This window comes from Xyrauchen texanus, chromosome 35 (assembly GCF_025860055.1).
Source record: "Xyrauchen texanus isolate HMW12.3.18 chromosome 35, RBS_HiC_50CHRs, whole genome shotgun sequence".
NCBI classification, from domain to species: Eukaryota; Metazoa; Chordata; class Actinopteri; order Cypriniformes; family Catostomidae; genus Xyrauchen; species Xyrauchen texanus.
The window spans coordinates 1,958,793-2,029,919 of NC_068310.1; the positions used below are offsets into that span (position 1 = coordinate 1,958,793).

Here is a 71,127-nt window from a genome sequence, read left to right on the forward strand (position 1 = left end):
TGATACATGGGCAGTGATAATTGTATTGCTTCCTGTGTAGTTGTTGTCTGTATTTTGGCAGTGTTTTACAGTGTTTTGCTCTCTCTTTCCTTCTCACTCACTCTCCTCATTGCAAAGGTTAATGGACACCAGCCAACAATGGTTACCTTTTGATTGCTGCCTTGTTCTGATTGGTTGCTGGATGGAGAGCTTGAAGATAAAGCTGGAGAGTGAACTCACTTGAAGGAGGCCTTTTTGTGTCCAGGCTCCTGAGACCGTTTTCTCCTGCACCAGACAATTAACAATTGTGCCATTGTTGTTGTGTCATGCTAAGTGTTTCCTCAACTTGTTGTAGTTGTAACCATTTGTTATTGTTCAACCTGTTGCTTTTTGAAGTAACAGTGGTAAGAGTAAATTCTTTGTTTCATATTTTAAGATATTGATACTCCTAGAGAATCCTTAGTTCATTGTTTATTTTTGGTTCTTTTTGGAAACCGTAGGGAGGAGGATGCCATTTGTTGTTATTGATCGTGTTTTCTCCTGTTTTTGGATTAGAGAGGAAGTAAGGGAAGAGTTTTGTTGATTTAAATTTTATTTGTAAAGGTTAGAAAGTACTCTTTAAAAAAGTCAGAAGAAATTTATGTTTGTTGTTTTGGCCTGGTCCCCTCTTGAAGCCTTTTGAAGCTTCCCTTTCTCATGTGTAATCTTGTTAATAAATATGATTCTTTGATTCATTTAAGACTGGAGTGATCTTTGTGACAGAGCTGGGACAGGAGAGGACACTCTTTAGCTTCCTTTTAGTTTTTGTATACATTTTCCCATCCTCATTATTACCTTGTTACCCCCTCCTAATCCTAGATGTGGAGGGACGTAACAGTTACATACATAACCTCGGTTCCCTGAGACGAGGGGAATGAGACATTGCATAACCTGGCCCCACTACAAGACTCTTTCTGAGGAATGGTGTTTGACGCTTATGGGGAACAGAGTCCCATCATGCCGCAAAATACGACATAACCTTCCAGAGAGGAAACATTACGCTGCAGTCCCACGGGATGGTGACCGACATGAGTTTGCCACAAGTGAATGACCCTCATGTTCAACCAGGAGGGGAACATTCAGAATATATGAACTATGGTCATAATGTTTGGATTAACCCCTTCACGAGCCCAGTCAGAAAGGAAGTTTATTTAGAATGCAGTGCCTGTAACTTTGGGAACACAAAAATCTGAATGCAGGTGGTTTTTCATTTTGTCACTATTACGCAAACACGTAAGCCTGTACTTAAAAAGAGGGGCATAAGTATATATTTGACCAATAAAATAGCAAGCGATCTAGACAGAGAGGACTTGTTTTGAGAAGAGACATTATGTCTAGGTTATAAAACCTAGCTAATGTTTTTTGAGAAGACATCCTGCTGCAAAACATATGATTGTAAGGGCACACAGTTCGTCCATGCCCATGAAGAGGCCATGCCTCTTGGTGAGTGTACTTGAACACCAACTGGGTAAATCACACCCTGCGACTCGTAAGCCAGGGCGACCGTATCAACAATCCAGTGAGAAAGTCTTTGCTTGGAGACGGACATTCCTTTTGTGCATCCTCAGTAGTACACAAAGAGTTGGTCAGACAGTCTGAACTAGCATGTGACCTCAACGTATGTGTGTAGCGCTCACAAAGGGCATGTACAAAATGTAAACATTTCAGGTATGGGGCAGTTCACTGGGTCTTTGCAGTGTGAAAAGCACCAATTAGTGAACACGTTCCATTTTATTGCATAAAGGCATCTCGTGGACGACAATGTAATAGCCTGTAATATGATGTTCATAACCGACCAAGACAATTCTGACTTGTCTGCTGTACGCTGTTTAAAGGCCACACGTGTAGGCTTCGCAGCTCTGGCTGGGGATGCCAAACCGTGCCTTGTGTTTGAGAGAGTGTTTGGGCCATTTCAGCACAATTAACAGAACTGTTTCCATGCCCACACGGACTTTGCTGATAACAGAATGAAGGAGGTGCACTGAGGGAAATGCATACTTGCGTTTCACCAGCCATACGTGGGCCAGCGCGTCATGGAAACATGAATGCATGAACTCCTAAAAAGAAGATTTACTGGCTGGAGAAAAGTGTGCTTTTGCCCAGTTGACATTAGACCAGATTTTCCATATGGCAAATCAGCAAGTCTCTGTGTTCACTCAGTAGTGCCGCTGATTGGCTAGTAATAACCAATCGCTGAGGTAATTCAAGAACACACACACTGTTAATTTTCAATGGGGCTAGCGCCGCATCTATACATTTCGTGAACACACATGGAACCAGAGACAGACTGAAATTAAGGACTTTAAATTGATACGCAGTTCCCTCGAATGCAAATCTAAAAAGCCATCTGTAACGCAGTGCAATAGAAAAATGAAGTACGCGTCCTTCAGATTGACTCAGTCCTGAGGACGGATGTGCGATAAGATCTGTTTCTGATTTAACATTATGAATGGGTGCGTTGCGAGTGCGCAATTCAAGCATCTCAGAACTAGAATGGGCCAAAGCCCACCGTCCTTCTCCAGAACAAGGAAATAACAGCTGTAAATCCCACCGTGTGTGTCACAGTCTGTGCGCGCAACACCGGCACATCCTGTGGTCGGACCATAGTTTGTGCTCGATTGTTGTAAACACCAGCTCTGACACACCCGTGAGGACTTGCCAGGACAGCAGGCTTATTAATTTATATGAAACAACCTCCATCGTGTTCTTTGCGAGAAGATTGTGTATTTCGGCTCGTAACACCGGCGCATCTTCAGATGGAACCATGAAAGACAGAACACTATTGAAATTGGATCGTATAACCATGTTCAATTGTTTTTAGCGCTCAGTCAGAATGCCAGTAAGAGCTCGCCATGCGCTGCTCACCATTGAGAAGTGGTTGCTCATAATGTGTAAGCTTTTAAGTGGGAAACACTTTTGTGTGAGCAACTCCTGTGAGCGCTGTACTCTTTTTGCAATCTTTGTATGTTCCTATATGATATAATGCGCTGCTCACCATTGGGAAGTGGTTGTGCATAATGCGCACATTTTATTGCATGTGATTAATGAGAGACACAGAAAACAACAAATTGAACAACATTTTGAACAACAATATTCCTTTCCAGACAAACAACAGTGAGGAAGAGGGGAACAGCATTGTGTCAGGAGCACTTTTGCTGTGCAGGGCCATTTTTCCCATTGGTGCGGGGCTTGCGCTGTGGCAGCTGCCTTCGTTTGGGCCATGGTTTGCGTGGCTTTACCAGCGGCTCGGCGGCGAAATTTGCCGGTGCTGAGGCAGCTGGTGTGGCATTTTTAAATGGCTTCTGGCCAGAGACAGAGCAAGAGTGAGCCGGTTGTGATGAAGTACTGCTGCTCCATTTCGGCATAGAATGTCTCATAGCCTGTGAGTGTTGTGGAGTCGTGATGTAGGGCTCAGCAAATTTATCCCCCTGCGAAAAGGCTGGATGGAAACATCGGAGCATCAAATAGAGCGACTTTTCCCGTGACATGCATTTCCACAAGTGTCAGCCAGATGTGACGATCCAAAAACACCAGGTTGCTCATTGACTTGCCAATGGCCTGTGCAGTGATTTTCGTGGCTTGCAGCGCTAAGTCCATAGCGGTGCGTAACTCTTTGAACATGTCTGGATCGTAGCCTCGTTCGTCCATTTGTTTGAGAATCTTAGCTTGGAAAACTTCCATCATCGTGTGGAGTGCTGAACAAGTTTGGCCCATCGCTGAGCATGCTTTTCCAGCCAGTGTGGACGTTAGTCGACACAGCTTAGAAAGATGAACGGAGAGTGAGTTCCACGCCCTGCTACTCACCAGGCAGAGATGTGTTTCTACCGCCTCTTTCAGGGGGTTCACATTATTATTGTGCAACCATGCTGAATAGGGCGTGCATCAGGATTTTGTCAGTTCGATATGAACTGCCAGGAAGAGAAAGGCAGATCTGCGGAATGCTTGACTGGCGTTACTAGACATAAAGCTCTACTGGGGCACAGGCCCCCCATTAAACTTGCTTTTTTTTTTTCTTACTTGAAAGCCTGCTACATGCAAGAAGTGTGCAACACAATGCACTATACAAACTTCCCTTGCTTAACCCGCTATTCCTAAACTGCAACAAGTACTGGGGTAGGTAAACATGTAGATATTAATTTTTATGAAAATATTTGTACTGTACATGAACATTCTCAACATGTTTTACGGCATAAAGGGCATACACTGTATTTGCAAATAACAAAAACAGAGAAAACGTTCTTGCACATTTGCATTCTTCTATATTACACATTACACATCAGGAAAACCTCTGTCAAGTAAGTCTTTGGAATTGCATTATCCAACGTCAGGCAAAACGGCTTTACACAAAATTGTATCAGAATGAGCAGAGAGTTGGTCGATAGGCAGAGTTGGTAGCTAAACTGGCAGGGTTTGGTTGCTAGCTTGCAATACAATCTGAGCTATCTGTAATTTTATAAATGCAGAAGTGTCATTTCTACAAATTAATAACTAGCTAGCTAACATAATTGGTGTGTAAGGGGGTTAAGATGGGCAAGGAGGAGGCGAGAACCGGCTTGACGATATAAATCAGATTTTAATAGTAAACTTAAGACAACATAAACACACACATGACGGACATGTCCACTAACGAGCTCTCTCTCTCGCATGATCCCCTGCGACTGACCTTTATCCCTCACGGAGGCGTGATTAGCCTAATATGGGACCGGGTGTGTAGGATCACGACCCGGCCCCGCCCTCCGCCCTCCCACATGGTGTAAGTTTCAACTGATGTTTGAAACTCATTAAGTTTACTTGCAACAACAACTCAAAACAAGCCAAACTATAGTCCTTTTTAGTCCCTAGGTAATTAACACACAGCAGCCATAGTTACTGCCAATTATTTATGTAGTTGTTACGCTTGAGTAACGAGGCAGACGAGGAAATGCGGATCCAAACGCAGCTTGAACTTTATTAAACGAACCAAAACAGGAAAACACAAAAGGAACAACCCACGATGGGGAAATAAACATAAAATAGTAAACGACACACGACGTGAGCAAAACAGGGGACTCGAGGAGGAAACACACACCGGGTTAACACCAAACAACGATAGACAAGGACTGAACCAAAAACCAGGGTATAAATACATGAACATAGGAAAAAGGGACCAATGAACAAACAGAACTCAAACAAGATAACAAGGTGATTAACAGAAGTAAAAGGCAAACTAATGAGGACAGGTGAAAACAATGAACAGAGGAAACACGAACGCTAACAAAGAGGCTATGGAGTTACATAAGGGACTAAAGTGAAAACTAAGAAATGCAAAAGTGACAACAATGGTAAACAAAAGGGCAACAGTGAAACAAGACAGGGTATTCATAACAGAGCCCCCCCTCAAAGGATCGGCTTCCAGACGATCCTAGAAGACAAAGACAAAAGACAAAAACCCACAGAGAACAAAATGATGGCACCGGGGGCAGACAGGCAGACCAGGGGGGGCACAAGAACAAGGAGGCAGTCCAAGGGGCACAGAGGGCAGGCAGGAAGTCCGGGGGGGCCACGAGGGGAAATGAGACAGTCCACGGGGGGCACAAAGGGAGATGAGACAGTCCACGGGGGCACAAGGGACAATTAGGCAGTCCATGGGGGCACAAAGGGACAGGTTTAGGAGGCCGGGGTGGTATCGACCAGGCAGGGACAGGTTTGGGGGACCTGGGAGGAGGCCACTGGACAGGGACTGGGTCAGGAGGCCTGGGGGGAGGCCTCAGGACGGGAACAGGGTCAGGGGGCCTGGGTGGAGGCCACCGGACAGGGACTGGGTCAGGAGATCTGGGAAGAGGCCACAGGACAGAGGCTGGCAGAGCAGTGTGAGGCGGAGCCAAGGAGGACTTCGGAGGCGGAGCCATAGAAGACTTGGGAGGCGGCGCCAAAAGGAGGCTTAGGCAGGCCCGTGGCAGACTCAGGCGGTAAGGCCTTGGGCAGGTCAGGAGGCGGAACAGTGTTGGGCGGAGCCAAGGGAGGCGATGGTGTAGAAGGCTCAGAAGGCGGAGCCACTGGAGGTGGAGCCGAAGGTGGCGAGGGCGAAGAAGGCTCTGAAGAGGGAGCCAATGGAGGCTTCGGAGGCGGAGCCGGGAGAGGCTCGGGAGGTGGAATTGGAGGAGGTTCAGGAGGCGGAGCCGAAGGAGGCGAGGGCGATGAAGGCTCTGAAGGCGGGGCTGAGGGAGGCTCAGGAGGTGGAGCTGAAAGAGGCTCAGGAGGCGGAGCCGAGGTAGGCGGCACCGTGGGAGGCTTTAGGAGCGGAGACCAGGAAGACTCTGGAGGCTCTGGGGCAGAGACGTAGGAGGCTCTGAGGGTGAAGCCGTCGAAGGCTTGAGTGGCTCGAGAGGCGGGGCCGGAGGAAGCTCGGGAGGTGGAGCCATAGGAGGCTCGGGAGGCTCTGAGGGCGGAGCCGTCGAAGGCTTGAGTGGCTCGATCGGCGGAGCCGTAGGAGGCTCTGGAGGCGGAGCCGCAGGAGGCCCCGGGGGCGCAGCTGCAGGAGGCCCCGGGGGCGGAGCTGCAGGAGGCTCGAGAGGCTCTGGGGGCAGAGCCGTCGAAGGCTTGAGTGGATCGGGAGACGGAGCCGTAGGAGGCCCTGGGGGCGGAGCCGTAGGAGACTCAAGAGGCTCTGGGGACGGAGCCCTGGAAGGCTCGAGAGGCGGAGCCCTGGGTGGCTCGAGAGGCCTGGAAGGCGAAGCCCTGGAAGGCTCGAGAGGTTCGAGAGGCGGAGCCCTGGGAGGCTCGAGAGACGGAGCCCTGGAAGACTCGAGAGACTTGAGAGGCGGAGCCCTGGGAGGCTCGAGAGGCTTGAGGGGCGGAGCCCTGGCAGGCTCGAGAGGCTTGAGGGGCGGAGCCCTGGCAGGCTCGAGAGGCGGAGCCCTGGCAGACTCGAGAGGCTTGAGAGGTGGAGCTCTGGGAAGCTCAGAGGGCGGAGCTCTGGAAAGCTTGGGAGGCTTGAGAGACGGAGCCCTGGAAGACTTGAGAGACTTGGGAGGCAGAGCCCTGGTAGGCTCGAGAGGGGGAGCCCTGGAAGGCTCGGGAGGTGCTGACTCTAGGATGGGCACGACCACTGGCGCTGGCTCTTGGACGGTCATGGCTTCAGGCTCTGGCTCTTGGACGATCGAGGCTTCTGGTACTGGCTCTTGGACGGTCACGCTACTGGCGCTGGCTCAGGGACGGTCGAGGCCACAGGCGCTGGCTCAGGGACGGTCGAGGCCACAGGCGCTGGCTCAGGGACGGTCGAGGCCACAGGCGCTGGCTCAGGGACGGTCGAGGCCACAGGCGCTGGCTCAGGGACGGTCGAGGCCACAGGCGCTGGCTCAGGGACGGTCGAGGCTACAGGCGCTGGCTCAGGGACATCTGAGGCTACAAGCGCTGGCTCACTGACGTTTGAGGCTACAGGCGCTGGCTCACTGACGTCCGAGGCTACAAGCACTGGCTCACTGACGTCTGAGGCTACGGGCTCTGGCTGGGTTACCGTGGTAAGCGCCGGCTTGGGTTCGCTGGGCGCTGAGGGCAGAGCCAAGGGGGTTCAGAGCATGGGGCTGTGGCAGGCGGAGGCTGGAGTGCAGAGACCTCTCCTTTCTCCTCTTCCTCCGGGCTGATGCGACTGGCGAAGCTGGGATGTTGTTCCTGGTCAGCGTGGCTTCAGGTTCGCTGACCGTGGCTGGCAAGGGCTCAGGCTCGCTGACCGTGGTTGACGAGGGCTCAGGCTTGCTGACGGTAGAGGCCGTAGGCGCTGGTTCGCTCACTGTGACATGCGTGGCCGCTGGCTCGCTCACTGTGACATGCGTGGCCGCTGGCTCGCTCACCGGGCAGGCGTGGGCTCTGGCTCGCAGACCGGGCAGGCGTGGGCCGGAGGCGGAAGCCTGTCTTCTCCTCCTCCTCGGGCAGACGAAGAGGGCCGCGCTAGCTCGTTGACAGGCGTGAAAGGACGAACCACGGGCGAATGGAGGGTCAATACTGTGGGAGGCGCTACGGGGTTCTCCTCGATGATGTCCACTGTTAGAGGAGAACCGCAGGCCTGTAGGGTCTCCTCTACGAACGCGCGGAGCGTCCAGTCGCGCGTTGGCGGTGACAACCGCTCCTTCAGCCCGTCACTCAGGTTGCCTCGGAAGAAGACCACAAGGGAGGAATTAGGGAAGTCTGAAACGTTTGCCAGGACAAGAAAGTCGTGGATGTGGTCTTCTATCGGTCGGTCCCCTTGCTTCAGGCAGAGCAGTTCGTAGTTCGCTCTTTGGACTGCTGGATCCATGGGTGGTCTATCATTCTGTTATGCTTGAGTAACGAGGCAGACGAGGAAATGCGGATCCAAACGCAGCTTGAACTTTATTAAACGAACCAAAACAGGAAAACACAAAGGAACAACCCACGATGGGGAAATAAACATAAAATAGTAAACTACACACGACGTGAGCAAAACAGGGGACTCGAGGAGGAAACACACACCGGGTTAACACCAAACAACGATAGACAAGGACTGAACCAAAAACCAGGGTATAAATACATGAACATAGGAAAAAGGGACCAATGAACAAACAGAACTCAAACAAGATAACAAAGTGATTAACAGAAGTAAAAGGCAAACTAATGAGGACAGGTGAAAACAATGAACAGAGGAAACACGAACGCTAACAAAGAGGCTATGGAGTTACATAAGGGACTAAAGTGAAAACTAAGAAATGCAAAAGTGACAACAATGGTAAACAAAAGGGCAACAGTGAAACAAGACAGGGTATTCATAACAGTAGTGTCCTAAACTAGCGCTAGTGAATTCAGTTATTAATTTCATATCCAAAAGATTGATTAATTGTTATCATACACAAAGACAGTTCTACAGAACACATTTTTTTTTTCTGCAATTCCATAGACTTGACAGAGGTTTTCTTGAAACTTGATGCTTTTTCATCTGATGTTTGAGATTTGAGACCTGACTGTGACGGCTGAGGATGTAGTTTGTTATTCAAGTCTTACCTAGCTCAAACTCATCTCTACTTTCTGTTTTCCTGTCCCTGCTTCATCCAAAGAATTTTCTGATGTCCATCTACAGGAGCCAATAATGTTTGTTTTTTAAAGAAGTTTTATCTCGCTATGGTTGATGTACAAACCTTGTCTACTTGTGTAACTGTCAATTGAAATAAATGATATCCCCATTAAAATACAATGCGTAATAAAAGTAGATTTAATAAATAGTATATTTGCCCTGTGTAAATATCAATATATTGATATATCAATATTATTATAGATATACTGTATCTATAATAATTAAGGGGTGTTCTTCCGCATCGCCAGGTCATTTTTCCGGGGCTTCATCCCCGAATGTAATTTTAAATGTAGGCAACACAAGTTTAGGTGCAGCTCAACAACAACAAAAATATTTCCTGAATATGCAATAATCTTCATGACGAAGAATGTAGGCTACTCGCAATAATATTGCTACAGTTTGTTTGAAGTTCACATGCCTTGACACCCTCCGCCTCCCGCTACTAGAGAGAAGCAGCTTGTGTTACTCTAAAATTAAATGTCAAGAAAAAAAAGCAACGCAGCCTTTTGGACTTTATTGAAAAGAAGAGTAATGGTGAGGATTTACTGATGTTACCTTCATGTTTAGCTTAATGTTTTTAAACTTGTGGGCTGGTCAAGGACGTCCAAATATAGGGTGACCATATGTCCTCTTTTTCGGACCTTATAAAAGCGTCCGGCCGGGATTTCTAAATTTGCGAAAATGTCCGGGATTCGGCTTTAGCTGCATTATGATGTGCATCTGGTCTAATACTTCATTGTGTGTGTGCATATTTGTATTGCTTTAACCATAAGCCCCGCCTTCTCACAAACCAATTGGTCGATTATATGAGGCTCGCAGCAACTATTGGCCAAATTCCTGCCTGTTTATCTTTCCACGAAGCGCTGTTGTGTTCGGCATCAAACAGTTGCTTGAGAGTAGCAGCAAATGACAGCTGAGTGGAAACAATGCCCAAACTAAAGTGCAAATTTACAGAAGATTTGTACAAATAATCCCCACGCATTCGTCGAAGTCGAGATCCGTTGGAAGCAGAATGTATGACATGTAAAGGTGGCACTTATGTGTCTGTTGCTAATAAAGGTGCAAGTGATTTAGAAGCACACATTAGCTCTGCGATGCATAAGGGTCAGCAAAAGGTGAAAGTTCATCAGGTAAATTAACGGACTAATTTTTGTGACCAGGTACAATTGTTATCACATTGCTTCATTTTATATGGTCATTCAAAATAATAGTAATAGTACATGAAGGTACACACATGGCATCAAATATTTTATTTTAGTACATGGACATTCAAAGGAATGTTGGACATTTATATTTATTTATATATATTTATGTTATGCTAATAGTTTTTTTTCACTGTATTAAAGTTTGGATTCATAGTAGCACTGTTTTGAACCCTATTATAAATGGTCTGCATGGGGTGTGCTAGTGCACTTATGCTAGTAACCAGCAACTGACTGACTTAGATGTTCATATTAGAGTAAACTAATGTTACACCAAAATAAATTCAGTCTCATTTGCACCGCCACGGACTCATAATGAACCAAAAACATTTTTACACTTCTCATCTAAAATATTTTTGCACTTCTCAGTCTCATAATAACAAAATAAAAGTTTTGCGCTCTCTCTCGCGCACCAGTCAGCTCCTCACCCACTGCTGTAAACTCACGTGCTCACACACTCGCAGATATATGCTCTGGAGTATTACTGGATCCGTCTAACGTTATTTGGTTGAGGAGGTAATCTTTGAGGTAATTAATGTTAACTAACATTAAATGTATCCACTGCATTTATACACTACTCCACACACAATTTATCATCATCAGTGTACAAGAGCAAACAGATAATTTAATTGCCGAAGTTACAATCATGTTGATAAACTTAAATTAACTTTAGTGTTACTAGGTTAATTGGCATAACGTTACACAATTTATGGCTTCAATAGCTAGCTATCGTTAGCGGTCTAAGGTAACATTAAAAGATAAAAGCTGAAACTGACATCCCTAGTTTTTACCCTGCTTTTCAGAATGAGCATACAAAAATATTTTAAGAGATGTTAAACTCCAGATGAGGAAGAGACATGGTGTCTAAGTTAAATGAGGCCCTGTGAGATTATTTAGCACCACAGACTCTAGCTCTGAGTGAAAATTGTGGGTCAGGTAGTTTCAAGCCAGCTAATTTTAGCCAATTGGCTGTCAATTAAACCCTGACTGGGGGTGAAGAGAATCATGTATATGGGAAAGAATTGGGGGCGCTGTTTCTCACAATTCAATTTATTTCAGTGTTGCCTAAATTGTTTACAAGAGTACAACACTAGCCTCTTAATGTTGCTATCAAACAATGGAAGTATTTAACTTTAAAATGGGAATCACTGTACTTTCATTGTAAGTAAGGTGCCAGAGTGCAGAAAAAAAATTAAGGTAGAGCATGTTTATTTAAAATAGATCGGGGGTCACCTAAAGCCACACCCACTTTAATGGGGCCGGGCTAAGCCCCAAACCTCCTCATGTCCTAGAAAAACCCCTGGGGGTGATAAATAAATACTAATACATCAGGCTGGAAAAATAGACATTTATTAATTTTAATATCATATAAATATGTGTTGAAACTTGACACCGGGTGATGCATCCTGAAAACTGCACCGTTAGAATGGTTTCATGCTGAAGAGCCACTTAAAAGTATGTTTTGCTTCTCTCTCATAAATATAAACGTGTGTAAATGTCAACATCATACTGTATTCGAAAGGATTGATGCCTTCATGCAAAACATGAGCACACTGATATCATTAAATGAGTCTGCTTTTTTATTCCAACCATTACTCCTGGTCAGAGAAATCCATAAATATTTCGTTTATATGTACGGTTATGTTCTACCTAAGTTTAATGGTGCAACGCTCAAATATATAGTAGTGCGTAAGTTGTGACTTAGTGCCATTTACTCCACAACTAGGCTAAGTTGTAACGTACATATAGCTGGTGCAACCGGCCCCTGGACTTGTGTGTGTGGCTGTGCGCGCTGCAGTGGATTTGGTTATAGCAAGCGCACAGGCGAGTGCCGCACGAGCATGGATTTCTGAGCGCATTTTCGGTTAAACTGCATTGCTTTTACAAGCGTTGATTGGGTGGGTTACAGCATTGCATTTAGATAGATCCATTTCTTTTTTCTGTGATTATCAATCTTAAATGCATGGCTGTCATCCACTAGAGGGTGGAGGAGTGACCGAGGACCAAGCTATGGCATATCGAACCTGCAAGTAAGTGTTTTTTTTCTCTCTCTTCCACTGCCGCTCTATTTTTAAAATGTTTTGTTAATTTGGCACGGTCGCCGTTATGGCGTGTAGGTGACACTTTTTTTGTTTTCCTCCCCTTGTACCCTCCCCTCATCCAGGTAGACGGGGATGACCTGCCGGCAGATGGTGCGGAAGGCATGCCCCCTCGCCAGGGAAAGGGGGGGGTGTACGTCATGCCGGGTACTCCCGAGAACCAGGGAGGTATGTGACAGGGCGGAGGGAGGGGCTGGGTCATGATTCTGCACACCTGGCCCCTAATCAGGCTAATCAAGCCTCAGAGAGGTATAAAGGCCAACTGGAGACTGCAGTGGGACAGAGAGAGAGATTTACAGACAGCTGTCCGACACCTGTGTGTGTGTTTGTCTTTTTGTTTCAGTTTTATATTAAACATTATTTATATCATCAAGCCGGTTCTCACCTCCTCCTTTCCATTAATCCCTTTACAAGTATTATATCTGTATATCAATCGGGACAATTCTCTGAGCCCATCAGACGTCATTTGGTGATTCAGCTCTGCCTTGGCACTTTTAATATTCCCTTCCAACTCCATGAGTTTGTATTTTTTGATGAATGAGGCATACTGTATGATCCGACCCCTAAGAACCACCTTAAGTGCCTCCCAAGTCAGGTCCACAGAAGATACTGAGGACCAGTTGGTCTCCATATAGACATTGATTTCAGCCTTTAACATTAGTTGAAAATCATAATTTTGCAAGAGGGATACATTAACGCGCCAACTATATGATTTATCTTTCTCCATATGTGGCAACATCTCCAAACTCACCAGGGTGTGATCTGAGACTAAGATATTTCCAACTGAGCAATCCAAAACAGATGAAATGAGGGACTTAGATATATATATAAACAAAACTATTCTAGAATAAATCTTATGGACTGATGAAAAAAATGGTCCCTAACAGATGGGTTCAAAAGTCCAAGATTTTTTACACATCCTGAGAAGCATCAATGTTGCTCTAGGGGGCTTACACACTTTTGCTTCACTATGATAAAATTCATGAGGGGAGCCAGCGGCTTGCAATATCCCTTCAAGATCCATTAAAAAGCCCTGATCATCAGCTCTTTTAAACTATAGAACCATTTATTTAATCTTGTGGATGTTCCGTGTTTTGTTCACAGCTCATACTGAATGTAAAAGGCCAGTTTATGTAATGTGACTCGTACTGTTTCATACACATTTTTTAAAACAGCTGTTAAATAAAAAGCTGAAAGGGAAACAATAGAGTAAAACAATTTATTTTGAGTAAACTGAAAAAAGAAAGATATTGAAGGACAAGATGCATCGTGATGCATCGAGAATCGTTTTATAATCTAATTGTTACCCTTTGAATCGTAATCGAATCGAATCGTGAGGCCAGTGAAGATTCACACCTCTAAGAAACATGCAGATTCATCCACAACTGTCTCAAAGGAGAGTAATTCCACAAAACAAATTCCAACTGCTAGGCGGAACAGCGCAAAAAGAAACAAAACAGGCATCCAGCTTCCTCGGATGGTTAAGTGTATGTTCAGCGAGTCAAGCTCACTTGGAGGCCATGTGAGAAACACACCATGACTTCCTCAGTCCATCAATTTTATGAAAGACATTGCTTGCTTTGGCCATGCAAAAACCCTGCGCCCATCCCTAGTAACCATTCTCAATTTGGCCGGAAACATCAATGCAAAAGCGACCCTCCGTCGATGGAAAAGTTTCTTGAAGGAATGTTATTCCACAAAACAAACTCCAGCCGCTAGGCAGAACCAATTAAAAAAAGGAACAAAAAGGCACCCAGCTTCTTCTGACAGTCAAGTGTATGTTCAGCAAGTCAAGCTCACTTGCGGGCAACATGAAAATCACCAAACAGCTTACTCACCCTATTGTCTCTATGAAAGACAATGCTTGCTGGGGACATGTAAATGCTTTGCGGCCATCCTTAGTGTCTATTCTCAGTTTTGCCGGAAATATCAGTGCTAAAGCAATAAGTTTCTTGCATTCCTTGAATCGATCACGTTTCTCTCTTGTCTAATTAGCAAAGTTTGGAAACAAGAAAATGCTTTCTTCCAGGAAAGCCTTCCTTTATTCCTCCTCACGCAACACAAGACCTTTATTGGATGATCTCAGAAATTTGGCCAGAATTGATCGGGGCCTGTCTCCCTCATCAGATCTCCGAGCTCGGACTCTGTGAGCTCACTCGATTTCCAGCTTATGGCCTTTTATGTTGAGGAGAATCGGGAAGAGTTGTCTAGGAATTTCACTATATCTCGGCCTTCCTCATGCTCAGAAATTCCAACAATTCTGCCGTTGTTTTGCCGATTACGATTCTCAACGGCTTCCTGCTTTTCCAAAATGCGTTCAAAATCTACTTTGGACACTAGTGGATTAGGAGCTAATTCCCTCTCCGATGACTCCAGATAATCGACATCCCCGATTCTTGTAACCAATTCAGAGAATTTTGCCTCCAAGAAAGCAATCAATCAACGCTTTCCGCAAGTCCACCACAACCTTCGTCAGCATTACAGACATTCTGGACAGTTGGCATTGAATGTCTCCCGCCGTACCGTCCAAACTGAGTTCCTGGCCTGCGGCCCTGTCTGAAGTATCAGCTTAAGTACGTAAGTGTCTTTTAATATCTACAGAGCCAGAGGATTTTGAATTCTTTGACATATTGACATCTTAGAACAGTTATAGCAGGGTGTATCGAATCTCACCTGTATATGATACAAAAATAATTAAAAGTTAGCAAATTGCACAGAGCTCGCCGTTCACACGTCAGACCCCCGCATGGCACCACACGACTCGGGGCAACTCAAAGTAAATTTTTGTGGTAATCAATATTATGCCACAAATGCTGTCTAGAGAGCATAATATTTGACAAATTACTTATTGAAATGCTAATTTTGTTGTGTTGTGGCTTATTTCCATCATGTTTTCAGGTGTTGTGCACCCAGACTGGGCCACCATAAAACAATGACCAACATCAGTATCAACGGTGCTTTTCTTTCTTTTTTTTTCTCATTTAAAAGTTTATAAAAGTAATATTTATAAAAAGTAATTTTGAAACTTATGTATGAAATCATGAGCACTAACATGAGATGATGACTCTAGTTAAATCAGTAACCTTATAAAAGTGGTTTTATTCTGCATGGAGAGGGCCCTTCATGGGTTACCCACTAATTTAATATTTATTGAATGATAGTTTTTTCTGTTAATGTATTGATCTTTGTGCATCCGGGGCACCTGTATCTTGACATCTATGCCATAAATTACATCACATATGCGAGGAAAATCTGCTTTCTAAAATAATTTGGGACTTAACTGTTTTGTTTAAACGATGGTAAAGGGCTCCTGCAACCCTGTGAACAACTCTACTCATGGACAACTTGTGTATGTGGAAAACATCTGCCACTACCAAATGGAAACACATTTACATTTAGTCACCTTCAGGCTGGGGTTAAGCTAGTGGTTAACAGATCCTCCTTGACCACCTCTCCTCCCCAGGTGACCTTGAAGGATCTGCCTGTGAGGTATGACTCAAACCATCTAAATGCAGTTCCTGTGATGCCCAGGTCAGCTAGAGTGGATAGGAGAATCTGGGGGTTCACTGTGTCAAAAGCAGCAGGATGAGGATAGATGATTTGGAGTTAGTCACCAGTCACAGGGTTTCAGCTACTGACAAGAAGGCAGTCTCTGTTGAGTGTCCTTTTTTATAGTCAGACTGATGTCTGTCGAGTAGTTTATTATGTGAAAGAAAAGCAGTCAACTGGTTGAAAACAACCCTCTCAATAGTTTTTGCTAGGAGAGGTAGGAGAGAGACCGTTCTGTAGTTATCAACTATTGTGTGGTTATGTGTTGGTTTCTAGAGCAGTGGAGTTAATCAAGCATGCTTGAATGGGATAGGAAATTTTCCAGTTGTAAGAACATGTTGATGATGTGTGTGAGTGCCGGTAATATTGATGAAGAGGCAGCTTGCAGAAGATGGGAGGGAATAGGGTCAAAGGACAGGTTGAAATGGTTAAAAATAAGCACTTTGGAGATCTCAGTCTCGAAGAGAGGAGAGAAAGAGGAAAACAGAAGATGGGATGTGGGAAGGGAGTGGTTGTGGGCATGTGGTGTAGAGAACTGGCTGCTGATGTTCATTAATTTGTCAGTGAAAAAAGTCTTGAGCAGTCAGAGAAGAAGTGGGAGGAGGTGGGGAAGTATAGAGAAGAGAAAGATGAAAACAGTTTACTGGAATCTGAAGTGTTACTGATCATATTCTGGTAAAAATGTACTTAAGCGAAACATTGTCAAGATCGCCCACCATATTGTTAGTGATTTCCCATATTTTCCGACGGTCAAATCTGTACTCTTGCAATAGTTTTTCATTGCTAAGACGGTCCAACGGGTTTTCACAATCATGGAAAATGTGACTTGGCACACGGTACTCACCAATCAGTTCTATAAACTGAGTAATTTCTTCTTTTTTAGAAACCGTGTACCTCTTGGCAGTTAAGGGGCTTTTTGTAACACTTAATTGTAATTTCATTAAAAAATAAAAATTATCTCATTAACTCATCCTCATGCCATCCCAGATGTGTATGACTTTTTTCTTCTGCTGACCTCAAATTAAGAACTTTAGAGGAATATTTTAGCTCTGTAGGTACATACAATTCAAGTGATTGGTGGCCAGAACTTTGAAGCTGCAAAAAGCAAATAAAGGCAGCATAAATGTAATTCACAAGTGGTTAAATCAATTTCTTCAGAATCAATATGATAGGTGTGGGTGAGAAACAAATATATATTTATATATATTTAAGTCCTTTAATACTATAAATCTCTACTTTCACTTTCTTATTTAGTTTTTTACGATTCACATTCCTATACCATATTCCCACCTACTGGTCGGGGCTGGTCAAAGGTGGAGATTTATAGTAAAGAATATTGATCTGTTTCTCACCCACACCTATCATATCACTTCTGAACATATGGATTTAACCACTGGAATCTTATTGTGGCAGCGGGGGCGTGGTCAAGCAGTAAGGGCACTTGAACCTGAGCTAAATTATGTCTAACACCTGTCTCTAATTTCAGTGAGCATGGGGAGAGCGCATAAAAAGCAGCCACAGAACCTCCAGTGGAGAGAGAGAGTTGGACAAAGCCCTTTTGAGTAGCTTGTGAATTGTGTGTGTTACAGTGAAGAGTTATTGTGAAGTTGTATCTGGTAAGAGTGCAGAAATTAAAAGTCTTACCGGTGCAGTTGAAAGCCCTGTTTCCTGTGTCTTCCTTCCCTCTGTGGAGAAGAGTGTTACACTGGTGCCGAAGAATTATCCAAATCATGGAAGGAAATCACCCCTGCTGCCACACTTATGAATGACTTTTATGCTGCCTTTATGTGGTTTTTGGAGCTTCAAAGTTATGTCCACCATTCACTTGCATTGTATGGACCTTCAGAGCTGAAATATTCTAAAAATCTTCATTTGTATTCTGCAGAAGAAAGAAAGTCATACACATGGATGGCATGAGGGTGAAAGGGCACGAGAGAGAGAGAAAAAAGATACATAAGGGAAATCATAAGGGTTTATGATGGTTCTCCTATAGAAATCCTTAACACTTAAGGGTTATTTTCTGCAACAAGGGAATTTAGGGTGATTTTAAAGGAGTTTATGTTTATAATAATGAAGAGGCTGGGCAGATTGTCCAAACAATATTGTTGTTAAAAAGATCCATCGTCTGAAATATGAAAATATATGAAACATATGAAAAACATGAAAATATGTGGAAATTTATGGAATATATAAAAATTCAGAGAGATCGTTAAGAACACTTTGTGTTTCAGTTATAAAATGAACTAAAATCTCTTCTCACTCATGTATTGTGCACATTTTTTTTTTAACCTGTCCGTGCCCGTTGCCGAGTAGAAACACAAATACGATGACTAAAGGATAGATTCAAGCCTTGAAATATCCTGTCATTCAGATACACCATATTATTACTCAAATCTGACATCTGAGACAAATAATCATGATTATTAAAAATAACAGCAATAATAGTATTACATTTACTCATAGTACATCATAAATAGCAATAAATGAAAATATAAAGCATACAAATAACGTTCGTAAACAGTAGCTGCTGCGTATTTATGCTCAAAAATATTTTATGTTGAATAAAACGTCAGAATACGCATTACTGCGCAAAGTAGAGCGCAGTAGTGACGCACATGAATACAGCTCGGGTGTGCGCGGGCTCTGCAGGCAGCACGCAGCAGCAGTTGAGTGAGACAACAAACAGATCATATACGGTTATTACACGGGCAATAATAGATTCAGTACACCCATAATCTTCTGTTCACCTCATGAATAATCGGTGACATTTCAGAAACATCTGGAGGACAGTAAAGATATGCCCTTGCAAGTGTTTGGGTAAGGAAACATTTAAAAAAGTTTTCTCGATAGCTTACTGATGTTGTCCACAATACAAAACTCGAAATAAATGTGATCGTATGTAACCTTGGCAAAGTTAACATTACAAATCAGCTCATCTGCATGCATAAGTAGGTGTTAGTAACTTTTCCAACTGTTTTATGTTAGGAACTGAAACATAGTTACGTAAACATCTTCAGTTTTACTGAATTATTCGCAATAACGCGAGACATGTAGAAGAGCGCGAGTTCGTTTTCGACGAAGTTGGCGGTTAGTTTGCCTGTACACTAGCTAGCATAGCCCTATGTAGTGCACTGTGTAGGGTTGTAGTGCTTTTGTCTGAATAGTTGAATTCCCTTTATAACATGCAGTCCAGTTATGTAGATTTAGAAATAATGTTCTATTGGGCGCAACAGTGCCTGCCCCCTTTTTCCTGAAGTATTTTCCCCATTAATTTCTTCCATAGACTTTTTGCTAAATCCTTCTTAAAAGATTTGGAAGGCATGAACCAAAGCAACCTGCTCCGAGGTTAATCTTAACATTACAAACTTTATATTGTAGCATAAAAGTATCAAACAAAGGTACAAGACTGTGTACTTACTGTCTTGGACAAGGGCATGAACTACAATCCCATGAAGCATTGCGAATGATGTAATAAAATAAAAAAAACGATGGGAATATATAAAACCATTGATTTTAGTTTGTTGATAACATATATAGAAACAATATATTTTAAGTTTAATGCAAAATAAATTCTGTTGTCAGTTAACTTTTGTGTGCTTATTCCTGTTCTATACACACACAGTTCGGTAAAATATGGGAATGACAACTGCATTCTATAAGCAAATAAAAAAAAATTCAGGTAGTGACAACTACTTTTTCCAAAAATTCCACACAGTGTGTACGGAACCGAACTGAACAACTAGTTGTTAATGACGTGATTAATGGTGCATGTGAGATGTGTCTATCAGTGTTGTTATACTTTTGGATTTTAATTCAGTTTTTATTTCTATTTTATATTAAATTTGTCATTAAAAAATTAGTTTAGTTTTCATTAGTTTTTACAGATGATTTTACATTTCATCTAGTTTTAGGTTAGTTTTCGTTTTCTCAGTGAATTGTAGTTTCAGTTTAGTTCGTTTTTATTTTAGATTTAGTCATTTTTATGGCTGCCAAAGCTGAACGTTTACTGGTGTAATTGAAAAAGTCTTAACATTACATTTCTCAGGACAGTCTTGTGTTAACTCTCTAGTGGTATTTTCATGTTTAATGTGGATTGTAAATGTTGCAAATTTTATAAAATAAGGTGATTATTGGTAAAGTGGCATTTAAACTTGATCCACATTGTTTCCACATATAAATCATTACTTATCTAATGTTTGGGGAGTAAACAATTAAAGGGATAATTCACCAAAAATTTAATTTAATAAAATTAAATAAAATTAAATTTAAGTTCTGATCATTTGCTAGAGATGTTCTGATACCACTTTTTTGAGAACGAGTACAAGCACCACTACTTTTTTTTTTAGTACTCACAATACAGAGTTTTTTCATAAAAATTCTGTTTAAATAAATTAATTAAAACTTTAATCAAACAAAAGTATAACAATCAATTTTCAACATAATATTCTATTATTTATTATCAAATGAATGTTATATACAGAACCCCACAACCAGTCCTAAATACAAAATTGGAGTCATTTTTGTCATATAAAGTGCTGCAAAACCGTTAATCGGTGATTATTGCAATGATTAATCATTAGCTATTAACTGATGTGCCCCGATTTAAAAGGTTGTATTAAACGTGAATACAACAATAAAGAGGAAAAAAATAATCTTTTAAAAATACCTCTAAATGACATTCACTGAATTAAAGGGGGAAAAATATTATTTTTTATTAAGTTTAATTCAGTAAAGAAATTCATTGCAAAAAATCCTATTGTTATCAAGTGTTTTTGTCTTGTTTTCCATTTAAAAATATATATAAAAAAATCCTTAAAACAAGAAGCATTTACTTGAGAAACAAGATTTTTAAGAATTGCTTTCAGAGAATGTAGCTTGAACATAAGAGTATTTTGTATATAAGTGTATTTTTTTCACTTGGTTCTACTTCTGTGAGTGCAGTAAAGACAAAATATTCTTATATTCACGATCTATTCTCTAAAAGCAAGTCTCAATATCTTATATGCTGCTGCTCAGGTGAATATTTGTTGTTTTAAGGAGTCTTATGTTATTTTAAAATATTTCATATTATATTCAGCATTCTCAGAAAACAAATTCTTCTTCTGCATTATAGCTGCTAAAATAAATGCACATTGTTTTAAAGGAGTTTTAGATATTTATATTGGAAAACAAGGCAAAAACGTATTTTGTTGCAGTGTATAATGGGGCGAAGACTAACCTCTCACCTTGCTGTTAACTTCTTTCCATTTTTAACTTTCTCTTCTTAATAGAGCTGCCTATTGCCGATTTCCTTCACACTGCAACACATATGTATTTTGATTCACTATGTCACGGGCCATCACGTTATAATCTAGCTGTAGCAAGTGCATGTGAGGGATGAGTGTCTCTGTGAGAGAGTGTGCATCAACCGGTGCAATTTCAATCTCTCCCCCTTAGATCGGGACACTTAAAGCGACTCGCAGAAGCGTTTAATAAAGGATGCATTAAAGATATAACAGCGGGGTGTTTCCTTAAAGATGCTCAACATGCAAGTTTTGCTTAAGTGGAATGGCAGCTCCGGCTTCACTTTATTCCACTAGAGTGCTTATGTATTTATTTTATATATACTTACACTACTACATTCACCTTAAGCTGTTTGGAAAGTTTGGAGTGCGTCTGGACTGTGAGCTGTCTCTTCTTCCTCTTCTCAATCAGATGTAAGCTGCGGTCGGTGCTCCTCTTGTGCGTCATCAGTAGAGTTTGACGTGATCTCATGCTACATTAAATAAGATCAAACTATTCGACAGCAAAAAAGTTGTACTGTCGGCAATTTTTTATTGTCGAGGTTGTCAATAACGTCGACTAATCATTTCAGCCCTTGTGAATTTGACAGAACTGTTTGTTTCAAAATTTTAGGTTCATTATTATCATCCAGCTGTTCCTTTGAGTCTTCCTTTAAAAGTATTTGCTGTGGATTACTCAGCCTTTACACAGGAAATTAAGGTACTAATTTGCATGCTTATTTATTAGTTTTTTTATTTATTGTTTTGTTTAATTAAATGGTCTCTGCCACTCTACTTGTGTTTGTACTGGCCCTAATGTACATGCTGTGTAGTTTTTCAGGGCTCTAAGTTATAGGCTTATGTAAATGTCTCTGTGACAGACAACACTAGGTCTGCCAATGAGGATTTTCTTTTTTTTGTATCCCTGAAACCTGAGAGTTTTATATCACCATGTAAAAGCACAAATGCTGTGTTCAGACAGGTTTTTGAGGAGTGCACATCTGCGTAAACAGACGAATAACAAATGTCATAGGATGGAGCCCAACAACAAGTCAACACAGCAGAAATAATTCAACATTTCTGGGAGTACTGTGGGAAAATCACATATGCTTTAAACTATATCCATTTATACACACCAAGTTAAAATATTGACTATCCCTTACGTCTGCATATATGTGCTAGTATATTAGGGGAATCCTGGAGTTTTAAGTAAAAGTGAAACCACACTGTTGCGGCGCAATTCCGCTGCACGTCGCAGTGGAAAGTTAAGAAAACAAACACAGCAACAACTGTGGAATATCTGGAAATATAGCAAAGCAACAGAGAATAATATCATGAAGTCTCCCTCGGATGCAATGTATGTTGTTTACACAAGCGTCATGTGGAAATTACTTTGCTTTGGAGAAAGCTGCTTACTGATTAGCCACATGTATACGGGAGTACAGAGGACTCTGCTTATACAGTGCATGTGAAGGGGAACACCACTTTCCATGTCAATTTAAACATAGTCAATGATACCCAAATGTGGTCCATGGGTCGAATTATAACCATGCGTCAATTTTTCAGCATATTTCCTGTGATCATTCTAGAAGACAAAGTTTTTATTAGCTTCAAATGCCTTCACCAAGATACTGTAGATCATCTATTTTAAAGCATTTTAAGGGTTACAGCTTCTTAAACTAAGTACGTGTTTAAAAGTCTTGTGTAGTAAGACTTACAATGGCAGCCATACGTTTGGAGTAATGTACAGATTTTGCTGTTTCAGATGGAAATTGGTACTTTAGTTCACCAAAGTGGCATTCAACTCATCACAAAGTATAGTCAGGACATTACTGATGTAGAAAACAGTTCCATCACTATTTGAAAAAAGACAGGCTCCATTACCAGCAGCCATCACTCCCAACACCTTATCCTTGAGTAATCATGCTAAATTGCTAATTTGTACTACAAAATCACTCGCAATTATATCACAAACAGTTGAAAGCTATTTGGTTCATTAAATGAAGCTTAACATTGTCTTTGTGTTTGTTTTTGAGTTGCCACAGTATGCAATAGACTTCTCTTATGTCTTAAGGTCAATATTAAGTCAAAAATTGCAAAAAAGAAACAGCTTTATCTAGAAACTCATCAGTCATTGTTTTGAGGAATGAAGGCTATACATTGCTTGAAATGGCCAAACAACTGAAGATTTCCTACAAAGATGTACACTACAGTCTTCAAAGACAAAGGACAAATGTCACCTGAGTATGTGGACAAACTGACAGCTAGAATGCCAAGAATCTGCAAAGCTGTCATTGCTGCACTTGGAGGATTTTTTGATGAGAAGTAGTTTAATTGTTTTCAAATTGTAATAGTAATTTTTCACGTTATTAATGTCCTGACTATACATTGTGATCAGTTGAATGCCACTTTGGTGAATAAAAGTACCAAAATCTGTACATTATTCTAAACTTTTGGCCGCCAGTGTAGGTGAGGAATTTGTGTGTATATATATATATATATATATATATTACACTCACCTAAAGAATTATTAGGAACACCATACTAATACTGTGTTTGACCCCCTTTCACCTTCAGAACTGCCTTAATTCTACGTGGCATTGATTCAACAAGGTGCTGAAAGCATTCTTTAGAAATGCTGGCCCATATTGATAGGATAGCATCTTGCAGTTGATGGAGATTTGTGGGATGCACATCCAGGGCACGAAGCTCCCGTTCCACCACATCCCAAAGATGCTCTATTGGTTGAGATCTGGTGACTGTGGGGGCCATTTTAGTACAGTGAACTCATTGTCATGTTCAAGAAACCAATTTGAAATGATTCGAGCTTTGTGACATTGTGCATTATCCTGCTGGAAGTAGCCATCAGAGGATGGATACATGGTGGCCATAAAGGGATGGACATGGTCAGAAACAATGCTCAGGTAGGCCGTGGCATTTAAACGATGCCCAATTGGCACTAAGGGGCCTAAAGTGTGCCAAGAAAACATCCCCCACACCATTACACCACCACCACCAGCCTGCACAGTGGTAACAAGGCATGATGGATCCATGTTCTTATTCTGTTTACGCCAAATTCTGACTCTACCATCTGAATGTCTCAACAGAAATCGAGACTCATCAGACCAGGCAACATTTTTCCAGTCTTCAACTGTCCAATTTTGGTGAGCTCTTGCAAATTATAGCCTCTTTTTTCTATTTGTAGTGGAGATGAGTGGTACCCGGTGGGGTCTTCTGCTGTTATAGCCCATCCGCCTCAAGGTTGTGCGTGTTGTGGCTTCACAAATGCTTTGCTGCATACCTCGGTTGTAACGAGTGGTTATTTCAGGCAAAGTTGCTCTTCTATCAGCTTGAATCAGTCGGCCCATTCTCCTCTGACCTCTAGCATCAACAAGACATTTTCAGCCCACAGGACTGCCGCATACTGGATGTTTTTCCTTTTCACACCATTCTTTGTAAACCCTAGAAATGGTTGTGCGTGAAAATCCCAGTAACTGAGCAGATTGTGAAATACTCAGACCGGCCCGTCTGGCACCAACAACCATGCCACGCTCAAAATTGCTTAAATCACCTTTCTTTCCCATTCTGACATTCAGTTTGGAGTTCAGGAGATTGTAAATGCATTGAAGCAACTGCCATGTGATTGGTTGATTAGATAATTGCATTAATTAGAAATTGAACAGGTGTTCCTAATAATCCTTTAGGAGAGTGTGTATGTATGTATGTATGTATATATATATATATATATATATATATATATATATATATATATATATATATATATATATATATATATATAAAAATAAAAAAAACATTAAAGAGTGGCACAAACGGTGAAGCGTCTTTTTCAAGATGTCTTTCCGTTTGTGTGTGTTTCCTGGTTGCGGTCGTTCTCTCTCCCTGTTTGATGGCCACGATCGCTGCCTCTTGTGCCTGGGTGCTACCCACGCAGAGTCAGCGTTCGTGGATGGTTCATGCTCTTACTGCTAGAGCATGCCCATGGCTACGTTGCGATCGCGCCTCACACTCATAAGAGCGCGAGGCACCCCAGCCGCTCCCTGACTCGGTCCTTCTACCTACGGGTATGAGGCGGTGTCGGCTAGCGCTGGGGGCGATATGGAGACCTCAGTGGGAGCCTCTCCGCCGGATACAACCCCACGGACCTCCCACTCCCCGCCACGCTTGTATGCTCCAACCGAGCGCTGGGGCGCGGTTGCCGGTTCGCATCATAGCGGACCCGCGATCACGTTCGAAATGCCTGACGACGATGAGATCTCGATCGTGGCATCGGAGAGCGGGATCGTGGCATCGCTCCGCCCCCGTTCCTGTCTTCACGGAGGTGCATGAGGAGCTTACGCACTCGTGGCGCGCGCCTTTCACTGCCCGCACACGAGCGGTAAGCTCCTCCGCTATCACTTCCCTCGACGGCGGGGCGGCAAGGAGCTACACGCCGATTCCCCAGGTGGACCAAGCGGTCGCGGTGCACTTATGCCCGCAAAACGCCTCCACCTGGCGGAACCGCCCGACGCTTCCGTCCAGGGCCTGTAGGCTGACGTCATCTCTGACGGCTAAAGCCTACAGTGCCGCTGGACACGCCGACTCCGCCTTACATGCCATGGAACTCCTGCAGGTGCACCAAGCCAAGGCACTTAGAGAACTACACGAGGGTAGTCCTGACCCAGGTCTAATGTAGGAGCTGCGTTCAGCAACCGACTTCGCACTCCGGGCAACGAAGGTCACGGCGCGGGCTCTCGGGCAGGCGATGTCCACCTTGGTGGTCCAGGAGCACCACCTATGGCTCAACCTGGTCGAGTCACGAGAGGCTGACAAGGTACGTTTCCTTGACGCCCCCATCTCCCAGGTTGGGCTGTTTGGCGACACCGTTGTAGACTTCGCCCGGCAGTTCTCAACGGTAAGGAGGCAGAGGGAGGCTATACATCACATCCTGCCCAGGCGGAGCTACAGGCCCCGCACCCCAACTGCTCGTCGCCCAGCGCGTCCCCCTGCGGTACCAACACCAGCCCCGCCACAGCCCGCCCCTTGGGGCCGGCCCCGGCGCGGAGCTACCCGCAGGACGGCGACGCCCCCCGCCTTACGACCGGCCGCCAAGAACCCTAAGAAGTCTTCGAAGCGCCCCTGAGACGGGCAGCCCTGGGACTCAGGGAACTGCACTTCGGGAGCTGATAAGCAGACCACTCCCTCCCCCGCCGGAGGGGCGGGTGGAGAATCCTTATTTACTTTTGGAGTTTTATTTCACCGCATGCCTAACGGGCTGCGGTGTCCACATTTTCAAAAGAAGAGCAGTTTCCTCAGTCCCCGGGCTCCACTTCCGGTCTCCCCGGCCTTCGTTATCATGACTGCCGGCCACCGGTTCTCTTTGGCAGGTACAGCGCCCTGGAACCTGGTCTTCCGCTTCCACGCGTCCAGCCGCTGCACAACCCCGCCCCCGAGCGGGTGTCCGCATCCTCAGCTATCTCGACAACTGGCTAATCTTAGAGCTCACTCACGAGACATGTTGTGTGCTCACAGGGACTTGGTGCTCAGGCACCTCAGCCGCTTGGGGCTTCGGGTCAACTGGGAAAAGAGCAAGCTCGTCCCGGTTCAGAGCATCTCTTTTCTCGGTATGGAGTTGGACTCGGTCTCAATGTTGGCAGGTCTCACCAGCGAGCGCGCACAGTCAGTGCTGAGCTGTCTGCGTACGTTCAGACAGAACACGTTGGTCCCACTGAAATCCTTTCAGAGGCTCCTGGGGCATATGGCATCATCAGCCACAGTTATGCATCATATGCATCAAACCACACCGCTTGGTTTGATGCATATGAGACCACTCCAGCACTGGCTGCAGACCCGAGTCGAGAGACGAGCATGGCGCCACGGCACACACCGCGTCCTTGTCACGCAGACGTGTTGCTGCTCTCTCAGCCCCTGTTCAGACCTAGCCTTCTTAAGGGCAGGAGTTCCCCTAGGCCAGGTCTCCAGGCACGTCGTGGTTACGACAGTCCCAATGGGGCTGGGGTGCCGTGTGCAGCGGGAACTCAGTTGCCGGCCCTTGGACGGGCCCGCGACTGTATTGGCACATCAACTGCCTCGAGTTGCTGGCAGTACTACTTGCCCTGAGGAGGCTTTTGCCGTTGATCCGGGGCATGCACGTGTTGCTCCGGACGGACAACACAGCCACGGCGGCGTATATCAACCACCAAGGCGGTCTACGCTCTCGCCGCTTGTCACAACTTGCCCGCCGTCTCCTCCTTTGGAGTCAGCACCGACTAAAGTCGCTGCGGGCCACTCACATCCCAGGTTACCTCAACAGCACAGCGGACGTGCTGTCGTGGCAGGTTACATCCAGGGGAGAGTGGAGGCTCCATCCCCAGGTGGTTCAGCTGATCTGGAGTCGATTCGGCCAAGCGCAGGTAGACCTGTTCGCTTCCCCGGAATCCTCCCATTGCTCACTCTGGTACTCTCTGGCCGAGGCCCCCCTCGGCACAGATGCCTTGGCACACAGCTGGCCCCCGGGGCTTCGCAAGTATGCGTTTCCCCCAGTGAGCCTACTTGCACAGACATTGTGCACAGTCAGGGAGGACAGGGAGCAGGTCCTCTTAGTGGCCCCTTATTGGCCCTCCCGGATCTGGTTCTCGGACCTCACGCTCCTCGCGACAGCCCCCCCTGGCGAATTCCCCTGAGGAAGGACCTTCTTTTTCAGGGTCAGGGCACCATCTGGCACCCGCGACCAGACCTCTGGAATCTCCATATCTGGCCCTTGGACGGGACGCGGTAGACTTAGGTGGCCTACCACCCGCGGTGGTAGACACGATCACTCAGGCGAGAGCCCCCTCAACGAGGCGTCTTTACGGCCTCGGTGCGGGCGTCACTAGGCCCACGTACTGAGGTAAGTGCTCCACATGTGCTGGTTGCCCCCTTCGGCAACCCTGTGTGATGTATATCCTGCAAAATGGTTTCTCTACCGGCAAACCGCGTCTTCCTTGGACAGAGGGTCCTCTGCCCTGGGTCGCCGTGTTTGTGGTAACCACTCCCCACCTTTGGGTAGGGTCTACCATGGCGCCGTTCCACACGATGTGCTTCCGCTGCTAGCCGGTAAGACCGTGTGTGTATTCCACCTAACACCCCCCCGGGCCGGGTGTGGTCTCCGCGGTGTCCTCCTCTTTGGAGGGACACCCCCCAGCTTGGACCATTTATATTTGGCCCCCAGCCGAACGATTGCGTTCCTTTTACAGGGGAGAAAAATAGAGAGAAGGCCCCGGCTGGGCCAACCAGTCCTTATACTCCTGAGCAGTTAGCTGTTCCCCCTAGGTGCAGGGGACCACTTCATGCCTGCCAGTGTGTTGGGGGTAGTTATGCGACAGCTTGCTGCGCTCGCTACGAGGCACGCTTGTCTGCGTAACTCGGTTTAGCTCTGTGGTGTTTTCCATGGGACCCCTAGTGTCAACTCAGCGACACAACGTCGACTGAGTGACAGACGGGGAACGTCTCGGTTACTGACGTAACCTCCGTTCCCTGATGGAGGGAACGAGACATTGTGTTCCCGCTAGCCACAATACTGAACCATCCGCTGAAAGCGCCGGGTCTTTGGCTCGGCTCCTCAGTGCGATACCTGATGTGTATTTGAGCATCATTCCTTTTATACCCGTATGTCCGGAAGAGTGGCATGCAAATTCCACACGCCAATTCTCATTGGCCTTTTCTCAAAATCAGAGATGGCCGTGCTCCGCAGGAGCGACCCCTAGTGTCAACTCAGCGACACAACGTCTCGTTCCCTCCATCAGGGAACGGAGGTTACGTTAGTAACCGAGACGTTCTTCACTGTTTTTTTTTTCTTCATTTGCTAAATTTGTTCTTATTTTATTACTGCAATTTCCTTGTCTTGACTCTTGAATCATTACTTAACAAAATGGTTGAAACTGAAACAATGGTTACCTAATTAAAAAATGAGGTAGTGGTATTGGTACCGACTACACAAATTTTGGTATCGTGACAACACTGCCTACAATGCATGGTAGATCCTACTAAAATGGCATTATGAAAAAGTTGATCTCATGTGAGCACCCCTAACTAGGGTAGTAAGACGTATACAGTATTTATACTTCTACTCACTTCATGGGTCTTGATTGATCAGATTGCTGTCCGGTTGGGTATACATATTCCATTTATATTTGGCCAAATAAATCTGTCTCTGTAAATTTATATAAATCTGATCAACTATTTGCATGCTTCAATGATTGTAGTACAAAAGGCCATGCTCGCATGTGGAAACTTTCGTATACTGATGTAGTTCAGTTTGGGAGGAGAAACATTTTAAATTGAGGCCTGAACTACCATATTTAACAACAGCGTAATGTGTTGCTTAACTTTTTTCTTGGCTTTTCTTCTTGCAATCACTATCATTTCTAGTGTAATGGAAGGTGGTGCGAGAATTGAATCAAACTCTGAGGGAAATCCTTATTCTGAAATGGATGAAGATATTGAGCAACTGAGGACTAAATGGACTTTACAAGAGGTGAGTGAAAGCATCAAGATGCCATAAAATCATTACCATTAAATGAAAGCTATTAATGATTAGCGATCTAAATAACTACACAAAGTCTAGTTTGTATATTTACATGCACATATTTACAGGATAACCTTGTTTGGTGTCTGTATTTTTCTGTGTAACCTTTAGGATGAAAGTCTTGCTTCACTCGTAGGGAAGTTTGGAAGAGATGACTGGGAGTCTGTTGCGAGCTTTCTACCTGTGAGTGATTTGTGAAATACAGTCTAATTTATTGTCATGAGTGAATGCTGAAATGTTCACTCTATGCAATATTTAGGGATTCAAATTTTGGCAAACTCTTAAGCAATCACCAACCATTATTAATCAGTTATTAACTATTTACTGACAAGTCTTCAATCAAACGTGGCCCAACAGACCCTTTTGTTGCAACAAAATACTTGTAACGGTGTTGTGTAATTACAGTTACAACCTACATACTATACCTTAACGTAAACCCACCAAGTTGGCTGTCATTATTTGTTTATTGTAAAACAAAAATATTATTTTACTTATAGCATTTGTCAAAAAAAAAAACATTGTTAATGTCTGTTAATCAGTTAACCGTCCTCATCCCTTGGCATAATAAATTACTTCAAGTCTTTCAAAAGACTTTGTGTACATTTGTTCAGATTTTTAGGTGATAAATTACATTGAAGATATTTCTAAGAGTTCTTGTTTGGGATACATTTTGTGTATTTGCAGGGGCGCTCTGCACAAGGCTGTAAATACCGCTTCACAGTTGTCATAGACCCAGAACTCATTAAGGGAACCTGGACCAAAGAAGAAGATCATAAAGTGAGCATTGTTTACTGAATTAAAATTTTCCACAATGTTGTGCAAAGTACATGGAATCCACACAAGCTTATCAAGAGCACAGTTCTAGGATGTCCTTGATTTTTTTTTTCCCCAAGTGTCTTGGAAGCATCAATTTGAATGTTAAAAAAAGACTAGAAAATAAGTCGTGGTATTTTGCATAGTATGCCATATCAACACATCTTGTTATGGCTTCTCTAACCGTGTTGTCTCTTCTTCTGTAGCTCATTAAGTTGGTGTCATTGTATGGTGACAAGAATTGGAGCACAGTTGCAAAGCACTTAAAAGGTCGAAGAGGTAAACAGTGTCGAGAGCGATGGCATAATCATCTGGACCCCTCTGTGATTAAGACACCCTGGACAGAAGAGGAAGACCTGATAATCATTAAATGCCATTGTGTGCTGGGAACACGATGGGCACAAATGGCAAAATTTCTCCATGGAAGGTACCATAATATAATTTTTTTTATTTATTTAATAAATAATTTAAAGTTTTAGTTTAATTAAACAGAGATTTATGTCATCATTTACCCAATGTCATGTTGTTTCCAAACCCAAAGGACTGTTTTGTTTTGTTTTTGTGGAACACAAAAAGAGAATTAAGGTGCTGACAGCCTCAGTCACCATTCTCTTTCAATGTATGGAAGAAAAGATGCAATGAAAGTAATTGGTGACAGAGACTAACATACTGCCTAACATCTATTGTGTTTCACAGAAGAATAAACGTCAAACGTGTTTGGAAGAACATGAGTGTTAAGAAATTTTGGCAGAATTTTCATTTCTTGCTGAATTATTGCTTTTAAGGCACTGAAACCTTTGGTTATAGTTTGATGATGTTTGATAGGACGGATAATTCCATAAAAAACCATTGGTATGCAACACTAAAGCGTAAAATGGACAAGGGCATTTACAAGATGGAAGATATTGATTTGAGTGATCTTGGACTCTACCAATCAATAAAAGAAATATCGACCTCCAAAAGTCATGATAAGGTATTGTATATCTTGATTCTTTACCTTCTCCCTAAGATTGAGTAATGCTTTCTCAGCGTTAGATCATGTTACTTTTGTGTCAAGTGTCTAGAGTGCTGTGTCAGAAACAACTATACCTAAAAGTAAAATTAGAACATAGTCCTACAAAAAGGACAGCAAAGCTTAAAGGGGTCATGACACGAGAAATAAAATTTTCCTTGATCTTTTGACATACAAGATGTCATTGTACTATAAAAACATGCTGTACGTTTCAGAACTGAAAACATCCTCCTTAATAGAAAAATTAGCATTTATTTAAACCAGGCTCCAGAAATGGGCCATTTGGAATTTGTGGAAATTGTGACATCACAAGGGCCAAATGCATCTTCATAATGACTGCCTCCAGCAAGACATCAATAATTGCACCTTTGGCCCTGCTCACTGGTGCTCAGTTACACAGTCAGTCACACAGGTGAAGAGGAGAGACATGGGCCTGTCATGGGAGATTTATCTACAGCAAAGAGGACTTACACAGCCCATCTCCATCATGCCTAAATGAATTTAAATGTTACTCTACACTTCTTCCCCAAAGCATGATAGATGGATTCAAGATATTTTCTTCTGCATATGCCAGAAGATTGCTTTTTTTATCTCTGATAATATAAGTCTGAGTTGTCTGCAGAGCAACGGACGCATCTGGGTCCATACCCGCTTATATACACATGATCCACCAAGGCGTGTCTAATACACATGTCACTATTATTTATCATTTTGTTTTGTGATTCCAGTATACATAATATATAAAATACATATATATTCTTCTCTAGTGTCAAAACAGGAGACTCAGTGTACCATATGTGTGCACATTCCATTCCTACACAGGCCTCTACACAGACACACACAGTAAGAAACATGTTTGACCATCAGAAATAATTGTAGATTAAAATGGCTATTTACATTGATTATACTTGAGTAATTTATAATCAATTTAAAAAAAATATTCTACATTCAAATGTCAGAGAGGAGCGAGGCGAGGGGGTCTGACATGAGTGAGTGTGTGTGTGTGAGTTAAAGAAGTGTTTCTCAACTGGTCTATTCGGACTAGGTCGTGGACAGCAGGGAAAGAACAATGCCATGGTTCTCCCACTGAAGATATTTCGGCGGCCGCCCAAGTGATAGACTATTTAGGACTGCCGTTTGCAGATTTTTGCAGATTTAATGATAATCTCGCAAACAGCTAAAGCAGACATGGGCAATTTACGGCCCGCGGGCTGGATCAGGCCCTCCACATGGATTAATGAGGCCCGCGGCTCATTTATAGTAAAAGCGATAAAAAAGCATTCCCCCCCATTGGATATTTCAGTTAACTTGCATTGGGACCCATCTCCACAAGCGTTTAACATTCTCAGGGTTGCCAGATAAGAGTCACATCACCCCTAGTTTGAGATTTATACTTGCGCAAATTGGAAATATTCCGCCTAATGTAATACTTATTTTGTGCAATCTGGCAAACATGCACACGAGTGCGCTTTTTCTGTCTCTCGCTTTCCCCTTTGAACGAACTTGACGATCTGTAGGGCAATATTCTGCTCAAGGTAAAGTGTTATACGGACGCTCTGTGTCCATTCTTTGAATACAAATCACTATGGCTGTTTGTGATGTTTGGTGCAACTAATTTTGCTGGTAAACCTTCTCGGTGATTAAATTAAATATAGAAGTAGATCTCGGCATCATTGACACACGGAGGGGTAATCATTGACATGCGAGCAAAAGCGAGCCAGAGATGAATATGTATATGTATTTTTTATTTGTGCAATTTAGAAATGTTGAAGTCCCTTCGTGCCTGTATGTTAATCTAACTCTTGCAGTAATCATTTATCATAGTCACGCATCCTTTGTTATTCTGTTGTGTGCTGAAAGTCAAACCACCAAGGAGACCTGCGTCATGATACTTTTAGCATGTAAACGGGTAATGTTTTAGAAAAAATAGAAGTAAACTCGCCCGCTTTGCTACAAACATTAAACGTTCTATAAATTTAATTTAATTTTTTATTCAAACAAAAAAATTGTGAAATTGAATAATAAATTAACAGGGAAGTAGAGATGGTAAAATAAATATAATATAAGCTCAGCATTTATTCAGTTTTTAATGCCTGTTAGAAAAGAATCTCCCTTTGTAGAGCAATATATTACTTTAGGCAATTGCAGAATAGTCCCATTAGTCACAGATACAATCAATAAAATTGAGTACACAACTATTTCTGGGCTTAAAAGATACAAAAACCAAATCAATGCAGAACATTGTATCTCAAAAGTAATACAATATGGCCCCCTATGCACTACTTAAATCCCGATGTTGCCCCTTTATCAAAATTGTTGCCCACCCCTGAGCTAAAGGCTTCTTATCTGCCCTTTCGCACGAGTGTTACAGAACCAGCTCGCACTAATGATCTGCTCTTCTCTCTGGCGCGCACGTGCAACAACCGGGTTTCCCTCGATATTGCGGAGCGCTGACCTCAAAACTGATGTGACCAATTTCAATTCTAGTGAGACTTTTCTAGTTTAAAGCATTACGGAGGAAGTCAAGTCGAACCTCTCAAACAGTAGGCAGCCTTGACATGCCAAACAGCAAAAAATAAATATTAATAATTACACACCATCACCTTTACAAATTTTACATGAGTAAAAGTAACTGTTATATTTTGACAAAATGTTATAGTTTCATATTAAATAATCTAAAGGTAGAATCTATTAGACCTCATTTTATATCAACAGTGGCAGTTGTAGTTAACGTTTCAAGATGTGTTTCAGTAGTATTTATTTTTCATAAATGCATTAATTTATTATTATTATTACTATTATTTAAGACTAGCACACTGACCTAACCATGGTAATTAGGAGCCTTTCCTTCTGTGTAATATGTGTATAAATATGTAATATTAGTTAACAAACAGGATAATAATGGGCTCATTTATGTAAATATGCTCTTCAATTTTTAAAAAGGGGAGAGACAACTTCCTGTAGATTTTGTTGTTGATGTCAACAAAAATAATGTCACTTGATGCATGTTCTTGTACTGGAAAACCATGAACAAAATTATGCAACATAAAAGGAAATGCAACCCAGGATACATTAAATACAGGTTATGTTTAATCTATGGTGGGTCACCTCTTGATGTCCTGAAGCAAAACCAGTAGAGAACCACTGAGTTGAAGGTACAGACAGTCTTGCTGTGCTGTCGCGCACCTACGTTACATGTTAACTGTTAATAATCATAGGACATTACTTCAAAAGCTGACACAGCTGATGTTATTTTTAATTTAGTAGTTAATTTAACATGTAAACTAACATGCTTTAGTTATATAACATGTTATAGTTACATGCTATTTTTGATCATTTTTATAATTCTGTTTATTATAATTCTGTTAGCTTTCTTATTTTTATTTTCAAAATGCCACTTCCAGCCTGACGTTGTGTCGATTGTAGTGACACAAGGGGTCTTTCTTGAGGGTCTCGCATACCTCTGAACTTGAGAAAAGGCCAATGTAAAATTGGCAGACAGAATTTGCATGTCCCGCCCCTGGACATACGGGTATAAAGGGAGCGGACTTGTGTCTGTTTAGTCAGATTTTTTCTTCGGAGCCGAACGGTTGTGCAACAGCAAGCTGAGTTCACCACTTTTCCACTCACCTCTACTGGCAAGAAGCACTGCTGTTGGATCTTATTGCGCATTTCCAGCTGGCGTTCTCTCTCTCTCTCTCTGCACGCTGTGCAGTCCACGCCCCTGGGCGCTTCGACAGCACTTTCACTGCCTAAGAGTATTTCCCCTCCTAAAAGAGTTTGTTTCTCTAAAAGAGTTTGTTTTCACTCATAAAAGAGCCATACACAGTAGGCGTTGAACGTCCTTTTCAGGACGCGTCTTTCTGCCTCTGTGTAGTTCCTGGATGCGGTCGAATTCTCTCCACTTCTGACGGTCATAAAAGCTGCCTTGCATGCCTGGGCTGCGACCACACGCAGGCAGCGTTTTATGAATGGCTCATGTTCTCAGTGCGAGAACATAGCCATGGCAACTTTGCGGTCGTGGCTTTCTTTCCTCGCCCATTTAGCCACCCCCCGCGTTGTTCCTTCTTCCCACGAGATTGAGGACGACCCGGCTGGCGATGAAGACGTTTTGGGGATGACGACGGGCTCAGTTTCTCCGGGTAAATCCCCACAAACCACCTGTCCCCTAGCATGCTCACTTGCATCTGTCCGAGCTCGGGATGAGTGCGGCTCGGCTCGTGGCCAGCCGGCATTCTCCCTTGAGCCCCCGGAATTGGATGACCACAATGCCGCTGCATCGGAGAGCGTCACAGCGGTGTCTGATGCTGATTACTCGTCTGGGCTGCCACGTTCGGGTCTGCTTGCCTAGTCTGAGGCTGACGTGTGGATGTCTGCTATGCTTTCCTGGGCTTGTTAGCACGAGGCTTGACTGGAAACTTCCGTCGTCCCCTCACGGCTACTCGATCGGTCCCTCGGGTCAGGGCTCCGCTTCCAGCCACCTTGGACCTGCGAGTTCTCAACTGGACTTTACACAAACTCCTGTTCTGAATGCTCACGCAGAGACAAATTATAACCTGAGTTTGCATCAGATTGGTATGCAGCGGTAGACCTAAAGGACGCGTACTTCCACGTCTACATTCTGCCTCGGCATCTACCCTCCATACGGCTCACGTCCGACGGGCAGGCGTATCGGTACAAGGTCCTCCATTTGGCCCGTCCATGTCCCCTCGCATCTTCACCAAGGTCGCAGAGGCAGCCCTTGTCCCGCTATGGAAAGTGGGCATCCGCATACTCAATTACCTCGATGACTGGCTCATCCTAGAACACTCTAGAGAGTTACTATGCGCCCACAGGGACCAGGTGCTCACGCACCTCAGCCGTTTGGGGCTTCAGGTCAACTGGGAAAAGCGCAAGCTCTCTCTGTTTCAGAGCATCTCTTTTCTCTGCTTCGAGTTAGACTCAGTCTCAATGTCAGCGTGCCTCACAACCAAGTGTGCGCAGTCAGTGCTTAGGTGCCTCGCTCGCTTCAAGCCTGGCACAGTGGCTCCTGGGTAATATGGCATCCTTGGCCGTGGTATCACCGCTCAGGTTGATGCATATGAGACCGCTTCAGCACTGGCTTCAGACTCGGGTCCCGAGATGGTCATGGCGCCGCGGCACATACCGTGTGTTAAACACCCCTTCCTGCCGTGAGACTTTCAACCCTTGGACAGACCTCTGTTTTCTGCGGACAGGAGTCCCCCTACAGCAGGTATCCAGTTGTGTCGTGGTCACCACAGATGTCTCTCAATGGGGTTGGGGCACCGTGTGCAACAGGCACGCAGCCGCTGGCTCCTGCCTCGAGTTGTTGGCTGTATTCCTTGCCCTGCGGAGGTTTCTCCCGCTAGTTCGGGGCAAGTATGTCTTGATCCGTTCAGACAGCACCATGACTGTAGTGTACATAAATTGCCAAGGCGGCGTGCGCCCGCCATCTCCTCCTTTGGAGTCAGCCGTGACTCAGGTCGCTGCTCGCCACTCACATCCCGGGCGATCACAACATGAAGGCGGACCCGCTGATGCGACGGGTTATGCTCAGTGGACCAGCTCGGTTCGACATGGCAGAGAAAGATCTCTTTGCCTCCCAGGACAACTCCCATTGCCCGCTCTGTTACTCCCTAATGGAGGCCTCTCATGGCACAAGACGCGCTGGCACACAGCTGGCCCTGGGGGCTGCGGAAGTACGCATTTCCCCCAGTGAGCCTTCTTGCACTGGTGCTGTGCAAGGTCAGGGAGGACGAGGAACGGGTCACCTTAGTGGGTCCATACTGGCCCACTCTGACCTGGTTCTCGGATCTCACGCTCCTCACGATAGCACCTCCCTGGCAAATTCTCCTGAGGAAGGACCTTCTTTCTCAGGGACGGGGCACCCTCTGGCACCCGCGCCCAGACCACTGGAACGTCCATGTCTGGCCCCAGGACGGAACGTTGAAGACTTAGCGGTCTACCACCTGCAGTCGTAGACACGATCAACCAAGCCAGAGCTCCCTCAGGCAGCTTTACATCCTCAAGTGGCGGCTGTTCGCAAATTGGTGCTCTTCCAGATCTGAAGACACACAGAGATGCGCAGTTCGGTCAGTGCTTTCATTCCTGCAAGAGAGGTTGGAGGGGAGGTTGTATTTTACTGCTATCGCAGCCCAACATGACGCATTGGACGGCAAGTCCCTTCGTAAGCATGACTTAATTATCAAGTTCCTTAAGAGGCGCCCAGAGGTTGAACCTTCCCGGCCAAGCCTGTTCCCCTCTTGGGATCTCTCAGTGGTCCTCTCAGGCCTTCAGAGACCCCCCTTTGAGCCTCTTTATTCAGTCGAGCTCAAAGCCCTCTTCTTAAAGACGGCTCTCAGGATTGCGCAGGTGAACACTTGCAGGGTTGTGGACCTGCAAGAGTTCTGTCTGCGACACTTGCGTGTATTGGCCACAAGTTACCTCCCCCCAGTCTGGGCAGGTTGTGGTCTCCGCAGAGCCTTTTTCCCCTGAAAGAATAGGAACGGAAAAGGATGCCTTCCCCGACGCATCTATAAAATTATGATAGCCCCAGCCACTTCACCCCCTATGTGAGAGACATGGAGATAGAAAAGGCCGTGGCTGCCGGGCTTGCTCCCATGCTAGTCATGTCGCCTGTTCCCTTGTGGTTACTGGGAACCTAAGAGCGGTATATGACACCTTTTATTGGGGGCGTTTGGGAGGGTTATGTGCGGCCGACACAGCTGCTTCTAGCATGTAACAGCCAGCTTGCACCTGTCTCAGCAGTTCACATAACACGGTTTTGTGCATGGCGTTTTTATATGGGACCCCTTGTGTCAATACAATTGTGTCCCATCTGCACAACACTAGACATACCACTGTAACGTGCCGTTCCTTATTATCGGCTACTCAGTGCCAAAATCTGACTAAACAGATGCACGTCCGCTCCCTTTATACACGTATATCCGGGGGCGGGACATGCAAATTCTTTTGCCAATTTCACATTGGCCTTTCCTCAAGTTCAGAGGTACGCAAGGCTCTCAAGAAAGACCCCTTGTGTCACTACAATCGACACAACGTCTTGTTCCCTCCATCAGGGAACGGAGATTACAACAGTATCCATGAAGTTTCTAATCTTAACATTTGTTCATTCTTTTTAATTTTTTTAGAATCTCACAATAATATATTTAAGTGAAAATAGTGATAATTATAATAATTAATTACATGAACTGCTTTTCTCACAAAGCATCTTCAAAGGTCAAATAAAAACTTTTCCATCTTCAAAAAAACTTCATTCTGTCTACTTCTATCATCCTCTACTTTCCAACATACATCAAAAACTGTAGAACCTTCAAATCTTTAATAAAACACAAACTTTTCCTTTCTTTCCCGACATTCTCTTTACATTCAATACAACTTACCGGTACTTTAGCTTTCTGATCGAGCAGAGCTTTAAATTTAAAACAATCTTATCCCCTCTTTTTTTTTTTTTTTTAAGTTGAATAACTCTCTGATTTCTTTCTCCCTTTCCCTGCTCTCTCAGAAAGAACTTCTATTCTATCTAATGAAACAACATAAATCACCTTTTTAAACTAACAGAAAAATAAGTAAAAGTTTAAACAGAATATAGTAAAGAAGCACAATGGAAATTCTAACAAATCTCTTTTGTTTTTGAAATAATTGATCAGTAAAATCCGCTACATCCTTTTTATTTCTTATGTATCTTATTTTTTTATATTAAAATATTTCAGCATCATTTAACAATAAGATTTAGCAGTTATTATTCTCTTATACTTATCAGAATTTCCTGACAGATTATTCAGTTAAATAGCAGAACCAAAATTCGCAGTGCAAAAACTGTATCAGAATCAGATTTATTGCCAAGTATGCTTACACATACAAGGAATTTGTCTTGGTGACAGGAGCTTCCAGTGTACAACAATACAAACTAGAGGTCGACCGATATTGGTTTTTTCAGGCCGATGCCGATCTTTTGAAATCCGGGTCGGCCGATGGCCGATTAATGCTGCTGATTTATTTTGGCCGATATTTGGCCGATATGTGCTAATCAAATCAAATCAAATCACTTTATTGTCACACTACCATGTACACAAGTGCAACAGTAGGTGAAATTCTTGTGTGCAGTTCCGAGCAACATAGCAGTCATGACAGTGACGAGACATATACCAATTACAATAAACAACATACTTACACAAAACAATTTACATATCAAATGTACACATACTTACACAAAACAATTTACAAATCAGATGTACACATACTTACACAACACAATAATTATATACAATGCAGAATATAGAACAGAATATACAATACAATACAATAAGTGGGAGTATATGAAATATATATGTGTATATATATATATAGCAGTTGTATTGAGGAGAATATGTTGACAGTCCAGTGTGAGATTATAGCTGAATAAAGTGCAGTGCTAATTATTGATCCTGATAGATCAAGAGTTCAACAGTCTGATTGCTTGGGGAAAAAGCTATCATGTAGTCGGCTGGTGCGGGTCCTGATGCTGCGATACCGCCTGCCTGATGGTAGCAGTGAGAACAGCCCATGACTTGGGTGACTGGAGTCTCTGATGATCCTCCGAGCTTTTTCACACACCGCCTGGTGTATATGTCCTGGAGGGAGGAAGCTCACCTCCGATGATGTTCCTGGCAGTTCGCACCACCCTTTGCAGGGCTTTGCAGTTGTGCGCGGTGCTATTGCCGTACCAGGCGGTGATGCAGCCAGTCAGGATGCTCTCTACAGTGCTGGTGTAGAACCGTGTGAGGATGTGGTGGTTCATTCCAAACTTCCTCAGCCGTCTCAGGAAGAAGAGGCGCTGGTGAGCCTTCTTCACAACGGCCTCAGTGTGGACGGACCATGTGAGTTCTTCAGTGATGTGGACACCGAGGAACTTGAAACTGCTGACTCTCTCCACCGGTGCTCCATTGATGGTGATGGGGCTGTGTTCTCCGTCTTTCTTCCTGAAGTCCACAACAAGCTCCTTGGTTTTACTGACGTTGAGGGAGAGGTTGTGCTCCTGACACCAGCGTGTCAGAGTGTGCACCTCCTCTCTGTAGGCTCTTTCATCATTGTCAGTGATCAGACCTACCACCGTCGTATCGTCAGCAAACTTAATGATGGCATTGGAGCTATGTGTTGCCACACAGTCATGTGTGTACAGGGAATACAGGAGTGGGCTGAGAACACAGCCCTGCGGGCTCCAGTGTTGAGGGTCAGTGATGAGGAGGTGTTGCTGCCCATTCTAACCACCTGACGTCTGCCTGACAGGAAATCCAGGATCCAGCTGCACAGCGAGCTGTTTAAGCCCAGAGTTTCTCATCAAGCTTGGAGGGCACTATGGTGTTGAATGCTGAGCTGTAGTCTACAAACAGCATTCTCACATATGTGTTCCTTTTTTCCAGGTGGGAGAGAGCAGTGTGTATTGTAGATGCAATGGCATCATCAGTGGAGCGGTTGTTGCGGTAGGCAAACTGCAATGGGTCCAAAGAGGGGGGCAGAACAGAGCAGATGTGATCTCTGATTAACCTCTCGAAGCATTTGCTGATGATGGGGGTCAGAGCAACAGGACGCCAGTCATTTAAGCATGTGATTATAGCTTGCTTCGGTACAGGCACAATGGTTGATGTTTTGAAGCATGTGGGGACTACAGACAGGGAGAGGGACAGATTGAAAATGTCCGTAAAAACACCAGCCAGTTGATTCGCGCGACGCTCTGATGACGCGGCCCGGAATGCCGTCTGGACCCGCGGCTTTACGGATGTTCACCCGTCGGAATGATCGGGTTACATCCACAACAGAGACGGAGAGTGAATCAACCTCTGTAGCGTCAGTCGCGAGTGCACTCTCCGCGAGGGCGGTGTTACTGTCCTCAAAGCGAGCATAAAATGTATTAAGTTCGTCCGGGAGAGATGCAGCGGTGTTCATGGCGGAGACTTTATTCCGCTTGTAGTCCGTGATTGTGTTAATTCCCTGCCACATACTTCTGGAGTCAGTGGTGTTGAACTGACTTTCAAGTTTGTGCCTGTACTGGCGTTTAGCTGCACTGATAGTGTTACGGAGGGCATAACTGGCTTGTTTACGGCTCCTCCGTGTTAGGAGAATTAAAGCGGAGGTCCGCGCAGTGAGTGCCGCGCGAACATCGCCGTTAACCCATGGTTTCTGGTTGGGGTATATCCGTATAGTTTTGGTCGGAACAACGTCCTCTACGCACTTCCTGATGAAACACGTTACGCTGTCAGCGTAAACCTCGATGTCGTCATCAGAGGCGGACCGGAACATCTCCCAGTCCGCGTGATCAAAACAGTCTTGTAGCGCAGAGTCTGATTGGTCCGACCAGCACTGGATCGTTCTGAGGGTGGGTGCTTCCTGTTTCAGTTTCTGCCTGTAAGCGGGCAGAAGCAGAACGGAAGAATGGTCCGATTTGCCAAATGGGGGCGGGGAGGGATTTGTAGCCTTCCGGAAGGGAGAGTAACAATGATCCAAAACCCGGTCCCCTCGTGTGTTGAACTTTATGTGTTGGTGGTATTTTGGGGCGATTGCTTTGAAGTTGGCTTTGTTAAAGTCCCCGGCAACAATGAACGCAGCCTCAGGGTGCTGCGGTTTCCTGCTCACTTATACACCCATACAGTTCCCTGAGTGCCCGGTCTGTGTCGGCTTGCGGGGGATGTACACAGCTGTGATGATAACCGCTGTGAATTCCCTCGGCAGCCAGAATGGTCGACACAGAAGCATGAGATATTCCAGATCAGGAGAGCAAAAGACTTGATGAAATGTACGTTCCTCTGATCACACCATGATTTGTTGATCATAAAACATACACCACCACCTCTGCTTTTACCAGAGAGGTCTTTCGCTCTGTCCGCTCGGTGCACGGAAAAGCCCGTGATTTCGATGGCCGAGTCTGGAATCTCCGTGAGACAGCCAGGTTTCTGTAAGGCACATAACGCAGCAGTCCCTCGTCTCTCGTTGGAAAGAGATCCGCGCTCTCAGCTCGCAGAGTTTGTTGTCCAGAGACTGAACATTTGCCAGTAGTATACTGGGTAGCGGGGTCGATTTGCACGACGTCTTACTCTGATGAGAACACCGGCTCGTTTTCCTCTTTTCCTTCTGCGTTTCCGCGGCCGAGCAGCACAGACAAAGGGCTCCGCCGGCGTGTTTGTAAACAGCGGGTCGGCATTAAGGAATTTGAAGTCCGGTTTTCGATGTGTGATTGTAGAACTAATGTCCAAAAGCGTTTGTCTGTCGTAAACAATAAGGCAGACAACATCCAAGACAAAAAAACAAAGAACTGTAAACAAAACAAACAATAAACCGCAGTGTTGTAACGGAGCTCGCAACGCAGCAGCCATACTCGGCGCCATCTTGAGTCCAAGCTTGTTTTTAACCTCTTATTTGAACCTTTTATTTGAAAGATAAAATGTAACACAATAATTACTTAAGATAGAAAACATTTCTCAGCAAATACATTTATTGAACACTTGACCAATCTGCACTTGTACACTTAAAATGAAAAATGTATAATGTAAAAAAATATTGTATAAATAATGGATAACAAATATATTAAATAAACAAAGCAGGTGTTACGAACTGCTCCGAGACACGAAGGTTGAGATCCAAATGCAGCTTTAATTAAGGGGCAATCCAGACACGTAATCCAATATTCAGAGCATCCAAGAGAAGCACAGGCATAACTAGGGATGGGTATCGTTAAGGTTTTAATGGTATTACAATCTTACCGATACTGCTTATCGATCCGGTACTTTAACGGTATTCTTAACGGTTCTTTTTGTTATATATATATATAGATAGATAGATAGTATATATATATATATATATCTATCTTATTTGACTGCTTCCCCTTTAAGACTGAGTGCAGATCTAATAGACTCCTGATGCAGCATATTTTCTCCCAACTATTTCCATAACTACGTCCATTTAAGACATAAACTGTGTTTAAGTGAATCTCCAAGCCGGTCGTTTTGACATATTTTTGTGTATAGTTGATCGTTTAGACGCATGAAACCCAAAGTAGCCTATAGTTTGCTTGTCTCTTTGCGGTGTGTTTCGGAGCGCGCGCCGCCTTGGGAACGGTCTCTCTTGCGCTCTTTTTATTATTAAACGCATCCCGCAATTTAGCAACAGTAGCATTTTACAACAGTCACCGATCGTGCTGATTCTGACGTTAAGTTTGAGTTTTAGGGAGAAATGTCAGTGCACCGCTGTGAAGGGAAGGAAGTTGTGCTAGACAGAATGCGGCTTATGTATAAATATTCTTTTTATAATCTTTGGAAGGCGAAATCTAAAATAAAATCAGACTAATAATCACAGATCTAAACCAGGCTACGTTTGAATGTTTAGTTCTGTCACTCATTATGCTGGGCTCGTGTTGGGCTCGTTTTGTGCTCGCTGTGGCACCGCGTGAGCGAGTTCTCTCTCTCTCTCTCTCTGACTGCGAATAGCTAAATTGCATCACAGACAAATGGTTTCATATTATTATACATAGAAATGGCTGGCGAGATAAAATAACTTTCTCTTTATAGCAATAACGAATGTATTTTCTTAATTTCTCCAGTACCGACAGCAGAACCGATAACGTCCGAGCTTACCAAAGCCAGTCCTTCAATAGCCTATACTGCGTTGGTATATTTTTATTACTTATTTATCTGCATTGAGTGACAACCCTCTCAAATATAAGACACACAAACAGAACAAATAAAAGTCTCAGATTCACTGTCTGTACTTATTGTGACATGATAGCAACCCTTCTGCTGTGATAATGCAACTTAAACTACGCTATCAATATCCAAAGTAGCCGAACCTCATGTCAGCTATCGCGTTTGTCACGTTTTTTCTTGAAGTTGGCAGTAACATATCAAAAGTTTTTAATTAAATCTAAAGAAGTTATACAAATTTAACCCTTACTGTTTTCTCCAAGGAACTTAGCTCCTTCCATAGGCACTGGATGAGGTCTGCTCACTCTGCTGGAAAATGACTCTACGGGCAGTGTGCGTCGAACACGTGTTACACAACAACACTAGGCTACCCACAGATGCGCCTGCCTAATAATCGGCTTGATATGCGTGGATATTGGCCGATGCTGATTATGTAAAAAATGCAAAAAATCGGCCGATTAATCGGCCGGCCGATTAATCGGTCGACCTCTAATACAAACAATACCCAAAACAGCAGCAAGACATAGGTAATTAAAACATAAAAGAATAAAAAATAAATAATTATACATATAGGTACATACACTCACCTTCATACATACCCACATACACACGTAGTGCAAATCTATTACAATCTGTTATATAAAGAACAAAAATACAGTATATTATGTACAGAGCAATGTAAGTAATGGCAGAAGTGGATATGTTGGATTATATAAATAGACTTAAACTGTGTATTGCAAATAATTATTGCTCAATGGGGCAATTTAATTGTTCATTAGATGGATAGCCTGAGGGAAAAAACTGTTCCTGTTCCTGACGGTTCTGGTGTTCAGAGCTCTGAAGCGCCGGCCAGAAGGCAACAGTTCAAAAAGGTAGTGGGCTGGGTGAGTGGGGTCCAGAGTGATTTTTCCAGGCTTTTTCTTCAATCTGGAAGTGTATAGTTCTTGAAGGGGGGGCAGGGGGCAACCAATAATCCTCTCAGCAGACCGACCTGTCCTTTGTAGTCTTCTGATATCTGATTTCGTAACTGCACCAAACCAGACAGTTATTGAAGTGCAGAGGACAGACTCAATGACTGCTGAGTAGAACTGTTTCAGCAGCACCTGTGGCAGGTTGAACTTCCTCAGCTGGCAAAGGAAGTACAACCTCTGCTGGGGCTTTTTCACAATGGAGTCGATGTGTATCTCCCACTTCAGGTCCTGTGAGATGGTAGTGCCCAGGAACCTGAATGACTCCACTGCTACCACAGTGCTGTTTAGAATGGTGAGGGGGGACAATTTTGGGGTGTTCCTCCTAAAGTCCACAATCATCTCCACCGTTTGAGCGTGTTCAGCTCCAGGTTGTTTTGAATGCACCAGACAGCCAGCTGTTCAACCTCCTTTCTATATGCAGACTCATCATCCTCTCGGATGAGGCAGATGACAGTGGTGTCGTCTGGAAACTTCAGGAGCTTGACAGGGGTCCTTGGTGGTGCAGTCATTTGTGTAGAGCGAGAAGAGTAGTGGGGAGAGCACACATCCCTGGGGGGCACCAGTGCTGATTGTACAGGTGGTGGAAGTCAATTTTTCCTGCCTCACAAGCTGCTGCCTGTCCTTCAGAAAGCTAGTAATAAACTGACAGGTAGAGGTGGGAACAGGGAGTTGGTTTAATTTAGTCCGGAGTATAGCTGGGATGATTGTGTTGAAAGCCGAGCTGAAGTCCACAATAAGGATCCTTGCGTATGTCCCCCGTCTGTCCAGATGTTGCAGGACGTGATGCAATCCCATGTTGACTGCATCATCCACAGATCTGTTTGCTCGATAAGCAAATCGAAGGGGATCCAGAAAGGGTCCAGTGATGTCCTTCAGTTGGGCCAACACAAGTCTCTCAAATGACTTCATGACCACAGATGTCAGGGCGACAGGTCTGTAGTCATCACTCAAGTCCTGTGATTTTAGGTTTCTTAGGGACCGGGATAATAACAGAGCGTTTGAAGCAGCATGGGACTTCACACTGCTCCAGTGATCTATTGAAGATCTGAGTGAAGATGAGGGCCAGTTGGTTAGCACAGGAACGAAGGCACCTATGCCTCTAAAGTGATACTTTCATGGGTTAACTATGGCAAATGGAAATATTAGTAATAGAAAAAGACACTCAATCCTTATTTGTAGCACCCACTAAACATTTTTTTTTTTAAAGTGAGGGTAATCTCTGGAAAATTTTGGGAGTAACCAATCCAATAAGTAACTCTAACTTTGCCATAAAGTTTGTAATAATTGCTCTTCAAATTAATAAATCAGTGGATAGATGCTTGATTTAAATTGAGACCCTCAGAACAGTTTAGACATGGGTATTGAACCCCTGGATGGCAGTCTGGAAAATCATAAACCCAATTTGTCATTTAAGACTGAAATTAACTTATCCAGAAAAATGTAAATCCAAATAAGAAATGGCAAATCAGTAATAATTACCAGCAGTTATGAGAGTGGGAGGACCAATTAGCTTTAGTAAGGGAATTATGATTAATTCTATTGTTGGAGTTATATTATTCTCATGGCTTATTGAAAATAATATTACACATATTTAGGTATAGCTTTGAAGTGAAATCTTTTTAAAAAGAGGGATGAGGTTACTTATCAAAATATACTAGTCAAATTATCTTTGAATACAGACAAACTTTATTTCTATTCTAAACATAAATCTAATCTAACACATACAACATGAAAAAGGTTGGTGAGTAGTGACAGAATTTGAAGTAAATGATCAATACGGAGTAAAAAAAACTTTGTTGACAATGCCTAAAGAACCATTTATCCTTCTTTGAGTCTAAATTAATTTGCAACCAGATTACCCAAAGTATTTAACTAATACACCAGCACTTTGAGCAAAAGTCTGGATATGTACTTGCGTTTCCTTGCATTGCGTTTCTTGTGTTGCTTGGTTCTTTGGCTCTTTGTCGAAAGTTCATTCCATCTATGTTTGGACTCTGTTATGATCGTGGATAGTTATTGTCTGGATGAAGCAAGGCCTTCTGCAAGGAAGACCCGTGACTCCTGTTGGATGTGTGAACCGTAGAGCAGAGAGTGAGAGGCTTCCTTGGGACTTTGTGTGTCCCGAGTTTTCCTTGGACGCTACATGGCACAGAGGATCTGCAAGCAGCAAGATAGCTGAAGAGGAGAGATCAAGCGACGGTTCAAAGAGAGTGTTTCAAGAGAGAAGTTCAGCAGAAGAGAGGAAGAGAGAGTTCTTCCTTGGGTAGGAAAGTTTTGAAGTGGCTTTTCAGAGTCACCTGTTTGACTGGTCTGTCCATTTCCCAAAATTGATTTACGATCTTTTGTGGAGGATTCTTACAAACTCCCGCTCAAAAATAGTGCATATTTAATCATTAACTTTTGTATCTTGACAACAGTACAAGAGACATAACATTCGTTGTCATCAACATTCTCTACGTAAACAAGCAAGCATTTACATACTAAATATGACACACTTTCATGGATATTATACCTGAGTAACAAAACATGAAAATCCCTGATTACAAATCATACTGGTTAATTCAGTGGTTTTGCAACATGGATAATACATTACACGTTATGAGAAACCTGATTGTCAGGGTATAATATCCAGTTGAAAAGTTACCATTCTGAGTAGAATGAGATGAATCATACCAGATTAAAGATTATATTCATCGATTTGTCAGTTATAAATGATTACCAGTCACTACACATATTTTAAAAGGTACATCAGCTATAATCATTAATTTGTCAGTTATACAAGTGATCACAATTCATAGTCATCTTCAGAATTATTTAGCAAAGTCTTGTGTACATTGTGGATTTAAATACATTCTGTACATTTTAGAGGGTTAAACTCAGTGAAGTACAACGTTCATGGATTTCTTTTTAGCTGCTGTTTGCAGGATAATAACGATGTCTCATGATCTGATGAGTCTAAGTGTTGCAAATTGGTTTATATCGGAGGACAAAACAGAGTGTGTTCTGGGTCTTTCTTGGGAATTCCAGGGAGTGTGTTCTCTGTCTTTTATTGCCCGTAACTTTGCACTTAGGGCCTCTTAGAGAGAGGTTCTCAAGTCATGTGCAATCTCTTTGTCTCTTCGAAGTCTCTTTGGTTAGTTTTATTAGCCAGATGTGTTGGTCCCTTAGTCTTTTAATTTATGACATTGAGGAATTCCAGGATTAAAACATGGGTTTTTCTAGATCCAAGTCATATTGCTCCATTTTTTTCTGCATCTAATATCCTACAAGATTGTTGGGTGTAACCCCTCCCGTTCACTCTCCTTACAGAGCAACGCCTCTCTCAATCTCTCCATCAGTCATTCCCTAACAAAATAATAAACTTTACCTATATTCTTTTAGTTGGTTGATCAAGTTTACACAAATAAAGTTGCAACTCACATGTAAATTTGTTCTCCAGACATACTTAAACGCATAGGAAATCAAAAGCAAAAACAAATAATCATAGGTTCTTACATTTAAATATTAAGTCTATACAGTGTTTAATTTAATATTGTTTAAAATTGTATTCTCTCATGAACTGGACCAGACGGAATGTAAAACAGACACATGAAGTTTTCACATTTAAGGTTTGCCTCTCATCCTCAAGTTACAAAATAGAACTTGGTTTTGGAAAAAAACAATTCTTAGTCAGTTTCACCTTTTTTATTATTATTTCACTTTCCCATTTCTTCCATCAATTATTTACACACTGGATTTCTAGATTTGAGTATTTACACTGGAGTGTTTGTCATAATTATAGCTTATTGTAATGTAACAACACTTATCTTCAATACACCCTTTGTTTATAATCCAATAATTTTTTTTACTTTAGTTTAAGGTAATACACTGGACTCAAAACTTTATTGTTTGTCCAGATAATGTGATACGAACTTTAACTCTAAGCACAGTTATACCACTTCCTTTTTCTCAGTTTAGTTGATCTTATATCACACTTCCTTCATGGCATGAAAAGACACTTTTTGATTGTCCTTACCACCACGGGCAAACTCTGGCAAACAACATAAACTAATTATTTAAAAAAAATAATAAAAAATGCTTACCTTTTAGGTTTTACCTTTTAAATTCCTATTTTCTTTTGATTGAGTTTCAAATATGGCTGTATTTTAAGGACTGCATGAAGTTAGGGCCAGAGACAGGGTGGAAAATGATCATATATTATTAAATTGCGGTTGTTTTGGTGCAAAACAAACTTTACTGACATTAATTGCAGATCTCAGGGAAGATAATAAATTATATTTACAACACAGTCTCATTAAAACAGTCCGCATATCAGACGCATTTGAGCTCATTTTTTAAAGTGCTTGCCATTTTTATTCCTCTCTCTCCTCAACAGTTTCCTGTAACTTTTAACTGTCTTTTCTAATGATAAAAAGGCAAATATCAATAAAACTAATATCATATACCCTCTGCAAAATGCACATATCTCATTTAAACGGGTGTAATAACCCAACCTCACACAACTTCAGCATCCCTTGGAGCGCTCATTTTTCTTCCTCAATAGCATGTATTCTGTCAGCCTCTCCTCAGCATTTCCCTGTCACTTTTCTAATGATAAAAGGCAAATATAAATAAAACTATACTGCTGTTTCTTTTTTTTTTTTTTTTTTTTTGCCATTTCTGACCTAATATTGACCTTAAGACATGCCAGTCTATTGCATAATATGGCAACTAAAAAAAAGACAATGTGAAGCTTAATTGAATGAACTAAAATTTTATAAAAAATTACTTACTAAATAGTGATGTTGCTGTTTTCATCAGTAATGTCCTGACTAGGGCTGGGACGGTTACCGCATTACCGCAATACCGCAGTCACGTGACTCCAACTGCGGGTCTGAGCTTGTCACCGTCGTCACCGCAAAAAAACGAAAACAAAAAAAACATTGGCCTGCACATGTGTGCACGTTGTGTCTAATGACATGGATTCGTTGTGTCTAATGACATGGATTCATTGATTCTAATGATATGGATTATGTCTAATGATATTGGCCTACATGGATTCAAGGTTTTCTAAACAAAACTTATCAAAATATGGAGCAAATCCGACCTTTCGCGAGTTGGGGAGCGCAATGTTCCATGACACATAATAACATTCCATTTGTATTAGAGATGCGCGGATGGGCTATTATTATTTAATCCGCAACCGCATCACAAAACTCATCTGTCCGCACCAACGGTTTTTGGTACATTTTCAAAACCGCATCCGCGGCGCTGACTGTTTTAAGGTCTGAGCGATGCAAGGCGCTGCTGCCGCGAGGCTAGAAAGCTCTTGGCTGTTCTAGAAAGGAGACTGATCCAATGCAGCAAAGATATTTTAAAGGCTAAAGTCCCTAGTAGGCTATAGCCTATTGGCTATGTTGTATCCCCAGAATATCAGCAGTGAAGTCCGTTTCCGATTGGCGCACAGGGATAAAAATAAATAAATAAATAGTAACGCACATCGGCAAACCTGACTACTAGGCTACTGTAGCCTAAAATTTTATCATTTTGTTTTGAATTTTGTTTAAAATGCATTTTAAGATTTCTATTTATTTCTCATGTCTGTGAGGCAGTAGGCCTAGCCGCCGAGTTTCGGTTCATTTATGAGAGAGCTCACGCAGCAAGAGATCGCATCGGCGCTTCCACGTCCTGCTGCTGATTATATGTCTGCTATATTTGCTTCTTATTTATTAATTCCAGGCAATTAGTTAATGAAACAGTGATTAAAATTAAGATACAATTTATACAAAACGAAATTTTAAGTTAAAGAAAGGCTTTCTACAAAACAAAACTTAATAAAGTGGTCAAAATCATGTCTGACCCATCTTCAATGCGAATGTATCTGAGAATAATCTTAAATAAGGAAATCTATACAGTGATTAGTTCATGCCAAATTACTGCTTGATGAAAATTTGACTATTTAAAATTGTGCTCGTTTTTTTTTCTTCGGATGTAGGTGACAATATTTAAAGTCTGTCTATCAAAAGCGACTTCTGATGTGTGCGCCAAAGTCTGTCGGGGGGGGGGGACTTCTCTGATCCAATGTAATGTATTTAATGCGGTTTACCGCTATACCGCGGGAATATCTTACTTTTCAACCGCGGTTAGAAAAAATCCATACCGCCCCAGCCCTAGTCCTGACTATACTTTGTGATCAGTTGAATGCCACTTTGGCAAACTAAAGAACCAATTTTCTTCTAAAACAGCAAAATCTTTACATTATTCTAAACTTTTGGCTGCCAATGTATATAAAATATGTACATTTATGCCAACACTTATTTTATTGTTTTAATTTATTCCACAGTCAATGAGAAGTGCAGAGCAGTTGGCCAAGGTAAAACGAGCAAGAGGGAAGACTTCAGTAAAAGACCTGAGTGCCAATAGTCCACCCTTCTACGCTCGTTCAGATTCACCTTCCAGCTCCAGAAGAAGTCCTCCCATTGTGCAGTCGCAGCATAAAGTATTTGTTGATGGCATATTGCAAATGATTGCTGAGGACATGCTACCCCTCAACATTACTGAAGGCTCTGGCTTTCGAAATTTCTTGAATTTAATAGGTCATCAGTACCCACAGGTGTCACAGCGCATGGTGAGTTTACAACTGTATAATGCTGTGGAGAAGACCATCAAGCCACAGCTGATCCAGCAGCTCAGGAACTGCGTATCTATGAGTGGAGGCCACAATGTTGTTCACATCACTGCAGATATTTGGGCTAGTGAATTTACTGAGCCACTTCTTGCAGTTCAGATGCATTTTCTTGATGATGACTGGAACATTTGCAGACCTACTGTGGCCTTTCGCCATTTGCAGTGTAAACAATTTGCATCAAAAATCGGAGGAGAACTCGAGTCTGTACTTCTAAGCTATGGACTCTTCACTCATAATATTGGTTATAGTATCGTCCATGAGGCCAAGAACAGCATTGCATCGCATGATCTTTTCTGTGACTACAAGACCATGTATTCTGCACAGAAGAGCGATCCGGACGAAGATGAATTATTGGATTTTCTTGACGATCAGGTCGCCATAGATGATTTCTCTATAGCTGAAATTTCATCCAGCAAACATCTGGACTGTATCACCACCCTACTGCATTGTGTGATGAAGGAGGCACTGAAGAAGTCCAGGGTCGTTGAACGTTTATTCTTTGAGGTGCAAAGTATGGTGTCATTTTTTCGCCGCAGCGTCTACTGGAAGGAGGTTCTTGCAAAGAAATGCAAATTCTCACTTACTAGTCCTTACAGTGCAAGCAGCTATACCTGGAATTCTACAATTATCATCTTCCGTGAAATGATGCAAGAGTCTGTATGGGGCTCAGTGATGACCGTGCTGAATCAAGCCCGCACCGAAGCAAAAGATGGCTCCATTTGTCCACCGGTGGTACAAGTTACTCGTGAGCAAGTTGTGGACTTTGTTGGCTTACTGGAGCCCTTTGAAGAGGCAGTCCAGGTACTTCAGGAAGAAGGTATCACCTTGTCCCTCATTATTCCTTCGATCCTTGGACTTGATAAAACTATTTGGATCAAGTCTAAGACGACAAAGTTTAGTTTTTTCTGCACAGCCCTTCGTTTTGGTCTCCGTGCTTACTTCCAACCTCTGGTTTTGCAAAGAGATTTCATAATAGCCACAGTTCTGGATCCACGAATCAAGCTTCAACCATTTGACAATGGAAAAGAAAACTTCAAGAGCACCACGCTGTTTACACCTTCCAGACTGCGTGCACATTCAGTTGTGGAGTATGCATTAACTGAAGCTGAAGGGTGTACTTCAGTAGAGATGTCCTGTGTAAACCCAGATGATAATACACAGTCCACTGACATGGCAATGAAAGTGTCTGAGCTGGATCTCTATTTGTCAGAGCCCCTGTGTGATGGCCATGTATCCATTCAGACCTTTTGGAAAGAAGCAAACCGCTTTCCCTGGCTGCAAAGCATTTGCCGCAAACTGTTGGCAGTCCCTGCATCTTCGGGTGGATTTAAACGCCTGTTTCCTTTAGCATCCTGTATTGTACGGGCCCGAAGAAGCAGACTGCCTCAACACACCACAGAACGACTTCTGCTGTACAGAGAGTATCTAAAGAAACATGACAAAACCACAATGGATTAAAAATGGAGCACTTGTCTTTTAGTCCGTTTTAATGCTTTTTTTTTATTTAATAGTGATTTAACTTTTTTCTTTACTTTTTGAACTTAACTTTCATAAGCCTGTCAGTTTCAATAAAGTAGAACTTAAATTCATGAGCTTGTGCATTGGTTAACTTTCTTTTTAAGGCATTAATTCAGTATGCTGATAAATTGAGCTGCGTGAGTTGAATGCGAGTTGAAACACCGGCAAAATGAACCGCTTTAAAATAGTAAAAACCTAATTTAATCACTCCCTATTTATTTTATTCTGAATGAAAGAGAATCTGCTAATATTAAACTTGACCTTTGTATCTGGAAGTAATTGCTCAAAGAGTTCTCACTACACTGAAAAAAATAAAATATTACAGAAATTAACTAAAATGATTTGCAGTGCAGGCATTCAGTTGCCCCTGCTGCAAACGTAATTAAACCAACAATTTTTGTAAGCAATATGTGGGTAATTTTCTTTATGGAAATGGTAACATTTGTGTGATGTGTACCCATGACTTACTACTGATGATATTATCAATAACAGTGGTGAAACAAGTCACCCCTAGGCCTATATGCAGAATTTTTGTTGTGGGCACTAAAATCCATGACACGTACAAGGCAACATACCACATATTAGGCGTACCAAGTACACTGTTATTATGTGTCGCTGCAATATTTTGCAATAGGCCTGTTATCTCGTAATATTTTTTTCAAAATGTTTTGAGGAGGCTAATAAATAACTGCACTCACCTAAAGGATTATTAGGAACACCATACTAATACTGTGTTTGACCCCCTTTCGCCTTCAGAACTGCCTTAATTCTATGTGGCATTGATTCAACAAGGTGCTGAAAGCGTTCTTTAGAAATGTTGGCCCATATTGATAGGATAGCATCTTGCAGTTGATGGAGATTTGTGGGATGCACATCCAGGGCACGAAGCTCCCGTTCCACCACATCCCAAAGATGCTCTATTGGGTTGAGATCTGGTGACTGTGGGGGCCATTTTAGTACAGTGAACTCATTGTCATGTTCAAGAAACCAATTTGAAATGATTCAAGCTTTGTGACATGGTGCATTATCCTGCTGGAAGTAGCCATCAGAGGATGGGTACATGGTGGCCATAAAGGGATGGACATAGTCAGAAACAATGCTCAGGTAGGCCGTGGCATTTAAACGATGCCCAATTGGCACTAAGGGGCCTAAAGTGTGCCAAGAAAACATCCCCCACACCATTACACCACCACCACCAGCCTGCACAGTGGTAACAAGGCATGATGGATCCATGTTTTCATTCTGTTTATGCCAAATTCTGACACTACCATCTGAATGTCTCAACAGAAATCGAGACTCATCAGACCAGGCAACATTTTTCCAGTCTTCAACTGTCCAATTTTGGTGAGCTCTTGCAAATTGTAGCCTCTCTTTCCTATTTGTAGTGGAGATGAGTGGTACCCGGTGAGGTCTTCTGCTGTTGTAGCCCATCCGCCTCAAGGTTGTGCGTGTTGTGGCTTCACAAATGCTTTGCTGCATACCTCGGTTGTAACGAGTGGTTATTTCAGGCAAAGTTGCTCTTCTATCAGCTTGAATCAGTCGGCCCATTCTCCTCTGACCTCTAGCATCATCAACAAGGCATTTTCGCCCACAGGACTGCCGCATACTGGATGTTTTTCCCTTTTCACACCATTCTTTGTAAACCCTAGAAATGGTTGTGCGTGAAAATCTCAGTAACTGAGCAGATTGTGAAATACTCAGACCGGCCCGTCTGGCACCAACAACCATGCCACGCTCAAAATTGCTTAAATCACTTTTCTTACCCATTCTGACATTCATTTTGGAGTTCAGGAGATTGTCTTGACCAGGGCCACACCCCTAAATGCATTGAAGCAACTGCCATGTGATTGGTTGATTAGATAATTGCATTAATGAGAAATTGAACAGGTGTTCCTAATAATCCTTTAGGTGAGTGTATATCACTGCACAAAGGACATCCAACACAATCAATACAGTAGTATGCTATTAGTAATAGACACAATTTTTCCATCTCTAGACAAGGCTATATATTATCTTGGGCAAGTCACATAAAGCTGGTGTCACATTAGCAGACTCGACTCTATTTTGGCCAAGGGTGTTTTGCTGAGATCTCGCTCTCTTCAGTGGGAGGTATGACACTTGCCAGTTAAGAATGGTGGAGGGGTAACAAACATACAAACTCCCTGCAACTCTTTCTCTCTGAATGCCTGTCGTGTTGAGCTCACTGAAATTACAATGGGAGTACCGCCTGAGCATAAACAATTGTAAAAGAGTGATTTAGGAAGTGATTCATGGAGTAACTTTTTACCTTTTAAATTGTGTGTGATTGTGCATTTATTCCTTCAAGACTTGCCCGAGAGCATGTATCTCCTATGCAGCTTTCAATGAGTAAAGAAATAACGTTCAATAAAAACAGACTTTTTGTCTCCACTTTGTGAGTCATTTTAGTGTAGGAAAAAAATGCTTTGTGACAAAATGGCTATGGATTACAGCGTTTGTGATGATATGCAGCTGAGAGTGATGAAAACGTTCAGATCGGCTTGATGTCTTGTCAGTTCTTCACTAAAAGCAGCAGCTCATTGGTCACTTGAAGAGAACACCAGAGACTGCCCCGTCATGTTATCCTATTTTCTTGTTGCTGGAACCATTAACTTAGCTGGGAGTTCTGACAATCAAGTAAGTAATGATCTCCTGTTGCTAGACGATAATGTACGCTCAAGTCTCCCTCAGCCTGGCTGGGGATTATGTTAATGAAGTTTACACCTGAAAATCACTGGACAAATTGGCTAGTAGAACTGTTCTGAGACCAGTGCAGACAAACAGCACACTGGAGGTTAAATCGTTCTCTAAAAAGGGAGAAAGAATGTATCCTATAGCTTTTCAAACAGCTTTGTGCATTCACTCCTAAAATCTGACCAAAAGTTCAGTTTCAGGCTGCAGATGATGTTTGAACCACTCAACATGTTTGGCAGACATGGGACAATAACCTAGTTTCCATTCACTTTTTGTGCTATTTTGTTATTGACAAAGTGAAAATGCGTAAAAAATGTTTGGGAAATGTGCCATCTTCTGCCTGTTTCCATTCAAATGTCACAAAAATAGTGTGCATGATGATGTCATGCTTAAAAAAAAAAAAAACACTTTCGGAAAGTTTTGCAAAATAAATCTTCCCTTAAACTGTTTCCTTACAGACATGTGTGAATATCGCTAATTCTGTAACTTTCGCCTCCCAGATGTCCAAAATGTTTTGCTCAAGTTTTTTTAGTATGTGTAGTGAGACAATTCTGTCTCACTGCGCTATGTCCCACATATTTGTCCAGCAACTTTTAATGACCAACTGAACTTGATTGTCATTTAAAATCAGTTTTAGCATCATAATGCAATTTACATTATCTGAAGAAGCTCAGCAAATGCGATCCGAGGTAAAGAGGGTTAGATTTAAAATATTTAAAAGTTTTAAAATGTTCAAAAGCTTGTTTTCTGAACATGAACTCAGCATTGGACAAATAGTTCTGATTATAGGCTAGAAACAAGTCTAGAACATTCTGAGAATGTCATTAAGCCTTTTTTCATCTATTGAAACAGGGTAAGGCAAATGAAAATTTGTGTAAAGAAAAGGCAAGTATATAGGCCTAACAATATAATTTTTTGGTTTGGTAATTTAATATTTAATGCTTTATAACTTTGGTAATTTATTTTTACAAAAGTAAACTAAACAGTAATTTTATAGAATTGGTCTATATTAGTGTTCCAAAAAAGCACACTGAAACTTTCCTCCTAGAATTGTGTATTTATTATTCTTTAATTTACAACAACTTCGTGCACAGAAATGATGTTTTTTGTGTTTTGGGCTAATTCCAAGACTGCTGTATATTATTTTGAATGGTGTGGAAAAGAAACTTGAATGAATAAACAAATGTCTACCACGATTAAATTAATCGCAAAGAGTGGCCATTCATTTGTTCTCCATTATACAAGATTTTTGTGTTGGCACTCCTGGAAGTGTTGTGTTTGCAGCATCAGATCTTTATGCCATGAAGGCCAAACCATAACAGTGCAAGTAATGCTTCATGTACAATAAATTGGCTTTCAAGGATGTATACCTTGTCATCATGATTAACACAGGCTAATGATTACGGAAACTTCTGTCATGTCACACTACATTTGTGCGTTAATGCCAATTTTCTTGACAAAAAGTGTTTCCAAACCGGTTATCCGTGACATTTGAAGTATTCACATAGTACAAATCCTTGGATGGAAATGTAGTTAATGATAATCAGTACATAGATTCCGAATTTATAATGCAAACGTTTATTTTAACATGGTTGGCAGTGATGCTGGATATTACTTTTACTCAGAATTATTCAATTTTATAAAAAAATAATCTGTAATGTCAATAACATAAAAATATTAATGGGATTTTTACATTGGCAACCATTCTGTTGCACTTTATAGGCCATTTAAGGATGCTATTCAGTAGTCATAAACATCTGTTAAGAAAAGTCTTGAAAATTCATGGGTCAAAATTTGTGGGTGAAAGAAAGGCTAAGCACTATGAAATTTACATTTTTGCATTTGCTACTGAGCATGCCCACTGGAGAAGCATTGTGGCTGATGGCAATACCCACAATCCCTTGCTCTTGAATTTATTTAATTGTGCTTGGTCAAAGCATGTGGACCTAATGAGGGCATGTAAATTATCTGTTTTGAATGAATAAATATTCTTGCTTTATGTGTGTTTTAATTATGTTTGGCTGTAAAAGGTTTCATTTAAATCCACCATCAGGGTGGTCCAATCAAAATGCAGATGTATATAATACACTTGAAATTAAGAAATGTAAACAATTATTGGAAAACAAAAACAGGAAACAGTGCACCCTTTTCTGAACTGGTTATTTTGAATAAGCATTATCTTAATTTGTTACTAAAAAAAAAAACAAAGCTCGTGCTATCTCAATTTTTGGGGGGATAATTTGACACATTTTGCCCTCTAACTATTGCCCCTATGCTCAATGGCTGTGTTCAAATTCATGTACTGTCAGATTATGTCCTGCTTTTGACTTTTTGGCAGGTAAAAAAGTACATGATAAAGTATTCTGGTCAGTAGATTGAATACTAAAAAGGGAACATGGGTGTTGTGGGAAAAAGGCCCTCTTGCCAAGAGAATGAAAGAAAGATGAAAACGAATTAAATAAGCCTATAACCTATTCTCGCTAGCGCCATCTTTGATTTTTAATGGGAATGATGAGGCTGTGAGGGTTGGACTTACAGTCTCTTCAGTGGCATGAACAGTATAAAGCTGTATAAAGCTCCTACATCACATCTGATTTTCCACAACCATTGTTGTCTTGAGATCTTTATAAACTGAATGTTCTTGGACAGATTGTTTTATCAATGTTTTGTCTGTGGAACGATCCAAAAGCATTTTAAACTGCAGTACAGCCCATTGAAGATACTGTAAGTCTATCCCACACAGCCTCATTCTCATTTCCATTAAACATCAAAGATACCGCTTGCGGGAATAAGGTCTATTACTCAGACATAATGCTACATTAAACCTTTTTTGTCAAGGAGACTCTTATGGGTGATCTTTCTATTTCTGGTGACGTCAGATTCAGTGAAACATGGCTGCCGCTGTTATGGATCAACTGGGGATCGTGTTAATTGGGGATATGTGTGTGAATGTGAATGATTTCCCTTGCCTTTTCAGCAGAGTCATTCAATTTAAATTGCCAAGGAGCAAAGAAAAAAGTTTTGCACATTAAAAAATAAAAAAAATGCTGGTATCATTATTAATCCGCTTTGTTTCATTACACTAATGAATTGACACTGTTTAAGAGCGATTTTAACACAGGGTAACATCTGGTTTCCCATGTTAACGTGGGACATTGGTTTGAATGGGAACTGGTGATTACACTTGTCGAGCAGTAAATCACAAGTGGAATTTTTTTAATTTGCTAAATTAAAGCATTAAAGGCTGATACAGTTGAAGTCAGAAGTTTACATACTCCTTAGCCAAATACATTTAAACTTTTTCACATTTCCTGACATTTAATCTTAGAAAACTTTCTCTGTCTTAGGTCAGTTAGGATCAACTTGATCATGATTCTGAAATGTCTGAATAATTGTAGAGAGAATTATTTATTTCAGCTTTTATTTCTTTCATCACATTCCCAGTGGGTCAGAAGTTTACATACACTGTTAGTATTTGGTAGCATTGCCTTTAAATTGTTTAAATTCAGTCAAACGTTTGTGTAGTCATCCAAAAGATTCTCACAATAAGTTGCTGGAATTTTGGCCCATTCCTCCAGACAGAACTGGTGTAACTGAGTCAGGTTTGTAGGCCTCCTTGCTCGCACATTTTTTCAGTTCTGCCCATAAATTCTCTGTCAGATTGAGGTCAGTGCTTTGTGATAGCCACTCCAATACCTTGACTTTGTTGTCCTTAAGCCATTTTGCCACAACTTTGGAGGTATGCTTGGGGTCATCATCCATTTGGAAGACAAATTAGCTTTAACTTCCTGGCTGATGTCTTGCGATGTTGCTTCATTATATCCACATCATTTTCCTTCCTGATGATGCAATCTATTTTGTGAAGTGCACCAGTCCCACCTGTAGCAAAGCACCCCCACAACATGATGCTGCCACCCCCGTGCTTCAATGTTGGGATGGTGTTCTTCAGCTTGCAAGCCTTACTCTTTTTTTCCTCCAAACATAACGATGGTCATTTTGGCCAAACAGTTAAAAAAAAATTCATCAGACCAGAGGACATTTCTCCAAAAATATATTTGTCCCCATGTGCACTTGCAAACTGTATTCTGGCTTTTTTATGGCAGTTTTGGAACAGTGGGTTCTTCGATAAAGGACTCGTTTTACTGTGGATATAGATACTTGTCTACCTGTTTCCTCGAGCACCTTCACAAGGTCCTTTCCTGATGTTCTGGGATTGATTTGCACTTTTTGCACCAAACTACTTTCATCTCTAGGAGACAGAGTGTGTCTCCTTCCTGAGTGGTATGATGTCTCCAAATGCTGAACCGGGCTTGTGGAGGTCCACAATTTTGTTTCTGAGGTCTTGGCTGATTTCATTTGATTTTTCCATGATGTCAAACAAAGAGGCACTGAGTTTGAAGATAGGCCTTAAAATACACCTCCTGTTGACTCCAATTAGCCTATCAGAACCTAATTGGCTAATTGCCTAAAGGCTTGACATAATTTTCTGGAATTTTCCAAGCTGCTTAAAAGCACTGTTAACTTGGTGTATGTAAACTTCTGACCCACTGTAATTGTGATATCGTCAATTAAAAGTGAAACAATCTGTCTGTAAACAATTGTTGGAAACATTTCTCATGTCATGCACAAAGTAGATGTCCTAAATGACTTGCCAAAACTATAGTTTGCAATATGAAATCTGTAGAGTGGTTAAAAATGAGTTTTAATGACTTCAACCCAAGTGTATATAAATTTCTGACTTCAACTGTATGTGTCAATAATATACTTTCAATTGTTTTATTTCTTTATAATGATTACTTACTTGATTAATCTGAAAATCGATTGATGGATCAAAAAGAGCTGGTCCATTGGTTAATCTTACTGGCAGTACATTCAGCAACCGTGGTTCAAATCCAGGCCAGACAGGATGCATTTGTAGTTTTGCCGCAGATTATGTATTTTGAACAGATATAATGAAAACAGTTTTGTAAAACACACAAACACATTTTTTTTAATAAATCAGTCAAAATTGTAACTGAATCTGACAGCCAGCAATTACAGTATAATCAATTTAATTTAACAAGAATGCTTGAATTACTGGAAAAATATATAATAATTATATATATATATATATATATATATATATATACACATCACAGTTAGTTCTGGTCCTCGAATCTGATTGGACAAGAGACGTCCATGAGCACGGATGGTGTGACAGCATCAGCACTCAGACGCTTCACTGTTTGTATCACTCTGTGTTCATGCTGTTCTAAACTAAAGTGTATCTGATAGGAGTTACTGTCTTTATTTTTGATATTACATATGTTAGCCAGCAGGTGGTGGCAAAAGATCATTTTTGTGTGTAATATGAGCCAGTTGGTGACGTAAAGTGAATCCGTTAGTCATTGTTTACATAGAACTGCACTCAGTGATCGCTCGTATTACTATAATACTTTATCAAAACTTGGAAATATCTTTAAACGGCTTTAAACAAACAACTTCATGATTAAGGCTCATACTGAGAGACACAACAAACTGATTTATTACAGAACTCAAGTTCTTTCCTTTTAACTGAGTTTCTACATTGGATACTGTTTAAAATGGCAGAGGACATCGCTGGTTTTATAGTGAATGACTGACTCTTGTGCACCGGCTACTGTGAAATAGAGAGGAATACCCCTGCTTGGACGTCTATTTTCCAATGAGAAAGCTGACAGCATCGCTGATTGGGTGTGACAACAGGTGATCGCACATGCTCCATCTCTATCTCTCTCTCTCTCTCTCTCTCTCTCTCACACACACACACACACACATCCAGCTGTCTATCCTTGTTTATCCAATTACTTGTTAGAAACCGCACAAGCCATGATACTATTTCTGAAGTGACATTTTGGAATTACTAATGAAGGCTTTGACGCATGGCAGATTCTGCCTCGTTTCCCATTTAAACCAATGTCCCACATTAACATGCAATCATGTTACCTGTGAAACCGTTAAAATCGCTCTTTAGAACAGACACTGTAAGGAATTTTAGGAGTGCACCTTAAAATATACATTCAGGTCTTCAGTCGCTGTTCTCGATCTGGATCCTCATAAGGGGAGAAATGACATAGACCAGGATATATCATATCATTCCCCCATATTTATTGTTCAACACCATTATATACTGTTCAGCAAAGTAACACTTCCACTAGACTAACCAATAAAATCGTTCTTTACCTTATCTGGACATGACATACATATTTTATATGAGATACATAAGGGCTTAGGACAGAGAGTACAGATACAAGAAACACATTTCTAAAAATGGCAGTTTGTTGACACACCCTGATACGTAACAAGAAACAGCTTGCAACATATCAACTGTCCTGCTGAACAGAAAGAACAAGTTGTACTGTCTCAGAAGTTGTTGAAAGGCCTTATTATTTTACAGACATCAATGAAACAAAGCATGTTGATATTAATACCAAAAATGTTTTATAATATGCAAAATGTCTTTTCTTTGCTCCTTGGCAATTCACAATGAACGAATCTGCTGAAAATGCAAGTGAAATTATTCACATGTAAGCGCATTTCCCCAGTTAAAGCGATCCACACCGGTGGCATTCATTGGCTAGGCATCAACCAATAAAACAACCTCATTGACCCCTTCCTGAACACTGGTCTTGCTCTCTCGCATCAGGGTTTTAAAAGTACACAAGTGAGTTTTGCTACAGGTTTTTCACTAAAGTAGTTGCTAAAGTCAAGGCGTGAAAATTTGCAGTTGCAGTGCCAGATTTGAGAGGTTGTAAATGCGTTTGTGGTTGTACTGCAAAAATACATTAAAATACAAAAGATAACATGTAATACAACTATGTCTGTCGTTGTATTGATGTGAATGTCATTTTACATATTTGTGACTACTTGTCTACAATTTTGAATTCAGAACACAAGCTTTGAATTATCGTCTGTGAGTGCAGATTGCAACATTCAACTTCAAACTTTTCACATCGGTGCTGTAAGTGTAAGTTACAACTTACGAGTACAAATAGGGGTCAGTGCTTTGTGATAGCCACTCCAATACCTTAACTTTGTTGTCCTTAAGCCATTTTGCCACAGCTTTGGAGGTATGCTTTGGGTCATTGTCCATTTGGAAGACCCATTTGCGACAGAGCTTTAAATTCCTGGCTGATGTCTTGAGATGTTGCTTCAATATATCCACATAGCTCAGCTTCTTTCTGTTTGCATTAAACATATAGATCTGTTCAAAATATATTTCTTGTTAAAATAACATCATTTATGTTTCTATCAACTGTAGGGTGTTGTGGGTTCACCATGCTTTAGGGATCTGGGTGTATCCCATCATGGCTCATTTGAGTCCCATGGGATTGTGTATTTTTCTTGGCGTCTCTTCCAATGGCCCCTCTCTGCTTGTTAGGAGAGAAGCTCAGCCACATTATATAGGACTCATGTGGACTTCCAGAATTTAAACACAAACAAACAAATGTCTTTTATACATTTACAGCAACAAAAATTTGGGTTTTTCATACACAAGTATGATTAAAAAAATTGTAAATGCTTGAAATAAAGGATAAATGTGTTTAAAATAAAAATATTTTGTAGACAGACATAAATTGGGCTTATGCATGAACTTCTACAGAACAATCTACAGAGCCTAATAAAGGACAGGGAGGGAAATATTTTTTCTAAAATAGTTTTGCATTCGCTTGCAATACATTTTGCCTTCCCTTGAAGTAGTTTGCATTCCCTCGCAATGCCTTAATGCAGATAAAACTAAAATTTGACTTGGAAGTGTAAAATGAGTTGAAGGAAATGCAAGTGTACTCAATGCAGTACTTCCGAAAAAAGAAAAAAAAGACACTGTATTGCGATGTTCCAATGTCATTAAATATCACAACCATTTCAACTGTTCCAACAAAAAAAATTATGTTTCTTGAGTATCATTATTGATTTCTAAAGGATTATGTGACGGTGTTATTTTAGTAGACCAAAGTAATAACTGCTGAGAATGGGGCTTTATCATCATGGGCAAAATGGCGGTAACACTTTAGAATACTGTATCTTACTTAATGCATAACTAATAAGGAATTACTGCAGAACTAATAGGTCATTCTTCATTAACACTTAAGTCACTACTATTAACTACTAAGGAAGATGTGTTAACTAATCAGTATGTTATAGCATTTTATAGTTGTGTTAAGTAACGATTAGCTGATCAATAACTATTGAATTCAGTCATGCCTCCTGATGAACTACTTTTAATTATCTACTAATTCAGCAAGAGGAGAAATAACTATTGAGTAACTAGCCTAATAATGAACAGTCGATTAATTATAATTACAATAATATCATAACAATTAGCCATTACAATATTCAGGTTGTGGCCCTTTCTTCTTCCTTCTAATGTTATTACTAAGGAAATGCAATACGCATTTCGTGGAATTACTACACTCCCAAAATGAGTCATTACAGCAAATTTAGTAGTTTTGGCCTGTATGGTCAATTGCTTTGTGAGTGTGGTCTGTAACAAGAAATCAACAATGGAATGGAACCCTATCCCCACTAGAAGTGACTAGCCAACTCTAAAGTGAAAATACAGGGAACCCCATTAATTAATAATTATCTGGTAATTCTGTATTAAATAATCATGGGTTCCCTGTATTTTCACTTTAGAATACTGTTCCAGGTTGTAAGTAATTCCCTCATAATTATGTGGTAATTCTTTATTAATTACTCAGGGGTTCCCTGTATGTTCCCTTCCCCTCAGTCATTGCCTTACATACAGGAATAATTTACCCAAATGTAATGTGATATGTGCTGAGGAAAACAAGAGACACACACACACTATACTGTATATAAATCATAAACCTACCTGGTAAGTTGGCTAGTCACATCTAGTGGGGATGGGGTTCCATTCCATTGTTGATTTCTTGTTACAGACCACACTCACAAAGCAATTGACCATACAGACCAAAACTACTAAATTTGCTGTAATGACTCATCTTGGGAGTGTAGTAATTCCACGAAATGCGTATTGTATTTCCATAGTAATAATAACATTAGAAGTAAGGAAGAAGAAAGGGCCACAACCTGAATATTGTAATGGCTAATTGTTAAGATATTATTGTAATTGTAATTAATCGACTGTTCATTAGTAGTTACTCAATAGTTATTTCTCCTGTTACTGAATTAGTAGATAATTAAAAGTAGTTCATCAGGAGGCATGACTGAATTCAATAGTTATTGATTAGCTAATCGTTACTTAACACAACTATAAAATGCTATAACATACTGATTAGTTAACACCTCTTCCTTAATAGTTAATAGTAGTGACTTAAGTGTTAATGAAGAATGACCTATTAGTTCTGCGGTAATTCCTTATTAGTTATGCATTAAGTAATATACAGTATTCTAAAGTGTTACCAAAATGGCTATTTCAAACAGTAATAGTACTTTTCATCATTGCTAGCATATTTGGCAGCATTTTTTATTAATTCCAAACATTTGAAGGATAGTGTATATAGTTTATGAATGCTGTGTAATTTTGATTCTGCTCATCTAAACAAAGTTATAAGCTGTTTTGTTCAGTGAACACATTTATAGAAAATTCATGTGATGGTTTCAGGGTATTTGAATGACAGACTTTAACCTGTGTGAACTCGGGTAATCTCATATGTAAATCAAGCCCTTAATGTGATTTTCCAGCTTTGCTGAGGGTTTGATGGTGGACTTCACTGGAGACATCAGTAAGCCCTGATAATCCCCCACCTCATTTTAACACACATTTCATTCACATCCAGAGAAATGACTCAGAGAAATCTAGAATTGTATTGCCATTATATGAAATCTTAAAATGTTTTCTATATGTGTTTCAAAGTTTTATTGGGAAGAATATAGTGTTTCATTGTCGTGGTGTTGTATTTTGCTGTTTTTCTTCCCAAATTTACTATGCTTGTATATTTTATTGAAAGCAATTGTATCAATCAAAACATGTATGTGGAGTCATGAATTTGGTTGAACTGAATGGACAGATCAGTTGTTGTTTACAAGGTAACTACAAGCACAGTAATAAGACCAATGGCAAAAAAATTATTGATTCCATAATTCCTGAACTCATAGAGTAATACAGTTGTACAACATTAAGGATGTCACCCAACAGTAAAAAGGGTTATCTCTTGAGAAACAGATTTACAGATTTAGAGGATTACTATTTGTTTGCACAATGTAATGATTCTAAATGTGTTATCTAGTATCTTGTGGATTATTAATATACAACAATACAACATATATATATATATATATATATATATATATATATATATATATATATATATATATATATCCATCTATCTTCAACCGCTTATCCGAAGTCAGGTCGCAGAGGCAGCAGCTCCAGCAGGGGGCCCCAAACTTCCCTATCCCGAGCTATATTAACCATCTCTGACTGGGGGACCCTGAGGCGTTCCCAGGCCAGTGTGGAGATGTAATCTCTCCACCTAATCCTGGGTCTTCCCCGAGGCCTCCTTCCAGCTGGACATGCCTGAAACACCTCCCTAGGGAGGCGCCCAGAGGGCATCCTTACCAGATGCCCAAACCATCTCAACTGGCTCCTTTCGACGCAAAGGAGCAGTGGCTCTACTCCGAGCTCCTCACCCTATCTCTAAGGGAGTAGCCCGCCACCCTTCTGAGGAAACACATTTTGGCTGCTTGTACTCGAAACCTAGTTCTTTTGGTATGACCCAGCCTTCATGACCATAGGTGAGGGTAGGAGTGAAAATTGACCGGTAGATTGAGAGCTTGACCTTCCAGCTCAGCTCTCTTTTCTTGACAACAGTGCGATAGAGCGAGTGCAATTCCGCCCCCGCTGCCCCGATTCGCTGGCCAGTCTCCCGCTCCATTCTCCCCTCACTCATGAACAAGACCCCGTAGTACTTGAACTGCTTCACTTGGGGCAATACCTATATATATATATATATATATATACACACACACACACATACACTCACCTAAAGGATTATTAGGAACACCTGTTCAATTTCTCATTAATACAATTATCTAATCAACCAATCACATGGCAGTTGCTTCAATGCATTTAGGGGTGTGGTCCTGGTCAAGACAATCTCCTGAACTCCAAACTAAATGTCAGAATGGGAAAGAAAGGTGATTTAAGCAATTTTGAGCGTGGCATGGTTGTTGGTGCCAGACAGGCCGGTCTGAGTATTTCACAATCTGCTCAGTTACTGGGATTTTCACGCACAACCATTTCTAGGGTTTACAAAGAATGGTGTGAAAAAGGAAAAACATTCAGAATGCGGCAGTCCTGTGGGACGAAAATGCCTTGTTGATGCTAGAGGTCAGAGGAGAATGGGCCGACTGATTCAAGCTGATAGAAGAGCAACTTTGCCTGAAATAACCACTCGTTACAACCGAGGTATGCAGCAAAGCATTTGTGAAGCCACAACACGCACAACCTTGAGGCGGATGGGCTACAACAGCAGAAGACCCCACCGGGTACCACTCATCTCCACTACAAATAGGAAAAAGAGACTACAATTTGCAAGAGCTCACCAAAATTGGACAGTTGAAGACTGGAAAAATGTTGCCTGGTCTGATGAGTCTCGATTTCTGTTGAGACATTCAGATGGTAGAGTCAGAATTTGGCGTAAACAGAATGAGAACATGGATCCATCATGCCTTGTTACCACTGTGCAGGCTGGTGGTGGTGGTGTAATGGTGTGGGGGATGTTTTCTTGGCACACTTTAGGCCCCTTAGTGCCAATTGGGCATCGTTTAAATGCCACAGCCTACCTGAGCATTGTTTCTGACCATGTCCATCCCTTTATGGCCACCATGTACCCATCCTCTGATGGCTACTTCCAGCAGGATAATGCACCATGTCACAAAGCTCGAATCATTTCAAATTGGTTTCTTGAACATGACAATGAGTTCACTGTACTAAAATGGCCCCCACAGTCACCAGATCTCAACCCAATAGAGCATCTTTGGGATGTGGTGGAATGGGAGCTTCGTGCCCTGGAAGTGCATCCCACAAATCTCCATCAACTGCAAGATGCTATCCTATCAATATGGGCCAACATTTCTAAAGAATGCTTTCAGCACCTTGTTGAATCAGTGCCACGTAGAATTAAGGCAGTTCTGAAGGCGAAAGGGGGTCAAACACAGTATTAGTTTGGTGTTCCTAATAATTCTTTAGGTGAGTGTATATATACATATACATATTAGGGCTGTCAATCGATTACAATTTTTAATCAAATTAATTATATGGTGTCCCGATTAATTAATCGCATATACAAATATTTGCTGAGAAAGCCCCTCATATAACAAGAATTCAATATAATAATGATGAAATAATTACACATAGCATTACCTCCTCGTGTTCGCTATAATGTGGTTTGCTCTCAGCGGGGTGTGTGGTGAGTTGTGCGTGGATGCCGTGAATCCTCCAAAAGCGCTATATCTCCGTGGTAACGCACTCAACAAGCCACGTGATAAGATGTGCGGATTGACGGTCTCAGGCTTGGAGGCAACTGAGATTCGTCCTCTGCCACTTGGATTTAGGCAAGTCACTATGCCACCACAAGGACTTTGAGTACATTTGGAACTGGGCATTCCAAATTGGGGAGAAAAAAAAAAAGAGGCTAGATCTATGAAGAACTTTGTGCTCTAGTAGTAATTTAATCATAAACTCATTGGTTGTATGGATATGAATGGTAATGACATGGCATAAAAGTCACACCCACAAAGCATGGTAAATGAGACATTTTAGAAATGAGTAGCATTACTTCAACTTGATTAGTGAACATTACAAATAGCCATTACATGATGAGCATCTTGCTCCTCAGATGCTGTAAATAGTCAGAGCCTCTGGTAATAATTTTAACATTAGATAATTATAATGTTAAATACAGTACGTTATACATTATTTTTCACGACAAGCCGGATATGTCAGTCGACATAAGCGAGGAGACTGACAGCTAACATTGTTATCTAAAGTTAATGTTACCTAATGTTAACATTAGATTAATGTTAATTATCAATGTTAACTTATGCAGTAACTTATCTGTTTGCTGTTGTACATTGATAATGCTAAAATAGTTTTTGGACTAGTGGATAACTGCAGTGGATACTGTAACATTAGTTAACGTTACTTACCTCAGTGTTTCCCAACCTTTTTTCTGCCACTGCACACTTTTTACGAATAAAAAATACCACAGCACAACACTGTCCCACATAACCTTCATAAATAGTTTTCCTTTTCAAGAACTTGTCCATGTTTTCTGTCCATCTTAGTGGTTACTTGTTGTGTTTGAAATTCGTCTATGCAAAAAACACAAGTCACATACGCTGTATGAGGTCATAGGTGGCAAGAGTGCTAATTGGGTAATGAAAAACAATAAATTTGCTTCTTTTCTAATTTGTAGATTTGTTCTTGCAATGCCACAACAAATTACAGGGATGCAAACTCATGAGGGGTGAAAAACTTGAGACAATCACTGGTCCATGAAAATTCTTTCTGTTAATATTTTTTTTAAGAATAAGCTAAAAGCACAGATTCCAGCGATTTTATTGATTCAAGTATATCGAATTTATTGCACAATTGTGTAGAATTAGCTGCAAAAATAAAGAGTATTTTGGTGAGGCTTGCTTCTGCCTCACAAATGTATTCAATTTTATTAACTGATTCCTTAGAACCCTTCTGGAGATGCCACTAGGTGACGTAAAAGAGCGCCTTATGTGCTTTGAGCGAGTTATTGAATAATTTTGAGTCATTCATGACACTTTATAGTATTTACGCATTAAAAAAATCTAAGTAGATCTATAGTTTTCCTTCAGTTTGAGCATGATTTTTCATCCAAAAAGACAACAATAATAGTCTAATAATAGTAATGAGAATCAATAATGTCCTTACCTTCTCCTTCATTAAAACTTGCATGACTACAAATTCTACTGACCGTAGAATGTTTAAGAATTATAAACACAAAGCAGATCTACGGTATCATTTTCCTACAGTATTTAAAATGATGAGCATGACTTTTATCAGAAAAGACCACAATAATAGCCAAATAATAATAATTTTGAGTTTCAATAATGTTTTTCATCATTGTAAAGTGCTTTTTACATGAGTTGAGTTGAAGTGTCAAAGCTCCTTTCAACGCCAGTGTCACGCAACGCTTTGCCCTCCTTATGACAAGTGTTGCTAAAAGTGTCACGGAGGGGCGGTTTTATGAGTTTGCCAAGTCTAATATTTGGAAACGATAAGGAAATATTTAATTATGAGACATTCAACATCTCTTCACAAATTTGGACAGTTTTTTTTAATATTTTTTTTGTTTAGTACTCTCAAAGATATTATTTGTGAAGCAGAAACGTGTATGAAAAACGCTTTGGTGTAACAGCAAATTTCGTCAAAAGGTGAGGAGTTTGGATCCCAGAATATTTTTTTCATGCATTTATTTATTTTGTGGAATTTTATAATTTTCCACGGCACAACAGACAATCTTTCACAGCACTAGTGGTTGGGAAACACTGACTTACCTCAAAACAATGTTGTGTCTTCAAAATGCCTTGGTGTCTCGGATGCAGCCAGGTGGTTCCAGTGTGTGTGTGTGTGTGTGTGTGTGTGTGTGTGTGTGTGTGAGCATGCGCATGTACAGCGGGGGCGGGGGCTGACTAACTGTGAGTGAGAGAGACACAACGGGCCACTACAGTCTAGGTAATTAATGGGAAGCACTGCTACCCTGCATGGAGGGTCATTTTTGTTCAAGAGAGGAGACTCATGCACCATCTGCCTATAGATTGGCCTGATTTTAAAGGGCTTCAGAGATGTCACTCCTGGGAGAAGTTCCCATAGTTTCAGCTAGAGACGCAACATCTTGTTCCCTCTTTTCAGGGAACCAAGGTCACAGACATAACCAAGACATTTCCTCCACTGAAAACTGTGCATATCAAAAATGCTTTCCAGTACCGTACATTTTGGAGAATTATG

At 41.7% G+C, this 71,127-nt stretch overlaps 1 protein-coding gene across 2 annotated transcripts; it reads left to right on the forward strand.

Annotated features, from left to right (window-relative positions):
- Window positions 1-18,600: 18,600 nt before the first annotated feature.
- mybl2a (v-myb avian myeloblastosis viral oncogene homolog-like 2a) lies at window positions 18,601-53,716 on the forward strand. 2 transcript variants are annotated; one of them, XM_052105179.1, is made up of 8 exons: window positions 18,602-18,746; window positions 21,825-21,911; window positions 29,597-29,702; window positions 29,865-29,936; window positions 30,438-30,530; window positions 30,773-30,993; window positions 31,392-31,539; window positions 51,564-53,716. In XM_052105179.1, exons 3-8 carry the CDS (start codon window positions 29,601-29,603, stop codon window positions 53,364-53,366), a joined length of 2,439 nt encoding a protein of 812 aa, XP_051961139.1. In that variant the 5' UTR covers window positions 18,602-18,746; window positions 21,825-21,911; window positions 29,597-29,600; the 3' UTR covers window positions 53,367-53,716. The 2 variants fall into 2 exon arrangements, with proteins under 2 accessions (XP_051961138.1, XP_051961139.1); XM_052105178.1 differs by lacking the exon at window positions 21,825-21,911 and having other exon boundaries at window positions 18,601-18,746.
- Window positions 53,717-71,127: the final 17,411 nt, after the last annotated feature.

Coding starts and splice junctions, on each gene's coding strand:
- mybl2a (XM_052105178.1), top strand. CDS start 18,727: ATGCCCTTGCAAGTGTTTGG. Junction 30,994..31,391: donor GCAAAATTTCTCCATGGAAG/GTACCATAATAT, acceptor GATGTTTGATAG/GACGGATAATTCCATAAAAA. Junction 31,540..51,563: donor CCTCCAAAAGTCATGATAAG/GTATTGTATATC, acceptor TTTATTCCACAG/TCAATGAGAAGTGCAGAGCA.